This window comes from Myotis daubentonii, chromosome 12 (assembly GCF_963259705.1).
Source record: "Myotis daubentonii chromosome 12, mMyoDau2.1, whole genome shotgun sequence".
Lineage (NCBI taxonomy): Eukaryota > Metazoa > Chordata > Mammalia > Chiroptera > Vespertilionidae > Myotis > Myotis daubentonii.
Window position 1 is genome coordinate 13,728,890 of NC_081851.1, and position 71,090 is coordinate 13,799,979.

The 71,090-nt window shown below is 51.6% G+C and overlaps 1 protein-coding gene across 1 annotated transcript; it reads right to left on the reverse strand.

Annotated features, from left to right (window-relative positions):
• Positions 1–1,609: 1,609 nt before the first annotated feature.
• On the reverse strand, positions 1,610–59,252 carry LOC132213901 (protein Daple-like). The gene is made up of 24 exons (XM_059660781.1): positions 59,193–59,252; positions 58,543–58,637; positions 51,043–51,148; positions 44,312–44,327; positions 43,500–43,558; positions 42,629–42,712; positions 39,519–39,659; positions 38,963–39,081; positions 38,200–38,281; positions 37,737–37,886; positions 34,471–34,617; positions 33,143–33,286; positions 31,682–31,778; positions 29,931–30,076; positions 21,730–21,867; positions 20,017–20,427; positions 19,283–19,524; positions 16,325–16,468; positions 14,036–14,182; positions 13,891–13,930; positions 12,260–12,405; positions 9,554–9,643; positions 7,617–7,855; positions 1,610–1,929 (listed from the first exon to the last, which is right to left on the reverse strand). The coding sequence occupies exons 1-24, from the start codon at positions 59,250–59,252 to the stop codon at positions 1,610–1,612; spliced, it is 3,363 nt and encodes a 1,120-aa protein (XP_059516764.1).
• Positions 59,253–71,090: the final 11,838 nt, after the last annotated feature.

The window sequence follows — 71,090 nt, forward strand, 5'->3', positions numbered from 1 at the left end:
ACCTGAGGGAGGAGGCAGGTTCCCTAGAGAATGAGCCTGCACCAGCAGCTCCTCACCAGCAACGTCGGGAATCCATGGGCCACCAGTCACTGCTCTTCCCTGAGAAGGACTAGGATGCCCTGTGCCTCAGGCCTGCCAGCTGCTCTCTGACAGCAGCCCTGGGTCCCCTCCAAAGGGACACCAGGGTCTCCATTGAGCAGACAGTTCTAGGTCCCCCTGAGCGTGAGCACTGGGCTGCCAGGAATCGCCCTGGGCAGTGCTGGGCGTGCAGTATGGGGGGCCCTGGGGCAGGCTCCGCAGGCATCTGAACAGGCCTGGGCTCTGGCTCAGTGGGGATCCAGGCTGAGGTAGCCCAATGGTTAGCCTGGTGGGCCGGGCCTGGAGCCACACAGCCTGCTGGCAGGCCCAGGGGAGGTGGTGTTCCCGGCTCCTGCTGGAGCCCAGGCAGGGCTTCTGCTCTGCAGAGCCTGGGAGACTGGGCCGGCTGCTGAGTGGCCACAAGGAACACAGAGCGAGCCCACCCCAGCCACGCAGGGCACAGCACCCCTGACACCCAACAGTCAGTGGCTGCCATTTCAGTGTCTGGCCAGGAGCACAGAGGGACTGCCTCCTGCCCTGTGCTCACTCACCTCACCTTCTCCCAGGGGTGCTTCTGATTTGTAAACCAGGGGCCAGGTCCTGAAGCTGAGCCAGGCAGCGTTGAGTGCAGAGGCCCTGTGTGTCTTTGCTGGGCTTGTCAAATCACAGTTATGCTTGTCATAGCTTCCAGGGTTCAGTGGGAGGTAAGATGATGAAAAATCATAACCACTTCTTTTCTCGTCAGTTTCTAACACCTCCAGGGCAGTCATTTCCAGCTCTTCTGCTGTCCTCAGACGTTGTCATCTCTAGGTCATAAGCAGAATGTCTTTTTAAGTTTGAAGCTGTATTTCTCCCCTCTGTTGCATGTTTTAAATTTCCCAGTGCTCATCCCCAGATGCTCCTTTTCACAGCATCCTGCTCTGGTTGCACCCTGCAAAGTGGCTAACTCTGATGTCATGACGGGCATTTTAAAGCTTTTGTCTCTGTAACAATGCCCGCTGACCCTGTTGCTCTCAAATCGGTTTGTCTCTGGTGTTGCAGGTGCTCCTGAGGTGTCTGGGGACCCTGACCTCTCATGGGCTCCCCCTGGCAAGATGTGACCCGACTGCCCTGCTGGGAGTGTCTCCCACTAATCAGATGCCTTGAAGAGGACCGTAATGTCCCATCTAAGGTGTGAGCACGCAGGGCTACTGGCATCTGGGAGACATCCAACCTGTCAATCCTCCCCGAGTCCCCTTGTTGTTCAGTCTAGGACACCTGCCCTCCACGCCATGGACCGGCCTCCAATGCAGGGACCCAGTCAAGTCTCTTCCCTGGAGAATAAACCTCCAATGTTGCCTGATTTTAGCCCAAACTCTGGTTGACCTCCATTAGGAAGCCACCTGGTGCCACCAATTCCTGAGCAGTGGTGTGGGTCTCGGGGCTCAGGCCCAGTCGTCCAGATGGCGGAGTTACCCTCCCAAAGTTGCACAGCTGTAGGTGGAGCTGAGCTCTGAACCTGTGTGTGTGGGATGCCATCCTGTCCACAGCGTCACCCACCTGCTGACCACCTCTCAGTCTGAGAGGCACCTCCTGCCCCTGTGAGCCGGGGTCTTTGGGAAGGACCTCGGGCCGAGATGCTCATCCCTCTTGGTTCTGGAGGGACCCGTGACTCACCGTGGGTGCGGCCTGGGTGCCGGGAGGTGGAGGTGGAGCTGGAAGGAGCTGTAGTGATGGCTGAGGATGAACAGGCCCCGGAGCCCAGCTCTGATGGCCGGGGCTTGGTGGCTGGGTCAGCGGAGGCATCTCCTGGAATGCGGTCAAGGCTGCCTCTGGGTGGGGCCACTCCCTTTGGTATTAGGTCCCCAGGGCCTGGGGCAGAGAAGGACAGTGAGAAATGAGGCTGCAAGATCCCATGCCAAGTTGGGGCGATCACACTGAGGCCTAGAAGCAGAGGCAGCAGGGCCAGGGAGCCCAGGGACAAAAGCGGGGCTGTGTGCCTCACAGGCTGTGGTCTAAGGGGGGGGGGGGCTGGCAGCAGCCTGAGTTGGACGCCCCGGGAGGCCGGCCCTGGCTCTAACCATGGCTCACAGTGTGAGCCTCCAACAGCCCGGAGAAAATAAAGGGTGAGCTCAGGAGGCTCAGCAAAATGTTGGTAAAAGTCCAACACATTAGCTACTGGGCCCCCTGCCGTGTCCCTCAATCCCTGATTCAGTAGTGAGTAGACCTGGCCTGTGGCTGCTCAGGTCCACTCCCGACCTGTGGGCCAGGGCCTCCAGGTCCAGGATGTGCACCCTGCCAACGGGCTTCCCTTATGATTTGAGAAAGAAGTTCACTGCCACCCTAACAGTCATCTGTTTAAGAAGTCTTCATCTCTCATGGTGACTGACTGCAAGAATGATTTTTACCTTGTATGTTTGGCAATCTCTGAATTTTCTACTGTGAACATATACAAAGTTAAATAAAATCCTAATAAAGACAACAACAACATTGGGAGGAAAAACACTCCTAAAATATCTTCAACTACCTCATAGTAGGAAAGGGGATGGTTCTCCAAATACAAGTGAAAAACGAATGCGGCTGGAGTTCCTCAGAGCATCAGGACAAGGCTGTTTTGCACAGTGTCCTGCTCCAGGCAGCCGGAGGGCTATGGTCCCGGAGCCACACCCACTGTGGGGATTCTGGGCCCTCCACACTCTCCCAGGACCTGCCCCTCTTGCCCTTCAGCCCCCCAGTGTCTGGACTCATGGGGAAGTTTTAAGCACCCAAGCCTTGCAATGTGAAATCAAGGGGAAATTTGGATTCTGAAAGATAACCTTGATGAGAAGCAAGATTGAAGTTTGGTGGGATGAATCTGACAGGCGTCCACTGCGTTAAGTCAGCTTGAGGAGCAGCAGGGAGGCGGAGGCGCCAGACAGCAGCCAGGGCAGAGAGCGCGCGTTTCCAACAGCATACTGGGCAGGCAGGCGGGGGACCAGCACACGGCAGCCCAGGAATCAGAGGGATGCATGTGACAAAGTCAGTGCCACATCAACTGACAGGAGCAGTGCGAGAGTCACGGTGGCCTTGTGTTTATATGATAGTGGTTTTCCATTCACAGTACCGATAACAATCTTTCTTTTTAAAATAAAGTGGAAACCACAAGTCGATTCAAGGGAAAGTATGTAAGTATCACTCAGGTGAAATAGACTTTGCAAAATCATGGAGATGGTATGAGGATGCTGAAGACAGAAAACAATGCAGTAGCTAAAGGCCTCTGTGGACCAGCGCTCCAAGCTGATGGTGACTGTGAGCTGATGTCCTGTCTGTCCACTGCTGCCCTCACAGCAGCATCCAAGACGTCAGAGGACCTCAGCACGGTCCTAAAACGTCACTCTGGGCTGAACCCTGGCTTGGCAACATCAATCCGATTATTTGAGATGCTGAGTGGAGCAGTCAATTCTTCAAACACAGAACACATCTAAAAATCGACTGCCAAGATTCTGCGCTCTGACACAGAAAGTGGAGACAAGGGCAGCAGATTTAAAGTTAGCTGCCCAAAAATAAGTCTTGAAAAAATCTCACTTGACAGGGGCCACATAGTTTCGGAAGCATAGCGACCGCTGATGAGTTCTGTGCTGCACAGGGGCATGGTCTACAAGCCTGCAGGTGTGAGGGGTGGGGGGGCGGCACTGGGCCCCGGGCCTCACTTAGCACAGACACCCTGGCCCAGGGACCTGGTGTGGATGCCCCAAGGCTCCCCTAACACTGCCCTGTGCTGGAGTCAGGTCCAGACGCTGGGACCACTGGTCTCCTTTAAAGTCAGAATCCAGGTTGGCTACTTTAAGCTTGGCTTGGAATTTGGGTCAGGAGGAGGGGTCCACTATGGGTCATCTGGCCTTTAGCTACTGTTTTTCTGTTTGTTTGTTTGAATTTCAGACATGAAGGCAGGTACATTGTGAAGACACTGATGGATTAGAAATCCCCAGTGTCTGAGAAAGGGAGGGGTTAGTTAGAAGCAGGTTCGATGTCAGAGGAAGAGGAGAACCTCAGGCGTTTACAGAAAGCCAGGCGGGACAATGGAGACTTGGGCTTTTCCTCGGTTCTGCTTCCCCAGAAGCGACTCTTTTTGTGCTGAGTTGCTAAATTGTGATCCCCTGGATAACCCAAGAGAGGAAGGAAAAACAAAACAAAACAGCAAATAAATGAAATGAATAATAACAAATGACTGCGTTAGCTAAATGTTCTTGGGAAATCAGAGTCCTGTCCTGTCCAGGAGATTTGGAAACAATACCCACGGCACAACCAGAATCAGGACTCAGTGAGCCATTATGCTCTGACTCCACTTAATTAATTTAGTGGCATCCTTGTGTCCAGGATTTACTTAGCACGTGAGGAGGATTCTATATTGCTCTAGGAGCCGATGCCTTAGACTATTTTTCAATGTCAATGTGTTAAACTATTAAATAAGAATGTTTACTAGTTTAGGTTTTTCTTACTCCTAGGCCCTAATGACAAGATCCCTGGCAACTTGGCTCTCACACAACTAACTCCTGCTCCTGTTTAAACACCTTGGGACACTTCCTGGGGTGCTTCTGGCTGCTGCAATGGGACAGGCCACCTGAACTGCTCACTAGTAGTCCTTGTGCATCTCAAACAGCCTCTTATGGAAGGATGAGTTTGAAATTCATCTTTTTCAGACCAAAACACTGTCAACATCAAGAATTATTCCCATTTAGATCCCTACGCATCCTCTACTGCAAACCTACACTTCATGACCTTTAAATTATGGAGTCTCATCAGAGCAGCCAATTGGCCTAACTTCCTGAACATGTCATGTACATGAGCATAACTTATTTATCCTATTTCTGACTTAGGATTCAAGTCCATAGCAGGCCTGCTGTTATTTCTCTGTCCACACCACCACCTGGTGGCCACAGCTCACACCACAGGAGAAAGAACCCACTATGCAATGCTGGTGCCCCAGGCTTGGTCAACACCTTCAGGGACCAAAGCAGCTTCAACTGCAGGCAGTGCTCACAGTGGTTAAGAGTTCAGGCTCTGTAATCTGTCAGACCCGGGTTCAGTTCCTAGCCCCACCCCTTATTCTCTGGGAAAGTGCTTATTCTTGTCAAGCATCACTTTCCCAGCCCTGAAAAGGAGATAGGAATCGTGCCTGCCTCACATGGCAGTTGGAACTAAAGGAGAGACGTAAAGTGTGAAACTAGCTAAAGGGTGCTGAGCCCAGAAAGAGCCCCCATTACATGGCTGTCGTTACTAATATCTACCACTGACCTCCTCATTCAGGGATCCAAACAGTTGTTTGTTTGTTTTATTAATCCTCACCTGAGAATATTTTTTTTTTTCAGAGAGAGTACGAGGGAGGGGCAGAGTCAGAGAAAGAAACATCTATGTGAGAGAGACACATTGATTGAGTGCCACCCACACAGCTCAACTGGGCCGGGCATTGAGCCTTCAACCCAGGCATGTGTCCTTGACCAGAATCAAACCCTGGACTCTCTAGTCTGAGGGCTGACACTCTAACCACTGAGACAAACTGGCCAGGGCAGTCAAGCATCTTTTCTCTGAAAGTTTTGCTAGCTCTATTAGGCTGATTATCATTAATTAAGTCAACTTAGACAATAACACAAGGGGAGGTGGTGAATGTAAAAAAATTTATGTAGCCCCCATGAGCACCCATGGCAACAGACGCCTCAAGATAAATGTTAATAAGCTTCATTATCATTTCCCTGCATGTGAGCATTTGACCTAATCCACCTCCTGTAAAGACTGGGAATGAGAGCATTAGTCCCCAAACACTGGTATGGATGCGTGTGCACACTTTGCTTTTTGCATTTTGAGGTCCTGAAGTGGTGAATGTCACCCAGAAAGGCATGTACACAGGTCACACTCAGGAGGCGGCTTGTCACGGGCTCTGGTGCTGTCACAGCCGCCCCTGAGAGGGCACAAGTCTCAGGCCTGGGCTGGTCTTCAGGAAGTCCAGGTGTCCTTCATAAAATTTAAATTCTCAGGGTGCATGTTTGGCAGGTTTATAGGTAAGTCATGTATGAAATGATATTTAAAACTTAATTGAAAACTAAGCCAAGTTTAAGGCAAGTAAGGTGCACTTTCCCCCTTGCCGGAAGCCGGTCCATCCTTGCTGCTTGACACAGTCGCTGCAGGGAAGAAACATCTGCACAGCATATGTTTCAAGGAACCTGGCATATATGGCATACTGTTTTTAATATGTTTGCTCCCCTACTTAGCACTATGTGTTTTAACCAAGGTCACCTCTCTGAGAAAGGTTGTTTCCCCAGGTGGGGATTTTTCCCTGGAGTTAGAAATTAACAGGACTAAGGAAGGGAATAAATCAGTAAAACCCCTTAACTAAGTGCCAGGAGGGTAGTTAATCACTTTAACGATGAACAATCACGATTAAGCTACATAATCTTTACTTAGGATAATCTCCTTCAGTTACTTCCTTGTAGCTTAACAGAAAAATAGAGTAGTGACCTTGGAATGGAGATAACAAAAGGCCCTAACCTTTGTAATAGAATGGATAGGATTAAAATCAACTGGTATAAATACAGATGTAACAGGAGAATAAAGACAGAACCTGGCTGGAGAACCTGACTAGAGAACCTGGCTAGGCTGCTGATCAACTGAACACTGTCTCCGTGTCATTCCTTCTTCCCCGACTCCGTCCACACCTTTGGGAACCCATGGACCTGCTGGGGCTGGACCCCAACAGCCCCTCTCCCAAACCTTAACATCTCTGAAATCAGGATGCAGGTTCGATCCTGACTCACAGTCACTGTCAGCCAGGTGGCAATTATGAAAAAATCGTCACTGCCACAACCCATTTATCTTCTTATGTGAGCACCCTTGTCCTGACTGCCTCTTAGATTCCATTAAATACAAACAGCACATGCAACTAGGAATCCACTTCAGAACCTATGGCAATTCCACATGACAACCCTGAATGATGAGGTACAGTGCACCCCTTGGTGGCAGGACTCAAGGCCAGATCAAGTTAGAGAAGGAAACCAGACCCGCTTGTCAAAGCGACAGGAAGATCAGAGCCACAAGAGGCCTTGCTGAAGACCTTGCAACTGTCAATCACGTGTTAAGTGCACCGCGGATCTCCCTACAGAAATGGCCTGTTGTAGGCCTGGAGGAAACAGGGAACCCCAAAATCCTCTGCTGTGGAGCTTTTCTCTGTAGTAACTGTGTGGACACCAGGTCTGGATATTCGAGTCCCTACCACAGTGTCCATGAGGCATGAGGCTCCTCATGCTAAAGGAACTGAATTGTTCTGGGACGAGAGTACAACAACACTGGGGGTTATATTTCCTACTTGGGTGTTCACGTACCAAAGGAGACAGATGTGCATGTGTGGAGCACGCCCCCTTCAGCATCCTACACACACACACACACACACACACACACACACGCAAACACGCACACGCACACACATGTACACACCTAGCACGCAGTCTCCTTGGTTCTCCCATCCCTAAGGGAGACCTGAGATCCTCTCCCCTTCACTTCTTGCCTGCAGCCAGGTAAGCCCTTCCTACCTTTTCCCCTGGGCCCCCTGCAGGTGTCTTGCTCTTCTGTCCCCTTTGAGCAGCATGGGGTGGCCTCGAGGGGCTCCAGCTGCAATTGAAGAGGCTGAGAAGTACTGGGCGAGGCCTGGTCTGAGGACCCCAGAAGGCAGGGAGGGCTCTCTGGGGTTGACTTTCGTCGTTCTCTGGAACCGCCTTTCTTTAGTTTGATGAGTTTGAGTAAGAATTTAGCTCCAATCCAGTGCTTTTTCCTGTAAGAAGTAGGTTTTTAGGATACAGCCAACCCTCACTGCCCCTCCAGCAGGTCTCGGGTGCCCTATGCGAGCTGGGATTTCCATCACCCGCCTGAGAAGGTGGCGCTTAATCTGGTTCAGAATGAGGGTGCTTTTTGCCATCACCATGCTCATCCCACCTGAGGCTCAGGAGGTGGCACACAATGGGCAGTTAATTCGCCCAGACCCAGGGGTGGTAGAAGCCTTCATCGTGCAGGAACCCACACTAGCCCCTCGGAAAAACAGAACTTCAAACCCAGGTCTCAGCTCTTGATTACTGTGCCAAGGGCAGGAAGTGGTGCCGTGCTGACCTAATCATGCTGGTTGGCAAAATTCCACCAAAAGTCTATTTTCAGAAAGAGTCAGGGACCTCCTCACTTTCTGCTAGCGGTAATAATACGTGAAATAGGCTGGCATACTCTGCCCATTCCCGGCATTGAGGAATCTGGGTGAGGGGAAGAGGGCAGGAGAGTGGGCCGCTTAAAGTAAAAACAGTGAGCCCTGGATGGGTTTCCTGGTGGTTGAGCATCAGCCTGAGCACTGAAGGGTGGTGGGTTCCATCCCCCATCAAGGGCACATACCTGGGTTGCAGGTTAGATCCCCGGCCCCGGTCGAGGTGTGTGCAGATGGAAACCAATTGATGTGTCTCTCTCATCTCTCTCTCTCTCTCTCTCTCTCTCTCTCTCTCTCTCTCTCTCTCTCTCTCTTTCTCTCTCTCTCCCACTGCTGTCACCTCCCTCCCTCCCTTCTACTCTCTCTAAAAATCAATGGGAAAAATACCCTTGGGTGAGGATTAAAAAAAATAAGTAAGTAAATAAATGAAAACTGTGAATGTAAAGTGTAATACATTGCAGCTAACAGGAAATGAAGCATTATAATCTAACAGGGACCATAGCTGGGTTCTGACCCTGGCTCTGCCATGAAACAGCACTGTGCTTACACAAGCCACTCAATTTCCTCACCCGTGCCTCAATTTCCCTGTCAACAGAAGGGTCAGGTGGCGGTTCTGAAATTCTGTGGTTCTGTGATTTCTACAGAGAGGCCCTACTGGATTCATGTGATTTGACCTCAAGGCTGGGCTGGGACAGGTCAATGGGGAGGTCCAGCTCCTGGGCTCAGGCCCTGGCCCAGGGGGAGCCCTGCTTGACGGAGGCCGGCAGTCTCGGGGACCAAGCCGGCCCACCAACGGGGCTGCTGCTCTCTGTGGAAGGGAATGTGTTTGTGAACCTGCCCTGGGGGTGGGGTCCAGTGAACCCAGAGGAATGGAGGGCAGAACAAAAGGTTCCTGTGCTTGAAGACAGGGGTGCTGGTCCAGGTATCTGCCCCAAGCTTCCTTCCCAAAACAGAAGCATGATTTTCTAGGTCTGGCAATCCTGAGACAAAAGCTGATATGCCTGCTTTAGTGGCTCTAAAAGCACAGACTCTGCCCTTAAACAGGCTCCTGGCCAGCAGCATTCACCATCCCTCATGGGATAACCCTGAGAACTGAGGGCGGGACTGACAGAAACTCTAAATTCTTTCCATGCTGGGAGGGACCTGCACACAGGGACCTGCCATACAGCAGAAGGTACGCGCACAACAAACTGGCCGCTGCTCTAGATGCTACAGCTTCCCCCACTCGTGAAAAAGCAAGCTTTCTGTCCTGGGTGTAAGCTACTGACGCTTAAATCAACTCACTTCTTTGGCGCTGGATCATGGAAGTTGTGCTGAGCCATGCTTTTTTCTTCCAGTTTTTCATTTTGTCTCTGTAAGGCATTTAATTTGTCTCTAACAGAGGAGAGAGAAAAACAATCTGGTTTTTAAAATAAAACACATAAATTGACGCATCACCCCCGCCTGGGACCTGGCCCAGAAGGAGCCAGTGTGTTTCTGGGACTCAGACATCACGGTGCTCAGGACCACCATGACCCCTGAGTTGGGAATACGGGGATGGAAGCATGTGACGTGGGTCCAGGAGCCTAACACGTTGAGGAGACGGCTGAACACCGAGGGTCAGGCTGTACGTCACCTCAGGAGAGAGACCCCGAACCATCTGACACTCAAGCTGGGAAACCCCGAGTGTTCGGGCCATGTCAGCTCAGGACGTTGGGCACTCGGGTCAGACCCAGGGCTAGGCTAGCTCCTGCGGGTGCAGACCAATGATACCTTCAGTGGTGGGGAGGGGTCTGCCCTCAGTGACTTAGACGGGCATCAGGTTAAAAAGGTCAGTTTAGCAAAGTCAGACCCCAGACCTGGGCCCACTCCAATGTCGGACTCCTGCTCATACTTCCAGGGAAGCAAACTCAAAGCCTTTTGGGAGCCAGACAGAGAAATCAGGAGCAAAGCGGCCTGGGAGGACCTGAGGGAGGAGTGGGGGCCTGTGGCGAGGCTGAGCGCTTGGTGCCACCTGGGACCTAACGCGGGGCCTGCAAACAGAGCGCCGCTCTCCATGTGGCAGAGCTTCTGACTGCATTTCCCGAAGGATCCAGAAGCCCCAGCTCTGAAGCACAATCTCTTAATTCCTAAACGTGGGAAGTCAGTTCACATTTTTAAAAACACAGAAAGGACCAGAGAGACACCTCTTAAACCTTGGGCTGCCAGAGGGCACCCCTGCTCCTGGGAAAGGGAGCCTGTCCTTCCTGAAGCAGAGGGCATGGCATGCTTTCCTGTTGTCTGTCTAGGAGCCATGCACGCAGTGCTCGCTATACAGCGCCCCCCACTGGGCAGCCGGCGCCTGTCCTGTTCCTGTCTCCTCACCCATATGGCCTTGACAGCTCAGACCCCTGCTTTTCCTGCCTGAAAATGAGTCCTTGGCATCCAGGCAGCTGCTCAGGTTCCTTCAGTCAAGAAGGTGACCAGGCCCCCTAATCCAAGGGCTTTCCCACGAGTTCACCGCGAAGTGAGCACCCGTGAGAAGCGATCGCTTGCAAACCACTGGGTCCCTGGCCACGGACCTGCTCTGCTCCCAGCACCCTCGTTTTGGCCTCTGTTCTTCTAGTCTGTGTTATTCTGTTCCCACAGCTGTCCCCTAGCCCCGCAAACTCATGGTCCAGCTATCCCAAGGCTGGGGAAGACTCCGCTTGGAGCAGGCTCAGGAAGCCTGCCCACTCTCTGACCTCCTACAGACACTTTCTAATGCAAAACCATCTTCAGATCATCCCCAGGGTACCAGGTCCCCACTCTTCTAGTTTGCACCTGCCCAGCCTCTGCTGGTAATTTTTACCAGCTGCATTAGAGAGAGCCCTCTTCAGGCTACAATCTCTCACTTCTACCCCAAAAGTACAGTGCGGTTTCCCATGTCAACCATCCTTGGTAGGTGTTGAGTGCCCTGTAGATGAGCAGACAAATCCGGGAGAACAGTGAGCAGAATCGTCACCCTGGGGAGCTGGGACAGTGCCCCAGTGGTCACTGTGGCCATGTCCCTCTGTCCCACACTGGCCAGCCATTCCCGATCGCAAGGAAGGACAGTCCCAGCAGCACAGCCCCGAGGGGTGAAGACCACCCTGGACCCACAAGATGCATCTCAGATGACTTGACTTCCAAACCACAAGGTTTCCAGCACCAAGGCTCTTCCTCCTGCCCTCATTTCTGGCAGCTTCCTAGGCCCTGTACACCAGCATCCCTTAATCACCCACTTCCCAGTGAGTCTGACTCATTAGCCGGGCATGGAAGCCTTCCACAGCTGAGCACTGCCTCTCCCAGCCTTCCTTCTTGCCACTCCCTGCACCTTCCCTGCACCCAGACCACACCAAGCTCCACCTTCACGTTCTCCACCCTCTGTTCCCCCGACACACTGGCCAGCCTTCTCCCCATCTGTGTCAGCAGCAGAACCCCAACTCCCACCACCACGCTTCCATCCATTTCCAGGAAGCTCCTCAGCATCTTTCTGTGTGCACATAGCTCTGCTCACATCCCACCACCCCTACTGGTTCCTGAAGACCGGGTAACTGGTTCTGTGTACCTCGCAAGGCCAGGCCTGTCGGCAAAGGCAATGTCAGCAGAGGGAGGACAGCCACTGTGCACCAACAACCCACTCTCCAGCCCATTAAGGGAAAAATCGACCCAGAAAGGGCTCAGCCTGTGATCTGAAGTCCTTCCCTAGGAGCCTCTCTTTATCACTGTTGTATTTTTCAAAGTGAACTTGATCCCAAAAGAAGATTAAGAAGTGTCTGGCAGGGGGCAGTGTCTCTGAAAAGCCAACAAAGCCAACCACCCCTATTTGAAGAAATCTAGAACCATTCCCCGGAAAATGAGAAAGATGTGCTGGTAAGATAGTCTGTCCCCTTGCCTGGGACACCAGTGCACCCAGGGGGTTCTCTGCTGCCCAGAATGGTGCGGCCTAGTCGTGGAGCTGGAAGCCACGGCCCCTCTGTTGACGGGCGTCCGTCAGCCCACACCCCTCACACGTACTGCTGCTGCTCCTCGTGGAGCTGGTCCTTGTTCTCCACATCCTCCTGGAAAAGCCTCTGGTTCTGCTCTTTCAGCCTTTGGATTTGGCTCTGCAGGTCACGTTTTTCTCCCTCCAAGTTGCCCTTGAGGCGGGAGAGCAGCTAAAACACAGATGGACAATGTCTCAAACACCACACACTCCTGTGATTCCACTGCTGAGAATCTACTTCCAAAAAGAGAAAAAGGCCACGTGCACAAAGATGGCCATTTTGGTATGATCTACGTCAGCTGGCATGACCAATACGGCCAATGCCATGGGGATGGCCAAGCCTTCTGCCGCTGCACCGTCCAATCAGGCAGCCACAGGCCATGTGTGGCCACTGAGCACTGAAAACGCAGCCAGTCTGAGCTGAGATGAGCCATAAGTGCAAAATACATAATAGGTTCCAAGGACTTAATAGTGATTCAAAAAATAATGTAAAATATCTCATTAATAAGCTGCCCGGTGCATGTGGCTTGGTTGAGTGTCATCCCATGCACCAAGAAATCACCAGTGTAGTTCCTGATGAAGGCACATGCCTGGGTTGCTGGCTCCATTCCCCAGTAGAGGGCATGCAGGAGGCAGCTGATGGATGTTTCTTTAAAAAAGTCAGTAAAAACATATTATAAAAAAATCTCATTAATAAGCTTTTGGGGTTACATGTGATACTTTAGATATAAGGGTTAAATAAAACAGACCCCTACATCAATCCCACCTGATTCCTTTTACTTTTTGAATATGGCTACTAGAAAGCTGAGTGTTACATGTGGTGGCCTGCATTATATTCCTATTGCACATCTCTGATCTAGGCAGGGTTGGCACGTTTTTCCTGTAAAGAGTGAGGTACTAAATATGTTAGGCTTTCCAGGCCGACAGTGGTCTCCATTGCAACTGTTCAACTCTGTTATTACAGCAGGAAAGGAGCCAGAGAAACAATGCACATGCATGGGTGTGTCTGTGTTTTAAAAAACAAACCAAAATTCTTTACTCGTGGACACCAACATTTAAATTTTATGTCACTTTCACTTGCCCCCAAATATTATCCTACTTTTGATTTTCACCAGCCATTAAAAACTGTGAAAGCTATTCTTGGTTCTCAGCTGTACACAAACAGGCATGAAGCTGGACCTGAAATTTGGGCTGAGGCTGGCCAGCTCCTGCTCTAGAATATCATCGCGGTTGGTGTAGCAGGAAGTCCCAAACTTTGTCTTCAGACAAACGGGGTCCCAACCCGCTACTTCAGAGGGACAAGGATGGGAACCCCAGCTCACAAGATCATTGTGAGAATTAAATGAGATGACATAGAGAGCAGAGTGCTCAGCCGAGAGGACAGAGATAAAACGGTACTTGGCTGTTTCCATGCACCGCCCCGACCCTGCAAAAAGCAAAGATGAGGTGAAAGGTGTTCTGTAGCACACCCCTGCCAGTCATGGTGTTCGTCCCAGTCAACTGCCTCTGGCTTCCTCTCTGCCTCTGTGTGACATTCACACACACACTCTTTGAGCAGAGATGCCAATGAGGACCCATTCCCACCTGGCTGAGCCCACGGCGTCAGCCCAGGGAACAGGCCCACCCAGGGTCCTGGGGCCTCCAGCCCTGGCCTCACCTGGCAGTGGTTGTCCTGCTCAATCAGCGAGATGTCCGTGCTCTGGAGCTCCTCCCTCAGCCAGTTGCACTGGTTCTGCCAGCAGTTCACCTGCAGCTGCGTGTCGTTCAGGGAGGTCTGCAGCTTCTTGCTGTGGGTCTGCAGCTCTTCATGCTCCCCCTTCAGTCCCTCGTACAGGGCCTGCCAGCGGTTCACCTCCAGCTGGGTGTCGTTCAGGGAGGTCTGCAGCTTCTTGTTGTGGGTCTGCAGCTCTTCATGCTCCCCCTTCAGCTGCTGGTGCAGGGAATTGGCCCTAGGGGTGGAGAGACACAGGGCCAAGGGCTGAGGCGCATTCCCAGGCTCTGTCCCAGTTGTGCAACCTTAATCAAAACTGCAACCTCTCTGGGCTTCAGTTTTTTTCATGTGTTAATGAAGGGTTGAACAAAATCAGCGTTTTTCAAAATGTGTTCATTGGGGTTCCAGGAGGCTACCCCAGGGGCCCCACTGCGGGCTGGGGGAGAAGGACAGGCAGGCTCGGACACCACGGCAACAGAGCATCCCTGTAAAAGTCCTTTCTGCTTTTCTGCTTTGGCACATCTGCCTACTTGGAAAAAGGGTTCTTTGTTTCAAACACTTAAACACTGAATCAGACCATTTTTGCTCTAAGACTCTATGTCTATGTCCTGCTCTTCCAATTCCAAGCCCCTTTCTAATTTCAACACTTGAAATAAATAAAATAGGAGATTCTGGACTGTTACCTAAACCCACTGAAATTATCACCATCATCATTACCCGAGTGGGATTCCTGGGGAAGATATATACCAAAAAGCTCATATGACCAGAGGCTCATGGACTCAATTTGAGCACAGGTGTGTCAAGTTTGGCTCACACAGCTTTTTTTTTAAAAAAATTTTTAACATTTACTTATTTTATTTCATTTTAAAGCATGTATGGTTTTATTAATTGATGTCTCTCCAATAAAGTCAACTATAAAAAATAAAATAACAAAGAAAGGAAACAGAAAAAGATAAAAAGATTCTTCCGTTGTGGTCCTGTGAATAATCGCTGGGTTTAGGTTTAAGGGTCCAGAGCCTCAAAAGTTTTTCCAGGTCCTCCCGGTGCTCTGTTCCGCCCCCAAAAAGCAGCTTAAAAAAAAATTATTTTACCAGCATTTAAAAATTTTAAGTTTCCCATCAACATTCAGATATCTTCTTCTCAGGAAAAAAAAAGCATAAAGAAGGAAGACCTGGCAGCCAGGCCTGCCTCCCAGCTGACAGCCTCTAGCTGAGGTGTATTCTCCACCAGGGCCTGGTCTATTGCTGACTCTAATTCCCCACCTGCTGGACCTGCCTGGCCACTGCAGGCAGCTGAGTTTACAGCCCCAAAGCACATATTAAATCAGGGCTGTGGGAAGGAAGGGTTCATGTGGTCATACCTCTGGGTTGAGGCAAGATCTGGATTTGAATCCTGCCTGTGTCACTAACTAGGAATATTGACCTTAAACAAGTTGTTTAATCTCCCTGAGCCCGTTTCCTCCTCTGTTGCTGTGGTTGTTTTTTTTTTTGTTTTTGTTTTTTTTTAAGGATAACAATAGCTCAGTCAATTCTCGTGATTTGCAGTATAATGTTCTACCCAGCCACGCGAACCCTGAATTAGTGAGTACTGAAACTTTCCCACCAGTTCCTGAGAGTCTCTGGTCACATTTTGTCAACTCATCAAGACATAAAGATGCCTCGTGTAATATACTCAGAGACAACAGCACCATACCTGGGCCCGAATGACCCTTGTGTGCCACTCGAATATTCCCCGTGAGGCCCAGCGCAGCCTTGCACTTGGGAACACTAGACAGCACTTCAGCACTCCATTTGGGGGCCATTTCAAACAGCGAAATCGCCACCAAAGTGCACAAATTAGAACACCATGGCACTCAGTGGCCCATGAAGAGGACGCTGGTAGGTGAGAGCTGAAATAAGTCTGGGGTCAAAGGCCTTGTTCAACCTCAGCTGCAAATGTGCACATCAGGTGACTCCAGTATCTCCCACTCTGGGCACGTCCATGACAGGCCACGGGCACTCATTTGGGGGTCACCAGTGCATTTTAGCCAGGAGGTGAATTCACAAATGGGAATGCGTGAATGCTGAGGACCGAGCCTCTCTCCCTCACGGAATCGCTGGTGTTAGAGGATGCAGGTGCCCCTGCCCAACAGTCATCAGCATCACAATGTGGGAGAGGATGTTGTCCAAACCGAGACAATGCCCCATCCCAGCTGCGGAGTCCTTCCTTCCAGCCACCAGCTGGAGGCCCCTTTACCTTGTTCCCACCAGGGGCTTCCAGGGCAGGGTTGGTAAAAATGCACCATCACCAGGGGTCTCGCTTGAGCTCAGCTCAGTGGGTGCTGAGTGAGTGGGTCTGAATGACATCCCGGCAGAGGCACTGCAGGGGGCCTGGTGGTTACCTGTCCAGCTCTCTCTGCAGCCTCTGGTTCTCCTCGGCGGCCATGGCGCTCGTCCTCTGCTCCTGCTGCAGAGCCTCCTGCTCGGTGGTCAAGATCGTCCCCAGCTGCTCCTGCGCCGCCTTATGTTGGAGCTGATCCTTGTATCTGTTGAAGGGAAACACACCCGCTAAGAATGGACACCCAGGGAGACCTCAAAGCCTGGGTGAGCAGCTTCTCTCTGCAGAGCTGAGGGAGAGGGGGATGGACAGGGGACAGGGATGGACAGAGAGAGGGGACAGTCACTGGGCCAGCTCTGGGGGTCTCCTCCAGCCCAGGAGTCAAGTTCCCCTCCTCCCACCCGACGTGTCTCCATGTTCCCTTCCAGTCCCTGTCAAAGCAGCCTCCCTCCTTCATCCCACTGGGAACAAAACCACTGTTTTCTGAACTCCATGCCCTTCTCAAAGAAACCACTGCAAATACAGCAGAATTCCACTGCCCATAACAGCTGGTCCCCCTCAGGGGCCCTGGGTGAGCTCTCCACCCCAGCTCAGGAACACAACTCCGCACCCTGCTCCTCAAGGCACCCCCAGTCCAGCCCTTGCCCCCTCTCTCCCCCAGCCTCCCCCCCAGCTCGGTCTTTTATTTCCTTCCTGTCTCAGTCTGTAGAGGGTCCCCCACAGCCCTCGCTGGGGGGCAGCAGAGCACAAGAGGGAGCCCCTGACCAGCCCCAGGCTGTTCCTCCTCCTGCAGGAACCTTCCCTGTTCAGGTGACTCAGAGGCCTCCCCAGGTCCAAAGTGGAGACTGAGTCATCACCTTTCAATCTTCCCCAGGCAGAAAAATCCCTTTGCAGACCCCCTTCCTAAGGTGTCCACACCCAGAGACAGGCTGACAGAGACCACCCAGGTTCCAGGGTCTCAGCCCCTGCCTGCAGCCCTCCATCCCCGCCCGCCCACCCCATATCAGCTGTACTTGTACCATCTGCCTGGAGCCAACACTTGTGTGGACTCAGACTCAGACACCTGCTCAGGTGGCTGTTGGAAGACAAAAGTTCCTTCCTGTGGCCTTTAGCCACGGGTGGAGGCTGCTGGGACGGGACGTGGGAAGTGGAAGGTGGGGGTGGAGGCTCTATCAGGCTTTCAGGGCGGTGATCTTTCTCATCCAGGTTTGACAAACAGGGCTATGGACCATTATGGCCCCCACCTCCTGCTTCCCTGTTGTGTCTTGGAAAAGCACAGGATCAAGCATATCACAAACATTAGTACCCACCCTAAGGCAGGGCAGAAACTGCGAGTGCTTCTCCCCACTGAATCCTGGGTATGAGGCTCGACACCCAGTGCATGTGCACCAGGGGAACAAAGGAGCAAGTGTCTCAGTCAAGTGTCAGGTGAAATGAATACAGAGCCCCCGGCCAGTGTTCCAGGCACCTCCACCTCCAAACTGCAGCCCTGCCGCAGACACACCAAGGGCCTCCAGCTATCTGTCCAACCAGCAAAAACCACTGAATCACACAGTAGGTCCACCAAGCAAGGAGTCATAGGCAGAGCAATGAACTCCTCCCTCAGACCAGTCAAATGCCACCTGTACAAACCTTCCCATGTTAACAGCCATAAGAATATATCCACACGGTTATCATTGAGGATAGGGCCCGCAGCACCTGGTGAGGGGTGGGCACCACAGGAGGCTCCCATCAGTAGTCAGCTGGGTGCATTCAAACCATGTTAGACAGCACCAGGCGCCCAGTGGGTGCTCACTAAGCGTCTCGTGAACACAGGATGGGTGCGGAGGAGGCAGAGATGGAGATGCCAAAGGCAGAAGATGCTCATTCTGGCTGGAAGAAATGAGAGTCTGATAGGAGCAGACGTCTCGGCACCCCCAAAGGATGGGAATCTGGGTGGAGAAAGCGGTGGAAGGCTCTGGAGAGAGAGTCCACAGGAAGCACTGGGTGAGTGTGTAAATGAACGTCATCGCCCCCAAGATCAAGTAGCAGCAGGCACCCTCCGCAGGCTTTGCAGGCTTAATGCCCTCCTGGTCCCTGTGATGCCAAATCCCTGCACCTCAGCTGCTCCCAGGGAAGCCCCAGCCTTTGCCTAGCATCTTGCTGAGGCAGAGGCAAGAGAAGTACTCAGCAGGGACAACTCACAAGCACAGGAAGTGGACAGCTCTCTCCTGTGCTGCTCCAAGTGTGGGAGAGCCTCTCTGTAGTGCATCTCTCCCTCTCTCACCCCCACCTTGGAGTCCTGTGCACTACACACCTCCCCCAGCCTCTGGGTCCTGCTGCACCCGCTGGGGTCATTGCAATCAGGGATCTGCCAGGACAGGAGCTCGGCCGAAGTTGGCTGACTACATGCACACAAAACCTTGATTTGGCAAAAGCACAAAGTTAAGATTTATGCATTTAAGGTACATCAGTTTTACCTTTAAAAAAAGGTGTATGAAGAGTCAGAGGTGAATGTGACATGAGAATGACAGAGTATTGGTAATACTGCTGCACGTGAGGGGAACATGGGTTTTTCACTATACTATTCCGTACGGGTCCATATATACCAAAGTTTCCAAAATTAGAAGTAAAAAAGAAAATCAGAAGCCAAGACTGTGAGACTTGTACAGGGAAAAGGCCCGGGGAGCTCGGTAAGGCACGCCCCTGAACATAGGCAGCTGAGGTGAACCTCCCCCTCCTTGTCCTTGGTTTGGAGAAAAAAAGGAAGAGGGGTTAGGAATCCTGAGGGGAGCTGGGATGCCAATGCTGACACCTGGTTTCCCTGAGCCAGGATTAGGGGGCACACCCTTCTCCCCTGGGGGATCCTCCTGCCCCTCAGCCTCCAGGCGCACCAACTCCACATTGCTGAGGGTGATGGTGGATTTATTTACTTCTCTTCAATGTGAAGCAGCGGGACCAGAGGAAACACAGGGGGCCAGAGTGAAGAGGGGACAGGAGCCTAGGGGAGCCCGTCAGTCACCCACCAACTGCAGGCACGCACCTGTCACTGAGAGCTTTGCTCTCCAGCTCCAGGGTCCGTCGCAGCAGTGTCTTCTGGCGGCTGTACTCATCCATGAGGGCCTCATGTTCCCCAGACAGGTGCTCATGGAGCGCACCCAGGCACACGTGTTCCCGCTGCAGGGCCTCGTGGGCTGCCACCAGCTGCTGGTGCTGGAGCTGCATGTTCTGCTCTGTGAGCGCAGTGAGCGAGGCGCTCTGGGAGCTCAGAGTGGAATTTTCCACCTGCTGGGAGGGAGAAGGGGATGATGCCTCACCAAGTGCAGGCCCAGGGGGACCACAGACTCCAGAACCCCACATCCCCACATGCAGGGAGGGGCCAAGAGCAGGTCAAGTGTCGACACCAAAATTGCAGGACCCTCAGGACAGGCAACACCCAGCCGAGCTGAGGACAGTTCTACCTGCACTCAAGGAGCTGCTGTGGGAAGGCCCAGGGCAGAAACGGACTGCCCCATGGGCCTAAGCTTAGTCCTGGGCCCCTCTCTGCACATGTGACCTTTCTTGGCAATTTATGCCCTTTCTCTGGATAAGCTCCTTGGGTACCCTCTCTGACTACTTTGAAAAGTACATGGAAAATCAGTAAGGACATAGAGAACCTGAACAGCACTACCAACCCATTTCACCAATATTTACACAACACCCATCCAACCGCATTCAAACCACCAGAAAGTTGATCGGGGAGGAATCCGTCCTAACTCATTCTGAGGCCAGAATTACCCTGGTGTCCAGCTGCTTGTCCCGCTCCAGACCCTCGGGCTGCAGGGTGTCCAGAGACGTCTGCAGCCTCTGGTTCTCCAGCAACAGGTCCGGGCTCTCCCGCTCCAGGGCGTGGACCCTCTCGGGGGCTGTCCTCAGGGCGCTGACCTCCATGGCCAGCATCTCGTTCTCCTCCTGCAGCCGGTGCAGCTCCTGCTCCAGCTCCTGCGCCCGCGTCGCCTGCTCCTTCACCTGCTCCAGGTCCTGGTGCAGCTGCTGCCGCTCCCGCTCCAGCTTGCTGACTCTGCTGCTGGTCTCCATCACAGTCTGGTGGAGGACTTTGCTCTCATTCTCGATGTCCTGCACGCAGGCCTCACTGCTGGCCTGTGAATGCTCCCGCAGCGAACGCACCACTTGTTCAAGATCCTTGATCTTCAGGAAAACACAATGGAAAGGACACAGGCGTGATTTCGGTCCAAACTAGGAGCCCAGAGTGTAGGTCTGGAATGACCATCTCATCATGGACCCAAAAGACGTCCTAATGTTCCCCAAAGGGCTGATATGGACACAAGGTGAAGGGCACGGAGATCCTCACCCAGACAGTTCAAGTCTAAACACTTTCACAGCAGCCAGATGACTTAGAAACAGAAAACACATCTTCTCTTACTTAAAACAATGAAACCGATTTCCTTGGTGCTTTTTACCCTGGTCCACAGGGGCCCGACAAGCTGGCCGCCCACCCCAGTGGCGGCTCCTCACGCCACTCTCCCCTGCAGACATTGCACATGATCTTCCCTCTGCTGTGAATGCTCACCTGCCTGCACCCCCAGCCTCCAGCTTCTCTGGCTCCTTCTCATCATCCAAGGCTCAGTATGATTGACTGCACCTCAGGGAAGCCCTGCACCACGATTCTAAATGTCCTGCACCTAACAATACTCGCCCTGGACCCACGTATATTCCCTCAATAGCACAGGTCTGAAGTCACCTGGCTTGTCATCTATCACTGAAACTGCTAGACTGGAAGCCGTATCAGGGGAGGGTGGATGCATGTCTCTTAAGTATACACAGCCCCACTCCAAGCCCCCTTTTCTGCAATACTAGAGAGGCTGAAGAACTCAAGTACCTGATACCCAGCCTCCCCTGCAGCTAGGGTTAGTCATATGTCAGGTGTGGCCAATGAGATGTCCACAGAGGATCCCAGGAGGCCTTCCCTCTGTCTCTTTACCCTCCACATCCTTCCTGCCCACTTCTTGGTGAGGTACTACAGTCACGGCCAAGACTGGCAGAGCAGAGAGAAGCCTGGCTCCTGGGTGGCATCCCTGAGCCACTGCCCCAGCACTGGGCTTCCTGTAATGTGGGGGCGGATCAACCCTGGAAGTTATCCAGGGCTCTGAGCGTGAAGCTGGACATTTGAAGGGGGATCTTCGTCCTGCGGGCTGTCCCATGTGCTGCAGGACATTTAGCAGCATTCTGGCCTCTCCCACCACAGCCAGGAGCACCTCCCCTCTCCTCCCCCCAAGTCATCACAATCAAAAACAAGATGGCCAGTGTCCCTGGGAAGCAATATCTGTCCCTGCCCCCCTGCTGTGGCTGGAATTGCTGGTCAGACTGCAGCTGATGAGGAAACTGGTAACCCAGGAATCACTGCTGGATTCCCAGGACATGGCTGTGACCCTGGACTCTCCCTCTTGCAGGCAGGGGAGCCAAGGGAGGCACGGGTGTTGGAGGGCCTACCTCCTTGGCTTTCTCAGCCTTCAGGGTCTCTATGTCATGGAGCAGCTGTTCTCTCTCCTCCATCAGCTCCTCACTGAGGGTCTCCAGATCCTGACTGGTCTGCTTTTCTCTTTCCACCTGGACTCGCAAGTCTTCAATCTGCAGAACCAAAGACCCAGACCGTGCAAAAGTCTGTTTCAGGAAGTGAACTGTGTTTTAAAGCAAACCCGAAACCTGTCAGCCCCATGGAACACTTTATGAAGTATAGTAACCTCCATCTTGGGTAAAAACTGCTGTTTAAAACTTTAACCCTGCTACTCTGTAAACATTTACTTGCTTAAATAATAGGGAAATAAGACTACTTCCCATTCCAGAGAGGCTATAAAATATGGCCTAGACAGAGTAGTCAGTGCTGGTACCAGGCCAGGCCTTGAGATATGGTCTCACAGCCCTGTCCCAGCAAACAGGACTTTTTCTCAGAAGATCCTGAAGTCTCATTCCAAATTTGGAAAACAAAGAGCTGAAAAATATATAAATTGAGAAGACTTCCACCATATTGGGCCCCAGAATTTGAGAAGCAAGAGTTCCTCTGGGCCCGCTAGCGCTAGCGAAAATGAATAGGACTCCAAATAAATTTGGCTTATTGATTAAGGCTTCTTCTGATTTACTGCAGAAGAGGAAGGGAGAAGCCTGGGGCCTGGGTGGCATCCCTGAGCCCCTGACCCAGCACTGGGAGGCCTATCCTGGGACTTCTTTTACTGTGAGGTGGATCAACCCTGGAGGTTTGCCAGGGTTCTCAGTGATGCTGGACATTTGAACGGGGATGTTTCTTTGTCCTGCAGGCTGTCCCGTGTGCAGCAGGACATTTTCAGCATCCTGGCCTCTCCCCACCACAGCCAGGAGCACCTTCCCTCTCCTCCCCCCAAGTCATCACAATCAAAAGCAAGATGGCCAGTGTCCCTGGGGGCAATAACTGTCCCTGCCCCTATGCTGTGGCTGGAATTGCTGGTCAGACTGCAGCTGATGAGGAAACTGGTAACCCAGGAATCACTGCTGGATTCCCAGGACATGGCTGTGACCCTGGACTCTCCCTCTTGCAGGCAGAGGCGACAGCGGAGGCATGGGTGCTGGAGGGCCTACCTCCTGGGCTTTCTCAGCCTTCAGGGTCTCTATGTCACGGAGAAGCTGTTCTCTCTCCTCCATCAGCTCCTCACTGAGGGTCTCCAGATCCTGACTGGTCTGCTATTCTCTTTCCACCTGGACTCGCAAGTCTTCAATCTGCGGAGCCAAAGACCCAGCCCATGCAAAAGTCCGTTTCAGGGAGTGAACTGTGTTTTAAAGCAAACCCGAAACCTGTCAGCCCCACGGAACACTTTATCAGGCCTTTTCTCAAGGGGAAAATCTTCCTGCCCACTTCTTGGGGAGGTACATCAGCCACTGCCAAGGCTGCAGAGCAGGAAGGGAGAAGCCTGGCTCCTGGGTGGCATCCCTGAGCCTCTGCCCAGGTCAGGCCTAGTTGGGCAGTGAGCTCCCCATACCCTTGACCATCACCTCTCAGCCCATGGTGTGCACTTCCAGCTCATGGTAGAGAAAAAGAACATGGACATCCATCGGTCAGCTTCCCTCCCAGCTTTCCACTGCTCACTCTCAATGCTTCCATCTTAGGCCATGTCCACTACTGTCCTGAGGGTCAGGCCACATTCCTGGGGCCAGCAGCCACCACTGGATGTCCTACAGGGACTTCACCCAGTTGGTGACATTCCTATTCATCCAGCTGCTCTGAGGGGTCCTCTGCTATCTCTCTCCCTCCTCTCCCCCGCCAAGTAAATGGACCACCAAGGCCTGTCCTCATTCCCCATGTGGCTCCCCCTCCACACCCCACTGCTGCCCAGGCCAGACCAGCTCCGTCCTGCCTGGATGACTGCCCAATCAGCGGCCTGACACGGAGCTCTTCTGCGGGAACCACCAGTGCCCACTCCCTGAACATGAACTGCCTGGACCTGCACGTCCCACACTCTGTGCCTGACACCTGAACACCATGATGGATGCAGATTCAGACTCAGGGTGGGCCCTGAGGTGCGACTCCCAGGCGAGGCCTGTGCTGCTGTCCCTTCCCACTGATACCAAACTCATGACCACACGGGAGGAGAAAAGGGTTGCTCCCTGCTAACACTGTGACCATGAGCGGGTTTCTGTAACTGACAGGGCCAGCAAGCAGCAGGCATGGGCGCCAGCTTCTGTCAGGGTGATGTGCTCATCTCACACCTGGCAGGAGGCAGATACAACAAGAGCTGACCCCTCCTGAGAGCTCCAGGCCCCTCCCACCCTCAGAGCTTCTGACATGGTCATTCTGGGCTGGGGCCCAAGAGCCTGCATTTGACTTGTGACCCTGATGCTGGTTTGGGATGACGGCTCTAAAACTAAAACAGAGGAGCCCCATGATCCAGATCAGGTGGCTCTCAGAGCTTTTAAACATCCCAGATCTCAGGCCACCGACTAGAACCTCTGGGGGCAGGACCTTCAGATGTCCAGCGACCCTGTGAGCAGCAGGACCTAGAGCCAGCTCCATTCACCTGGCTGTGGGCGGCCTGGCACAAGCAGGTTGACAAACTCCCGGAAGGATCGCTGCTCTAATGCCAGCTCTGCCTATTTCTCCTGGGTGAGGCCGCCCTGCCTTTATCTCACAGGTCTGGGCACAGTTTCCAGACTCCTCGGAAGCAGCAGGCAGGCAGCTTCTTGCCCATGACGGGGAGGGTCAGGCACAGTGGAGTTCATATTCGTGCCCTCACAGCACCCTGTGGGCACACCCAGCCCCCTGCCCCAACATGGGGACCCGAGGATGGGGCAGCCCCACCCAGCCAGGTTCAACAGCAAAAGGCGCTGCAAGGAGCTATGTGTCTGAGTCTTTCTCACAAGTGAGAACACCTTTCTTCTCCTTCCTGATTGCTGCCTCACTTCCTAGCACCAGGTCTGGGCTCAGCAGGAAGTAGGCATCTGCCCTGATGGCAGCACCTACTCTGGAGCTGGCCCTGAGGGGGAAGGCCCTGCACAGCTGTCACTCCCCCTCATTCAGAGAAGGACACCGGCCCAGGGAGTCAAGCGATCTGCCCAGAGCCCCACAGTGAGGATGCAGCAGAGCTGAACGCACCGCAGTGGGCCGACCCCAGGCCTGCTCTCTCAGACGGGGCCTGGGGTGTGTGCCCCCCAACCTCCTGCCTTGTCCACCCCCCTCCCCATCTTACTGTTAATTCTTCTCCCCTGCCGTCCTGTCTGTCCCAGTGAAAGGAATGTTATGCCCAACCGTTGCATATCTGGTGTGGCTGCTTCTGGTCTGAAAATGTGACTGCCCCCTGTCCACCCCCGCCCCACTGCTGAACACCACCATCTTCTCTGCTTCTTTTTTTCCGTGGAACTGGAGCCCTCACTCCTGTCCTTCCCTGAAGGCCCTCCCTTCCCCTAGGGAGAGCTCTCTAGGCTGAGATGGGTTTCCCGTCCTCCTCAAAGCACCAGGCTTGGGCCGAGGGCTCCTGTGGGGAGGTCCAGGTCTCCAGAGCACGCGGGTGCCAGGGGCCTGCCCATCAGTTCCTGTGCTGCACTTGTGTTCCCATGATAGGCCCCAAAGGGCTGCCCTCTTCCTCTCAAAATCAGGACTCCTGCCTGAAGGAATGAACTCTTAGATGTATTTGCCAAGTGAGGGTGGGGGACGCACCCTCTCTAAGTTCCACAGAAGGGTCGTGAGTTACAGGGAAGGATGAGAACTTCAGGAACTAAGGTTTACACAGACCAAAGCGAGCCTACAGCCTGGGCGACACTGGGCAGTGGGAGAGCCGAGCTGGCACCGGGGGGCCTGGAACTCCGGGCCGCCTGTCCTGGCTGAACCTTGTCTCTCCTTCTCAGACACCACCCAGAGGGCCATGTTGTCTGGACGTGTCCAAGGCTGGGCCTGCCCTGGCTCCAGGGAGGTCAATGTCAGGCCATGTCCCCCATGGTTTTTAGCTGATGGCCCAGATGCACCATCGATCCAACATTAGGGAGGACCCATGATGCAGCCAGGCCCCGAACGGGCGGAGGACAGGGAGCCCCTCCCTCCCACCAGGGGCTCAGAGCCAAGAAAGGCCTCCCAAGGGCTGTGGCAGGACTGCCCTGGGGTCCTACAGGGAACTGATCAGGAGAAGTGGGGATGGGACCTGAGAGACAGGACTAAGGAGTCATGTGGGGAGGCAGCACCCACCGCCAGTCCTGTGTGTGCGGAGGGGGCACCGGAGTGGACCCCGAGGGCAGGAGATGCGTAAGGGGTTATCTCTCAGCCCTGCCAGGAGCTGGGCCAGAGGCTACAGCGCAGGCCTCTGCAGCTCACCCCTGAGGACCCGCCCCGTTGGAGGTTCTCATCTTTCTAAAGGTCAAGCCTTTCTATCTCGGCCGAGGTCGGGCTGCCATTTACAGAGACATACCCTGTGCCCAGCCCATGTGAATCTAAAACCCTGACTGTCTGGTGGTTTTCCCTGAGCTGCGCTGCAGGGAGAGACATGGCATGAGGAGGGGCTTCCTCCTGGCCCCCAGGGAGAAGACACACGGTGCCTCAAAGGACGAGAAGCGTGAGTCACGGAACCTCGGACATCCCACGAGAGGCCTGGAGAAACCACTGCACAGGAGGAGGGATGGTCCCAAGCCTCACCCAGAGATGAAGTTCCAGCAGAGCCATGACCTGCGGGACCCAGGTCTCCGGTCTGCAGCCCACATCCCTGCCATTGCCGGGGCCGTCTCAGCAAATGATGCTGGCAGGACCTCTGGGCAGGTCAGGACAGACACCCAGACACCTGAAAGCACCAGTCCTGCCAGGTGGTCAGCAAGCAAGAGTGACCTTGCGCCTCCCTCATCCGGAATCCGGGCACCCGTCAAGGTGTGCTCAGAGCCCGTGACGCAGCTGTGTCACCCGTGGTGGCTACATGGACTGAGGCCCTCTGACCCAGAATGACCAGCACAGGGAGGCTGTTGCTAGCCTCTCAGGGCCCTTCTTGCCATGTGAATGGGGTCCTGGTAACTGTAGGATGAACCTGGCTGGGAAGCCTGTCTGTCCTCCCAGACGACTGTTCTACTGCGCTACTGGGAAGACCTGGTTTGTCCAGAAAGGCAATGCAGTCCCGCCATCTCCTCTTCCTCATCCCCTCGACCGAAAGGAGAGAGTGGGCACTGCGCTCCTGTCACCAGCAGCCAAACCCTGAAACGGCCCATCCATGGTCTCCACACGGGAGCGAGTCTTCCATCGCGGCTTCTCTCCGGGACCCACCAGTGTTTTCTGTTTTATTTTTTGTTTGTTTTATGTTTTCAGTATATTAAAAAGTAACAGTACAAAATGCTATAGTTATTAAACAGGATCCAAATATATCCTTTATAAACTAGTTCTACAATTTAAGGGAAACATCTTGATACATAAAAGCTTTAACAGGATTTAAAATGTTTAAAACTAGAATGTGTATAAGACTTAACTCTTTCAAATGTTCAAACAGAAAGACAACATGCATAATCCCTATAATAAAATGTGTCCTTGCACACATACCCTAGGGACTTTAAAAATTGTAAACTTTTAAAGTTCCAGTAATAGAGGCAGCACTTAAAGGCTTTGTGAACCTTTTCCCAAACAAGCATACTTTCAGTAAATCATTTTATCTGACTCCGCATTTGCATTTTTGTTCTTCCTGAAAAGGAGAATTTACACTAGCACTGAATTTTTAATTTAAAAAAATACATTTAGAGATATTTAACTTCCTGAGTGACTTCAGTTATTTAAATATGATTTAATGAGAAAATTCTAATGTTTTAGAAAGAAATAGGAAGTGAAGATTTACACTTGATAACCAATTAAGACAAAACTCAAAGAGCATGTCACAGAACTTACACTTACATTCTCTATGAAGTTAAACAATATGATTAATCCCAAACTTCACCAATAATCTTTCTCAAATGTTAGTAAAATGAATCACTGAAATGACATTTTCTCATTTGTTAACAAAATACTACTGCATTTTAGACCACCAACTTGAATGTTTTCTATTATATACACAAAATGTGATTCACTAATAAGCAGGTTCTTGCAATACAATAGATAACAGAGCATTAAAATATTTTCTTTATGATACAACCGATACATAGAACACGCGCCTTCCTCAATTTCTAAAACGATTAGGAATTGTGGAACTTTCTTTTGCATAAAACCCTTTCCTCTTCATGAAACCCTGAGGTGAAAGGCTATCCATGTAAAAGCTGTCGTCACAAGTCTTCTCAGTTCTGTATTAGAATATAGCTATATGTTTAAAAAATTTTATGAAGAAATGTGGCAACTTACAAAACTGTTCTGTACAGTTTTAACAAAACATTCCCAGACCAACTCAGCCTAGGATGACCCTATAAAAACACTGTCCTTTGGACACTTGCTCGTTTGGAGATGAAGCCCCTTCCCAGCTCTCCTGCTGCCTCTTCTGTTGTCGGGGCCATGGCTCCAGCCAGGTGGTTCCTGTCCTCACGGAAGTGACCATCTCGGTGTCCTCTGGGTGCTGCTCATGGCTATCGTGTCTGCTCCTGGGCAGGGAGGAGAGCTCGGCCTGGTTGGCGCAGCGATGACGGTGTGTCCTGACGCCATTGGGAGCTTGGAGACTCGTGATAACCAGGATTGTGTGACTGAGCTGATGGGGAAATCCTGACTGATCCATCTGTGGAGAACCACATTTCCCGCCCTATGACATCTGTCTCAGAACGTTCATCACTGCTTGTTTCTGAATGTTTTCTGGAGAAGAGAGAGATCTCTCAATTGCCTGTGGCGATGGAGCCATGTTACCCAGGCCCTTCCGTGTCTGTGAGGAGATGTAGAGGCCGGGCTTGAATTCCCACATGACGCTGGGAGGCATGGCTACTTCCTGAGGAAACTGGGTTTTGCTGGGCCTTCCAAAGAGTTTTATTGCATTAAGTAGATGCGTTGCATAAAGAACAGACAGTGCGTGTTGGAGATTCACAAATGCAAACCGCTTTGCTTTGCCATCCTACCTTCTGGGATTTTCACTGTTATCACTGGCCCCGCCTGGCGGGAAGGCGGGAAAAGGAGCCCCGCGGTCACTGCAGTGTCCAGGTCGCCACCTAAGCGAGCAGATCCGCTTCCGCCACTGCCCCTGCGGGCGCCGCCCTCCCATGTGAGGCCAAGGGGGGCCTCCTGAAGCTCCCACTGCGCACTCTCCAGAGCCCAGGTCCTCGGCAACCAGGCGTCGCCTACGTAAACGTCATCACGCTCCTCCTGCCTGCGTCCAAGTGCGCTGACCCAGTGCGCAAGCTCAGAGGACAGCGCTCTGTGAAGGCCATGGCTCCCAGGGAGGCTCGCGGAGCCGGAGTCCGCGCCCGACACCGGCTGGACTGACCTGCGGAGCGCGGAAGCCTCCCTGGACCGAGGGACGTGGGACGGACACAGCGGCCGCCTTGGAAGGTGGCCCTGAACGAGGGGTCCCTGTGCCCAGCGACCAGGAACAAGGTGGCCCTTCGCGCTCCCCTCAATGGCCTCAGCCCGCTGGCCTCAGGGCCGGCGACAGTCTCTGCAGACAGCGCCCTCAGGCCAGGCCAGAGGCGACCCACCGGGGACCTCCTCCTCCGCAGAGGACACGGCTAGGCATCTGGACCAGAGCCCTTGAGAGACTGGCAGCGGCTGGAGCCCATGATGCTCAGCAAAGGGAAGGGACCCAGATGGGCGGTGCCAAGGCCGCGAGGTGAGATTCTCCCTGTACCCGCCCCGCCCCCTGCGGAACCGGACCTGCTGCGGAGCTCTGGGTGCAGGACGCTGCGTGAGTGACCGGCCACTGTGTGACCGTGGCCCGCACTTTGGCCCCGCCCGGTGCTTTCTAACAGGGCGCTGCTCTCCTTCCATGAGGCACTTACCACACACGGGACCCTTTGCCTGCACTAACTCACACCATCCTCAAAACACCTACTAGGTGTGTGCATCGCTAACCCCATTTCACAGATGAAGGCAACGAGGCACACAGAGGTCCATCGTGTGCGGTCTCACTGCTGCAGGGACTCCTCATGCTGCCTCGTGACGCCTCTCCAGGAGGCCTCCTGTCCCCCTACCATAACCGTGGCTGCACTGGACTCTGCCTTTCCCCAGCTGCGCATGCTCACTGACACCTGGGTGCTCCCCCTGGCCACTTACATGCCCGTATGTTCCGGACAGCACCCACGGTTACCTGCTTTCTGAGCTGCTGGTTCTCCTTCTCCAGCTCCTGGCGCTGGAGGCTGCTCTCCTGCAGGGCCAGGGAGGCGTCCCGCAGCCCCTGGATGGTGCCCTGGAGGCTCTGCTTCTCCTGGTCTAGCTTCAGGAAGCAACTGGAGGCTGAAGAGCAAAGTGGAGTCAGAGCCCATATTCCAGGGGCCTCAGCTTCTGCTCTCTGCCCCCGGCGCTGAGATGGCCATTACCCTGAGCCTTGGGTTTGGGGGGCCAGGAGTGTCAGCTGGGTGCCCTCCCTTTTTCCCAGGGTGCTGTTGCTGTCTGCACATGAGGGTTCCTCGGGCGGTTTTGGCCCCTCTGCTGGTTCAGCTGGGATTGTTAGGGGAGCAAGCAGAACTTAGAAGAAAGCAGGTGATGGCAGAGAGAAGCCAATGCAAAAGTTCAAGATGGTGGAACTGCTGGAACCACTTTTTTACAAAGTTGTAACCTGACCATCAAGTCAAGGATTGCAGAGGCTAACAGATGGCAAAGAGAGTGCATTCTCTGTGCCAGCCTCAGAGTGGTGGGTGTCCGGGAGGCTCAGCCGAGGGTTTAGGGGGGACACGATCATTGACCCGCATGTCTGTGGGTGGAAGAGGCTATGGGGCACATATGCCCAGTACTTGCCACCTCTGGGTAAATTCCTTCAGTCAGAGATTTCATTTTGTACTTTCACAATTGCATTGAAAAAGAATGAGACAGGGACACAATGTTGTTAAGAGTTCTCACTAGCGCCCTTGCGATAATTGCCAATAGGCTACTAGAGACCAGCCACTATGATGTCCAATCCAGTGACGAGAGTGAGAGCTGCCAGGAGACAGAAGAAGACCAAATTATCCCAGGAAATAGCACATGCTGTGGTAGTGGAGACAAGGAAAGGTTCTCAAGCGATGCAGCCACACAAAGATTATATCAGAATCCGAAACAATGGAAATAATAGAGATAGCAACTACTCAAGAATCTGTGACACTGAATCCTGAGATAATGGAGCAAACAGTTAGCCAAGTACAGGGCATGCTGTCAGTTGCCCAGACTCAATCTGCAGAATCAGGCTGCAGCATTAGAACCACGCTTCTCCAGCTGATCCACATGTTAAAGAAACCTCCTGAAGCATCTGCTCCTCAATTTCAGGTCATTATAGAAATGATACACCATGTTTTGAGAGACCTAAAGGACATTCAGGAAGAAATAGCTGACATTAAGAGGCACATAAGTCGACTCAGCCTGTCATCCTACGTCTCAACATGTGCACCACAAGGCCACGTTGACTTAACACCTTGCTTAGATCCACAGCCGATTGCATCTACTCTACAGCCCTCCGTGGATCAGCCCACACCACCTTTTCAGCCAAACGAGATTGAGTCCTCCCCTGACGAGTTCTTCCGTTCATTCTCATAAGCAAAATTTAAGAAAAAGAAATAAAGGGAATGAGACAGTATATCCAAATTGCTTAAAAAATTCTAAGCGAGATGAAAACATAAGGTAAAGCCAGAAAAAGGCAGATTTCCTCCGTTGCTTTTAAACAGCTTGAATGCAGAACAGAAAAGGGAGCACAGACCTGAGAAGAATGGGCATTCTCGGCCCCGCCCTGCCACCAGGAGGTGCGTGACTTTGGATAAATCCCAGGGCTTGGTCAGGAGGAAACCATGAATGTATGAGGGGTCAGGGTTGTTCCCTCACCTGTCCCTTCAGGGCCACACACTCAGCCCTGGGAGCCTTATCACACTGTACTGCTAATAGGGCTGCTCATGAGCACCCCAAGAAGCAGAGTAATGGGTATCTTTGGATAAGACAAGGGCGAGAAGAACAGCCATCCTTTGTTGGCACCCTGCGGGCCAGGCACAGTCTAACGCTTCACTGTCTCCTCTCACAAGATACCCATAGCAATCCTGTGAGGCAGCTTCATTACCCCCATTTTGCAGATAAGAAAACTGAGGTGCAGAAGAGGTCACCTGGCTAACAAGTAGAGGAGCCAGGACTTTAAACCAGGCCTTTCTGATTCAAGAAGCCACCACCCCAACCACACATAAGTATACACACTTTGTTCGTGAGCTGCCAGCTAAGCAGTAGGAGTTGGGAACACCAAGAAGTCAGTCACTGACCTGAAAGGGCTCATAAGCTACACTGAGCATCTGAATCAGGGAGGCTTTCCAACCCCATCAGCCACCTTGGTCTCTAACAAGCACATTTGGTCTGAGCCACTCCCTATCAGCCAGCACCAGTTCTGTGTCCCACCAGGGGGCAGTGGTGCTCCCCAGGAACCTGAATTCCCAGAGCCTGGGTTCCCAGGAGAGAGGAGACACCAAACCACAGAAAGAACTAACTTCTCACACAGACTCATAGTTCAATGAACTGATTTTAGGTTTGGAGCTGATGGGACGCCTTGAAGAGAGGAATACCCAGCTGCTTTCAACAGCCTTTCCATGATGCTGAGGAATGTTGCTCAGAATTGAGAAATAGTTCCTCCCCAACCCAGCCAAAGGCCTTCCTGGCTCTAAGCAAAGCCTAACCTGCACTCACAGGTGCACGTGTGCTATTGTTGGACACAGGAACTGGCTTGTTGTTTGCTGGGTGCTGAGGCTCCTGCTGCATGGCCACCCCACCCACCTTCCCTGGCCAACCCCTCACCTCCTCTGGGGGCTGGGAGGGGGAAAACACCAGAGGAAGTGGAAGAGGCCTGGGTCCCCTGAACAGCAGCCACTGAGCAGCCCCAGCCCAGGAAGACGGAGAGCAGACTACACCCATCTGTCCGATGATGAAATCAACGGAGGAAACCATGCCCCGGGTACAACTATAATGGAGGCGAGTGACCACTGGGGACGCCTCCTGCATCCAGAGCTTCCAGTGCTCCATGGAGAGATCTAAGACACCCTCTGGGTGTCAGCATGCTGTCATTTGGAAGCTCCTGTGTCTAGCTGAATGGGAACTGAGAAATCTGGCAGCACTTCCTTTGCATTTCATGTCCTGACTTCAAGGCTGCCAGGCCCTTCATGTTCTTGGAGAGAATTGCAATGAAACAGTTTCAAATGGCCCTTGAATAAAACCCTATTTACTTGGGCTGACATATGAGTTTCAGAGCCAAGGGCTCAGCTCCCTGGCTTATGGAGAAGCCGAACAGTCAGCTGTTCCTGGAGAAGGCCCTTGGTATCCATTAAAGTGTAATTGTTTTCAATCAGGCTGGCTCCATGGCACCATCGGCTGCTGCCTACCCTCTGACAGCTGCTCCAGCTCCCAGCGCAGGTGGGTGGACTCCTCCACACTCTGCCCCTGTGCAGCCTTGAGGGCCAAGTTCTCTTCCCACAGCTCCTCAAGGTGTTGCTGGTCTGTGTCCCGGGCCTGAATGTGCAGAAAAGGGGGTGGGGTGAGGATGCTGACTGGGGCACGCTCTGGACAGATCCCGGCCCCTGTGCATCTGCCCTCATTTCCCCAGGATGAAGGGCCTCCATGCCCCTGCTCACTTCCAAAAACACAGCTGCACAGAAATGACTCCAACACACGGCCCAGCTGTGAGAGTTACAACCACTAAAAAGTATGTTGACCCAGTGACCTAGGCCCTAGGTCAGGGGTGGGCAACCTTTTTGTGAGTGCGTGCCAAAACCAGCAAAATTGCTGACTCAAAATTCTTCTGTGTGCCAACCGTAATTTTTTGAGAACATGTTACGCCTACTTGGTATCTCTTAAGGTGCACATATGTGAAGAACCTTGAAGAAATAATAAAATTCATTCGAGTGACAGAAACACAGTATATGATGATGAAAAATACATTTTATTTTTTAATGTATACATGTACACTGATAGTCTGACAGAAAATATTATGACTCCGTTTGATATTATCAGTGGGACTTTTGCTGCTGCATCACTGATGACAGAGATTTTACATCAGGTTTCTATTTCGTGACTTTCAGAGATATGCATGAGCTACTACTTTCATCCGTCAGGCTACTCCTATTATGAGACTTAACAAAATTCATCACTGAGAACAAAGATTCACAATTGTAAATGGAAGATTATAAGAGAGGGTTTCGCGTGCCAGCAAAAGTTACTGGCGTGCCATGTTTGGCACGCATGCCAGGGGTTGCCCACCCCAGCACTAGGTCCTAGGGGATGAAGTTCTCTGAGCGGTGTCTGAACAAAGTGACGTACAGCACAGGGCTTTAGAGCAAATGCTATAATGATGGCAGCTCCGTCGCCCCTTAGCAGGCCTAATGCCTTGGAAAGGCCGTAGGGACTCACACATCACAGCTCAACCCACATCATAAACGCCAGAGGAGACCCTTTTTGCAACAGAGGCCCAATCCCTCCATCCTCACAAGAAAGCAACACAGCATCAGGTCCTCTCTGCGTTGGAGGCTTCAGTGGTGCCCACTCAAGCCACTGAACCTAGCAAGCGACTCTCCGCCGTCAGCGAGTCACTGTGCCGGCAGCAGCACCGACCCAGTAGCTGAACATCAGAGAAGGGCACAACATGAACCGAAAACTGCCCCAACAGTTTTACACGTGGCGACAACAGCCTGTCCTACCAAATGTAGGTGGTGCAGCTTTGATTTCAGCTGCATGTTCTCCTCTTCAAGCTGATACAGCTTATCGACCCGGGACCGAGCGACAGTCAGCTGCTCCTGGAGAAGGCCCTTGATGTCCATTAAGGTGTAGTTGTCTTCAATTAGCTCCTGGTCAGCAAGAACACACATGAGAGCAATGAGGTTAAGGCCCCTGGTCATGACGAGGGCTCTTCCAGGCACCTGGACCCAAACCAACAGCCTAGTGGTGACCCTGCTGCCGCGGGAAGTTCTGTCTCCACTTTTGAGCCCCTGCCCTTCTCCATTAGGCCAGGCCAGATGGAAAAATCCCCGCAGGAAGACACTATTTAACTTCGGGAAGTAAACACTGTGAGAGTGTCTGACATGTACAGCCTCGGGTGGTTGGATGAGTGCACCTGCACAGGTGTGGGACTTGGCTGAGCCCCTTTACTTAAGAAGGAAGGGGTGGGGCTGAGAGTCCTGGGTTTGAGGACTGAAGCTAGGCCTCTCACAGTCACTCCACTGATCTTGGTTCTGGAACAAAATTCAGATGAGCTTTTGTTCAATATGCACTTCCTATTTGAACATTTCACACACCTACTCTCAGCAGTTTCCTGGAAATGAGGCGTCTGTCAGACACAACAAACAAGTACTATGGGCCTGTGTGTGTCAGGCACAAGCTGGGAGTGGAACGCAGTGGCTGGGCCCTCGAAGGCCACCTCATAGGAGTCCATGGCACTTACTCCTATCCCAGTGCCCAGCACACAGGGGAACCGTTCAGTTCATTCCCCTCATCCCTGGTCCTGCCCTCCAGAGTCTTCCCAGCGCCAGTCATGTCTTAGGGGGCTGAGTCTCCCCTGAATGCCCTCACAGTTTGTGAGCACAGATACACATGGATGTGTCTGTTTCTCTCAGGGAGCAGTTTTCCAAGGCTTGCCCCACTCATGGGTGCGGGCCAGTAGCTCCTGCTTATCCATCACGTGTTCATTTCCCCACACGGGCCAGAACCCCGGATTCTTGGTAGAGGGGAAACCGTATACCTACCGCCAGTGGACACGGTTCTGGTCAAAGCCTGGCAGCAGGAAGGGTTTGGTGACTGACTCTGGCTTCACCTGGCAGCCCCCTCTCTGCCTGACCCTGGCCCTGCACTAGGCGCTCTCTTTCTCTGCCACATTCACTCTGCACAACAGCCCCCAGAGGGAGGCAGGGACAGTCCCTTCCTACACACGAAGAGGCTGACTTGGGCCAATTAAGGAATGAGCCCCAAGTCACAAAGCCAGCCAGGGGTGAAGCTGGGCTTGAACTCAGGCTGGAGAGCTCCAGACCTGTCTCTTCACTGCCCTCAGCAGCCTGCACCCCATCCTTAAGGAGCCCGGACTAGTATCAGCGATGTGAGCTGGAGCACATGGAGGGGCTTCACGCAGGAAGAAGGCCCAGCTCTCCCTCTTTGGCCACTGCCCCCAGCATTCTGATCTAGTGTTCCAGCCGGTCTACCCACCAGTACTCACCAGTATCACCATAATCCCAGGCCCTGAGTTCCATAGCGCAGCCTGCCCCTTCACCCTTACAACCAACTCCTACCCAGCCTTCAAAACCCAGCCGGAATTGGGGGCGTGAGCACTGTCCTTGCTGATCCCTGGCCCCGGCACATGGGCCTCGGAGAACAGTGTGACTCATTCTCTATGTGGCCTGGCCTTCACGGACCACTCTATTTCTCTTGTAATTCATTTACTAATGCCATGTGTAAGGCATTACTAGTTTCACAGCAAAATTATTAATCAATATGAGAAATGTTGCTGCTGTTATCCAGAGGCACACACCTTGAGAACACGAAAAAGGGGTTCCCACGGGAAACCCTGCAAAAGCCCAGAAGCTCCCCAGTGCCAGGAGCGAGTCTTGCTTTGTGTTAGATCCCCTGCTCCTGGCGCAGGGCTTGGCGCCACACAGGCCTTCAGTCACTGCGTCCACATGACTGGGCGAGGCTGCTTGGACAGGCCCGGAAAAGACACAGAGACAGAGGCTGAGCCCTGAAACCCACCCCCATCCACGGGGCAGAGTGTTGGCTGAGATGTGGGCCTGCCTTAGGTTCCCCGTGTGCAGGAGGCTGCGGAGGCGGCAGCCTGGGGGAGCTTGCACATGACCTTCCGCAACCCTCCTACCTGTGAGTGAGGGTGCCCGTGCCCCGCACCTGTCTGTGCTGCAGATTGATGCCCTTCATCACCAGCAGGGCCAGGGGACCATTTCCAGGACAAAGCGGAGAGCTGGCCTCCCACCCCCACCCCTCCTGGGCCGGGCTGCTTGGGCACAGCACCCAGGGCGCCTTCTCCCCAGGGGGTAGGGGAGTGAGCCACCAACATTCCTGGGGGAACAGACACACCCTGAGTAGGTGGGAGGAACCAACAAGCCTGGACCACAGTCATCCCCAACCCGCACCACCTGGCCCCGGGACCCCTGGGCCGGTCCGCAGCAGGAGAGCATGTTGAAGTCTCCGGCCAAACTGCCTGGCCCAGCGCACCTGCCTACCAGCTGCTTGGCCAGGAGAGGGACAGCCGGTGCTCCCAGACCTGTGCTCCCCTCACAAGCTTCCTGCTGGCAGCGGGATGATTTCTTGCCACCCAGCAGCCCACTCAGTGTGCGCTGACATCCTGGTTTCACCCCGCTCCCTCAGACTGCCTCTAACCCTGGGCTCAGCAGAGGGAACAACATTCCCAAATCCTCAAAGAGAGGGTCCCAAACCCGCTGGTGATGTGAGCCGTCGGATGCATGGTCAGAGTGTCAGTAACCCTGCCTGGGTCTTGGTCTCCATCCCCCCCCTCAGCCCTGACACCCTCCTCTTAACAGACCCATAACCTTGAGATCTGAGTAGGCTACACCATGGAGAGCTTCATATGGGACTTGCCCAAATACCATATATCTTTCCTATTTCACTGTATAAACCTCACAGACTAGCACAGTTATCTCTGTTTTATAGATGAGGAAACAGTCCTGGTAAGATTTAGCCATAGAAATTACAAGGAGTCTTAAAGAAAAAAGATTAGTGAATAGAAAGTCATCACAATAGCATGAAGGAGGAGAAGTAAAAGTCCCAGAAGAATCAGGGCCCTTCAACCACATTCCCAACCCTATTCCTTCCACTACCAGAGGGAGCCCAGGGGTCTGGCAGACAGTCTGCGGTGCAGGGAGAGGGCCAGCTGGGGAGGCATCGCGGCTCCTCTCCACTCTTCCAGGACCCAAGTGCCCACCGGCCGCCTACCCTGGGTCAGACTCACCTTCATGCGGGCTGCATAGAAGTCTATGTCTTTCTGCTTCTGCCTGAGGCCCATCTCCAGCCTCTCCACGCGCCTCGCCTTCTCCCTCAGGGAGTCCAGCTCAGGGAGGGGGGCACGGGCAGCCTGGGCGCTGGCTGCCAGCTCCATGTTCTGGGAGGTGGGCAAAGGCAGGGGACCTGGCTCAGGGCACCCTCGGGGTTGGGGAAAGGCCCAAGTCCCTGCAGCCCCAGGAGAAGCCAGGGGCGGCCAAGCTGGTCCATGTGCAGGCCCCTGTGTGGGGGCCCCACATGCTGTCACTGCAGCATGTCACCCCCCAGCAGCTCCCAGGACAGCTGGCTCTCAGGCAGCGCTGCTTTGAGCAGGAGGGAGAGGTGTCCCAGGTCACGTTCCTGGACCTGGGGCCCCGGTGACTGGGGCGTCCCAGCCCCTCACCCCCAGCCCACAGGATAGGCCTCCTGCTCACATTGCGCCGGGCCTCCTGCAGCTCCAGCACCAGCTGGTACAACTGATGCCTGGCGTCCGCCAGCTGCTTCGTATTCTCCTCCCTGCGTGCGATGAGAACACGTGGTGAGGGCTCCTCAGAAGCACCCGGAAAGCCCACCACCTGGGAGACCATAGCGGGGAAGGAGGGGGTCCTGGCGTGAGGAGCGCCTCTGCACGTGGGGCTGCAAAACCATTCCGGCTCCAAGGTGAGCTTTAAGTCACTCTCAGACTACACCACAGACCTGAGCTTTCCTCTGAGGGTGCGGACAGGGAAGGAGCCCCCGGAACCACTGCGCCCTCCACAGCCAGGCAGGCAGGGAGGCCCCCTGGCAGGGAGGTGAAGGGGGCAGCTTCCCAGGAAGTGGGCTTGGTGCCATCACCAGCTGCAGGAAAGGGGGAGCAGGCCCACCGGACGGGATGGGAGAACCACATCCTCCCTCCAGCCAAGAGCACCCACACTGGGCCCGAGGCTGAGCAGCAGGCTGCTGCTCTGAGTCTGCCAGGTCTGGACTGGCCGGAACCCTACAGACCCAGCAGAACCCTGCTGTGCAGGCCCCGGGAGGGGAGGGAGCAGGATAGCCCAGGGCCCAACAGGGACCCAGCTCACAACAGAGCCCCGTCACCCCAGGGCACTGTGAGAGCTGCCCCGTTTGCTGCACTGCATGGCAGTGAACCACATGTGCGAGCAACGGGGGGTGACACAGGGCACAAGAGTGGAAAGACCGGGTCACTGGGGGACTCACAGCTCCTGCCTGACGCCACGCAGCGTGGCCTTGGTGTCCGCCAGCTCCACGGCCAGGTGTTGCGTGTCCTCGCTGGGGCGGCTGCTGGTGTTCCACTCCTGGGTCATGGTCACGACCAGCTACAGCAGGGCAGACAGAGGGGTCTCACCGGCGTGCTCCTGTGCCCGGCACAGTGCCCGCACTAGAACGTGGTGAAGAATGACCAAAAGACGGAAGAAAGTAAAAGAGAAGATGGCAGCCGAGACTGCAAAGCCAGGAGGGAGGCAGGAGAAAGTGGGGGATTTTTTAAGAAGCGAGGATATATTTAGTGAGACAGAAGGGCCATGTGAATGGAGCCGAATACCCAAGCTCAACCTCTGTCCTCACACAGGTGTCTCAGGGGACTGTGCCCTGCAGGGAAAGTGCCCACACCCTGCCCCCTCGGAAATGGACCAGGAGGACAGACAGTGTGCAGTTTGAGAGGAAGTCAGGATGAGGAGCGTGGCCATAACTAGGGCCCCAGACCCAGGCCCCTCCCCACCCGCCCCCCAGGCTGTTGGGCCACCCGCAAACACACCTCCCTGCAACTGTCTCGTTCAGTTACGAGCCTCCTGAGGCAAAAAGTCGTGTTGCTGGAGAGAGACTCCAGCTCCTCCAGGGCCATGTCTGGGACCTCCAACCTCTGCATGTCAAACAGGCTCTCCTGGTGGCGGGTCACCTGTGGGCACACAAGGGTAAGGTGCTGCGGAGGCTGGGCAGGGCGCAGCGCTGGGGTCCCCGAGAGCACCCACCTCCCAAGGCCACGCCCCCTGGGACCTAGGCCCCACTCTCCCACAGCTGACCCACCTCACTGACATTATTAACCCTCAGCCACCAAGTTCCTGTGGGGGCCGGGCAGGCTCCTCAAAAAGTGCAGCCACACCCTGCAGCCCAGCTCTTTCCTCACACACCACTGCTGCTCTCACACTAGCTCGAGGAGGACACTGACTTCCCACCGGACAGCACTCCTCCCAGTGTGGGAGCTCCCTCAACTGTCCCAGGGATTGCAGTCGCACACCATCCATGTGTCACACAAAGAGGGTAAGCCTTGGGAGTGGAGGGTGAGGAGGGATAGCATCTTATTCTCCAAATAAAATCTAACGTGAAGATGGCCAGGGATCAAACCTGAAACCCAAGTACATGACCTTGACGGAGAATCAAACCTGCGACCCTTTGGTTGGCAGTCTGACACTCTAACCACTGAGCCAAATCGGCTGCGGCCTGACCTCACCTTCTCAACCTGACCCCAGACCTGCTAGAGGAGGCAGAAGGGCTGTTTCCATCCTTGTCTTCTCAGTTTGGGAAGGTGAGTGTTCGTACACGTGGGCCTCAAAAGGGGAAAACAAATGGCAATCCACTGAGTGATGTGCACCACAAACGCTCTCACATTTTCCAGAGGGGTAAGTGGAGGTGGAGAGTAACTTAAAAAAACCCTGCTCTGGCAGGTTTCACTCCGTGGTTAGAGCGTCAGCCTGTGGACCGAAGGGTCTCGTGCTTGATTCCAGGTCAAAGGGCACATACCTCAGTTGATGGTTTGATCCCCAGCCCCGTACGGGAGGCAACCAGTCTATGTCTCTCTGACATCAATGTGTTTCTCTCCCTCTCCTTTTGCCTCTCCCCTCTTCCTCCCTCTTCACCCTTTCTAAAAAGCAGTAAAAAATATCTTTGGATGAGGATTAAAAAACCCCACAAAAAAAACACAAGTAAAAAGGACCTTTCAGTTCCTCAACTGACATCCACTTTCTCACCTTTCCCACCTCACAAAGGAAACATTGGGATTCAGCGGGTCTCAGAGAATTCAGAGAAATCTCTGCCTGTGGAGAGAGGCACCAGAAAGGCAGGGATGTGGGGCTCCGAGGCTGGGCTCTAGGCCTCTCCGCCCCAGTGCTGGGGAAAGGCCTCTCATGTCCGAGGGGATCCTGGGACACAACCCAGCCGCACAGCAGTCACATAAGCAGCTTTTTAAAAAAATGTTTTACTTCTTTAAAATATGTTTTTATTGATTTGGGAGAGGGAGGGAGAGAGAAACATTGATGAGAGAGTGCCTCCTGCAATCCCCCTACTGGGGATGGAGTCTGATACCAGGAATCAAACCATGACCTCCTGGTTCCTGGGTTGACACTCAACCACTGAGCCACACTGGCTGGGCCACAGGAGCAGCTTAATTAAAGGCTCGTGTTGCTCCTCCCCCAATTCTGACTCTGTAGGTCTCTTATGGGGCCCAGCACCTGAATGTTTGAGAAGCACCAATAATTCTGAAGCCCCGTCCCCAGGGCCAGACCTAAATGTGATTATCACTCAAGACCCTCTGGCTGCATTATAAACCCTCCCCCCCCTCCTTTATTTTAATTATCCTACTGGCTGAGCAGGGAAAACAGTGAGTAGCAAAGACCTAGTACCCGGATACATACATGTTCAAAACACAAGGACACACAAGGATAATTAAAAGGCAGAATAGCCCTACCTAGTTTGGCTCAGTGGATAGAGCATTGGCCTGCAGACCAAAGGGTCCGGGTTAGATTCCGGTCAAGGGCATGTATCTCAGTTGCTGGATCCTCCCTGGCCAGGCCCTGGTCAGGAAGCACGCAGGAGGCAGCCAATTCATGTGTTTCTCTCACATTGATAGTTCTCTTAGTCTTTCCCTCTCTCTTCCTCTCTCTCTCAAAATCAATGGGAAAATATCCTGGGGTGAGGATTAAAAAAAATAAATAAAAAGCAGAATGGTCCTCAGGCTAACAGGTGGCCACTCACCATCATGAATAGCTGAGCGTATTTAGGACAATGCAGACTTCCCCTTGACTGCGACCAGCCGCTTCTCACTCCTGCTCCAGTGCTGACTCAGCACCCACCACCCATGGTGCCCATCAGCCCAGCCTGTCCCTGGCTCCGGCCTGGGGTATGGCAGCCACCCCTGCCAGCCCCACACCTGCTCCTTTGTGCTCCTGCTCATGCCTTTTTCATGCCTTTATCTCAGCTGTCCAATCAGACTGAAGGCTGAGCCACATCCCCTAAGATAACTAAATCATACAAGCTTCTTCTGGAGGGAGGAGGGGCGTGTCACGGAAATATACTTTCAGGTCAGTGCTGCCCCCACAGGCCCGGTTTCCGGGGAAACCACTTCTCTGATGTCACCGAGGTGCATGGCAGAGGGGCTGCCCTCAGTGCACAGCCCTCCCGACCCCACCCCAAGGCCGAGTCTACAGCGACAGCCCTTCTGGGACTTGGCAGCCTGTTTCTCTGCCACGTCCCTGACAGAAACGGACACCCTTTCCCCAGGAAGATCAGCCATGGGAAGCAGAGCCACATTGGCCAGAACACATTTTCAGGGCAAATCAAATTCTGAGCCCAAGCCCCTTGACAGTACTCAAAACCAGTCTGGCTCCATATTAGGCAAGAAGAGGAGGCAAATGAAGACTTGATTTGGGTGTATAAATTTTTTTTTAATTTTTCCCCCCATTTTGTTTTAGCTTGCTGATGACTACCTTTCCAAACAGGTTCAATATGTCTCGTGTATGAAACCTAAAATTAGGAAAATCACTAGTGGGTGATGTAGTTTTTAAACTTTTCCTTGGTGGTGAGAGCCTGCCTCCTGCTTGCCACGGTAGAGGGGGTCCACGGCTAAGCCCACAAAGCCAGCCTCACACCTACCTGCTGGATATGAGCCAGGATCCTGACCTGGGTCTCAATGTCAAGCTGTTGTATTTTTTCAATAAACTCCCCTTTCCTGTCGCACTGCGGAGGTAACGCGTGTTAATGGGAGCATTCTGCAAGCGAGGCAACCTGGGCCCACCACAGCCACAGAAATAGTTTCCAAATGAGCTGCCCACCCAGCCCCTGGCTTCCTCTTTTATAACCATCAGCTTGTCCTCCCTCCTGTCCCTTAGACAGAGGTTTCTCCAGAAGTTGCTCTGACCACCCACAGCAGAGTCACCGGGGGAACTTGTGTTCAAAAAGCCCATCAGGTTGAAAACACTGGAGGTGAAGCACAGAAATCTGCACGTTAAACAAGCTCCAGTGACTCTTAAACCAATAAAGGTCAAGAGCACCAGGGGTGACAACCTTCGTCTTCAAAGGGCCGGATGTAGGAACATCTCAGAGTCTGCGGGCCATTCAGTCTCAGCTCTGCCATGTGCTGTGCAAGCAGCCAGAGATAATACAGGAAGAATTGAGTGTGGCCCTGTGCCCATGAAAGTTTTGTCCAAAATCAGGGGGTGGTCAGATGGGGCCACCAGGCTGGATGGAGTTTCTGGTCTTTGGTCTAGGTGTCCCTATACTGGGGACAATTTGCTAAGGGCACCCCGGGCTGAGGAATCCCCACTTGCTTCTTGCCAAAGGTGCCCTGGGAGTAGAATCGGCTGCCACCTAATGAGTGGTCCCTTCTCTCGGGAAGCTGGGATGTGTCATGTTGGACTGAAGGCAGCGTCCCTCCTACCTCACTCACTAAGGGGGAGTTTATCCCCACAAACCCACACACAAGATGGCCAAGGGCAGGCCCCCTCCACCCTTGCCCAAGCCCTACTTGGACAGCACAGCCCAGCACCAGCACCAGCATCTTCTCCATTTCCTCCATACTTTGTCCTAAATCAAAAGAGCAACATATTTAATAGACTCATCTTCTCATGAAATCTCACCGGTGATACACCACTTTGCTGTTGCGGGGGAAATCATAAGCTAAAAAAAATCATTTCAACCTGGGTGTACCCCGCCATCTGTTTTCTATGTATGGGCTTGTATATTATTTAAGCCAAATGAGAATTCTATACCTAAGTATGTGTGGTCCTTTCCCACTCAAATATGTCATAAATATTGTCCCATGATAATCCATGAACTCCAGCGTCAGCATCTCTTGTTAGTGTGTGCAGGAAGCAAGCCCAGTGGCAGAGAGGCGTCTCCGCAGGCAGTGCTGAGTGGGCTCTAAGGTGAGGTGCACACAACTCTCCCTGTTCATCCTGCAGCATTGCAAATAGACAAGCCCAGCTTCACGCTGCCAACATCCTGCACATCTGTCCCGCCGCCCTCCTCCTCCCGTTTCTGTCAGTGTTTGGATGGAATGTTCCAAAGAAAACCCAGACAATGTAAGGCGTCACTTTTGTACAAAGGCCATAAACTTACCAATTTCCTTCCAGAGGCTCAAGTTTTCAATGTTTTAATCTAAATCAGTGGTTCTCAACCTTCTGGCCCTTTAAATACAGTTCCTCATGTTGTGACCCAACCATAAAATTATTTTCGTTGCTACTTCATAACTGTAATGTTGCTACTGTTGTGAATCGTAATGTAAATATCTGATATGCAGGATGGTCTTAGGTGACCCTTGTGAAAGGGTCCTTTGACCGCTAAAAGGGTCACGACCCACAGGTTGAGAACCGCTGATCTAAATGATGCTAAACAACATCTCAGTGGCTAGTTTGTTTGGTTTTAGAAGAAAGAAGAGCAATTTATTTTAAAAGAAATTTAGAGAGGAAGAGAGAGAAAGACAAATCGATGTTAGAGAGATGCACGGGCTGCCTCCTGCACACCCCCTCCCACTCACCCCCGTCGCCCCAACTTGAGATAGAGACGGAAACCCAGGCATGTGCCCTAACCAGGAATGAAACCAGCAACCTTTTGATGCACGGGACGATGCCCAACCAACTGAACCACCCAGGCCAGGGCTTGGAAGCAGGGGTGGGGAATGCCCTGCCCAAGGGCCATATACGACCTCCAAAATCATTTGGTCTGGCCCTCCCAAGGCATTAGGAGCGAGTTAATGAAATGTTTGACCAAATATAGCAGCTAATTTTTAAGTTGATAATTTGGTATGGCCCACGAATTATATACATACTCAAATGGCCCTTGGCAGAAAAAAGGTTCCCCACCCCTGGCTGCTGGTTCATAAAGCAGATTCTTATTTACCTCTTAAGGGAAAACTCATCCTTTAAGCTTTTCCTACTGCCGAATTGTCAGGAGGAAAGGCTTTTACCATTTCACTCTCACACCAACGTATGATAAGCCCGATTTCCCCAGACCCAGACCAACACTATCACACTGCTCCTTCTCAGCCCTGCCAATCAGGACCAAAAAAAATCACACAGGGTCCCCTCAGACCATCCAGATCCAGCTCTTTGCAATATGCTCAGTAAGGGTGGGTGCTGCAGATCCAACTACTACGGTCAAAAACTCCCTTTGCTAGTAAGAGTAGAACTTCTCAGTGTTTAAATGGAATAATTCTCAAAGCCTTATGATTGTTTTTTTCACTTAAGGCATTTCATTTGCCCCAAGAGGCTCCAGTCCATAGTCATTCATAAATAGAATCACAGCCCTGACTCACTTCTCTATTAATGCTGAGCTGATGATCAGCCACAATTTCAGTTTTGATAAAAAAGAAAGAGAACGAGCATAGGAGTGTTAACAGCCTCCAAACAGTCCCACTAAAACCTTTCCATGGCCACAGTGCTCTCGCCCACCAGCCCGTGTGCCCAAGTGACCGTCCCACCCAGGGTCCCCCCAGTCAGTCCCCACATGGCAGGCAAGTGCCTCTTGTAAGCCCTTTGGTGGATATTACAGGCACAGACCCTCCCAGCCATCACCAGCTGCTCTTCCTACAGCGATTCACTTCCCCCAGGATTGTACATGGTGCTGTAGCCACCAGAGAGCTGACACATAAGCAAGAACGTGTTTGGAGGGCTCAGACAGCAGAAACAGAAGGCAGAGTTCACACAGAAAATCTTGATGTTCACAGCAGAGGGTCTAAGTGTACCATACTTTAGAATAACTCCAACAGCTCTGAGAATCTTTGTTCCCAGTCACAGCAGAGGAAAACAGCATTAAAAGTGCAAACACATGTAGGATAGGCCCACTGCTAGTAGCAAGACCATAAGCAAGGAGGAGACTAGAAACCCTGTACACACAGACACACACAGATACACACAGACACACATGAGCTCAATCTACAGTGTGAGGCGGCTCAATGAAAGAGCAAAGGGTTCCGCTTCCTCAGCACCAGCAGTTACACACATGACAACCATGAGCCATTCATTCATTCTATTCATTCGTTCACACCCATCAGGCATTAAGACAAAACTAAATCTGAACCAGAGCACTATTAGAAAAGTATAGAATTTCGATTTGCTAAGTTTTGTTAACACGGGGTTAGAGTGGGAAGGTTTTAAAGGTAGAGAATTAATTTTAGAAAAAATCTTCATGGGAAAAATGATTTAAAATAAGCTTTGGGGCAGCAAACAGGGCACTAGGAGATTCGGGTGAAGCAGTGCTCTGTTTGTTCTCACCAGGTGAGTGGAATAAAACATGTGGTGCAAACAAAGCACCCTGTGATTTTTATCCCTACACAGATTCCGATGAAACTTATGAGAGAGAGAGAGAGAGAAAGCAGAAGTTCTCTAATTTCTTATGGGAGGCTGATTTCTCTCAGGAATTTAAAGTAAGAAGAACTGTTGTTCTCTTAAATCTACCAGATTGTGGGTTTTGAATAGTTTCAAACATAGAGAAGATAGTGGGTCCCTGTCAGTGAGATTGGCAAAACTTGAGCTTCTTGAATAGCTGGTGCTTTTCAGAGGGGCCCCTGGTATTCCTAAGTGCCCTGCCCTGAAGCCTCAGAGAAGGACAGCCAGGGTGGCTGAAGTGTTGCCTGGCAAACAAGACCAGGCCTGGGTTCTGTGACTGTGACGTGTCTCACTGAAAAGCCATGGGCAGAGGGATCCCACTCTACGTGGGGGTGACCTCTCACCCTCCCTGGTCAGAGTAAGGAATGACTGTCTCGCTTCGTCCAAGCCCTCACAACAAGGTGACGCTGGGTGGTACTTCTTCTGAAAAACTTTCTTGACTGTCACTTCACAACAGTAACCAGTTATGCACATGCTATCATGTCAGCGGGGAGGGAAAAAGGCAGAATATGAAAGGCAGGGAGTGAAACACAAACTACTCATGCAGAAACTGGGGGGAAACACTAACACCGCTCATAGTGACTGTCTTTCAGTGGTGGGATTCTGGGTGGCTCTTATTCTTACTACCTGTATGTTTTCCTAGCTGTTTGTAAGAAGCACATATTACTTATATGGGCAGAACTTAGCTTTATTTTCCAATAAATCAGAAGGAAATACACACCACAACCCTGCCCGCATCTGCCCGTGTCAGCCCAGAGGCAAGTGGCCTGCAGCTTTCTCAGCATGAAAAGGACTGAGGCAGGGACGCCCTGCAGCCCTTAGCAAGTGCTGCAGCAAACATTCACTCTCAGGCCGAGGGGCTGAGGCTGCCATGCACACCTGCCCTGCCCTCAAAGAGCTGCCAGTGCAGAAGCCGGGCCAGGAGGCAGGGTCCTTCTTTCTACCTGCCTTTCTCTCTGGGCCCTGAGGGTAGACTGGCTGTCTTTTCCTTCCTGGGACGGTTCCCGTGTTCTGGAGCGCTACCCAGTGCCCAAGAGCAGCAAACTGCCTGCAATTCCACATGGTCGAGCCCCCTTGTCCAGCCCAGACCCGAGTGGCATGCACCCTCCACGGCCACCGAGACGAGAGGACCGCATGCTCATGGCCACACAGCTCGCCTGAGCCTGCCTGCTCTGTGCTGCTCACGGAGAGCCTCAGACACCTCCCCGCCCCTGAAGCCTCCATCGCAGCCCCAGGGAGAGGTGATGCCCTCCCAGCTACACCTGAGGCGGGAGGCCTGCCTGTCCAGAGTCTCACGTTGGCATCTCCCTGGTTTTGATTCATGTGAAACCAGGAAAACAGGCCATCATCCCAGCAACTGGGGCAAGTGCTGACTGTGACAGACGTGGACAGGATTTACTGCCCCTCAATGCCCTTTCCCCCGTCTCCCACCCACAACCCTCCAAACTGGAAACTCAGTTGTGCACTGTCACTCCACTCAGATGTCATTTCCTCCAAGAAGCCGGCCCAACTGCCCCCACACAGCCTGAGTTAGGAGTCTTGTCTGTTGACCTGTTGGCACCATCTGCCTTCCCTGGCACTTAGCACACAGCATCAAAAGCACCTGCTAACCACCAATGGTGCCTGCAGCCAGGAATCAAGCCCCTCCACACCCAGACCCAAGTTCAATGGCAGCACCACCCCTGCCCCCTGCCCGTGGGCAGCACTAGATGAAACCCACCAGCCTACAGCATGCCCGGCGCTGAGTGTGGCTCCCCACAGACAAAGAAACAAGGCCACTTCAGCCCCATCATCTGAGCTCTCAAAGGCCCTGCCCAGAGGCTGCTCAGAGTCACGGTGCTCTGTTGCCAACAGGCGATGGAATGAGTACAGCTGCATGCTGGGAACAGGGCTCAGAAGCGGAGTCTGGCCAAGATCTCAGTGAAACCCAGTCATAAATCTGGGACTTGTTGGGCAGTGAGTGTTTCTAAAAGTATATATATATTAGGGGCCCGGTGCACGAAATTCGTGCACTGGGTGTGTGTGGGGAGGGGAGTGTCCCTCAGCCCAGCCTGCCCCCTCTCACATACTGGGAGCCCTCAGGCGTTGACCCCCATCACCCTCCAATCACAGGATCGGCCCCTTGCCCAGGCCTGACGCCTCCGCCAGAGGCATAGATCCCCATCACCCTCCGATCGCCTGATCGGCCCCTTGCCCAGGCCTGACGCCTCCGCCAGAGGTGTCAGGCTTGGACAGGGGACCCCCATCTCCCCCCGATCACTGGCTCTGGCTCCCGCCCAGGCCTGAGGCCTCTGGCCCAGGAATCATGCCTGGGCAGGGGACCCCCATCTCCCTCTGATCGCTTGCTCCACCCCTCGCCCAAGCCTGACGCCTCTGACCCAGGCTTCAGGCCTGGGCAAGGGGACCATCATATCCCCCCAATCCCTGGCTCTGCCCCCAACCCAGGCCTGATGCCTCGGCCAGAGGAGTTGACCCTCATCACCCTCTGATCACCAATCACCGGATCGGCCCCTTGACCAGGCCTGAGGCCTCTGGCCTAGATGTCCGGCTCGGGCAGCGGGGACCCGCAGCTGCAGCAGCCCAGCGATCGTGGGCACCGCTTTAGGCCCAGGCAAGGGACCCCTAGCTCCCGGGACTGCCAGCTTCGACCGTGCCCAGCTCCCATCGCTGGCTCCACCCCTACTTCCTGCTATCACTGGCCAGGGCAGCAAAGGCGCCTGATTCTCCAATCATGGCTGGGGGGCAGGGCAAAGGCGGCCCCAGGGCCACCTTTGCCCTGCCCCCCAGCTCTTAGCTCCCCCCTGGGTTTCCGATCACTGTCAGTGGCAGGGGGCTTCTTCCTGCTTTCCCTTTCGCCTCCCTGCATTGTGCCTACATATGCAAATCAACCGCCATCTTGTTGGCAATTAACTGCCAATCATAGTTGGCAGTTAATTTGCATATAGCCTTGATTAGCCAATGAAAAGGGTATCGTCGTACGCCAATTACCATTTTTCTCTTTTATTAGATAGGATATATATTTTTTTTTTTCCTCTCTCTCTCTCTCTCTCTCTCTCTCTCTCTCTCTCTCGGCCTAGTGCATGAAATTGGTGCACATTAAAAGGGGATTAATTAGAGGAAATATTTTAATATTGCTATTTGCCCTTTCTCTATAATAGAAGTGTCAGAGATGAAAGAAAATTAGTAAAATGTATATGAAAATCTTCCTCCTGTCATAGTTGGGGCACACCACGGGACCCAGAGTCAACCCACGTGCGCCTCGAAATTGTGTGAGACCCAGACCAGGCCGCCCTCTGCCCCACTGGGCTAGATCCAGACCTGGCCGGACCCACCCTTGTCAAGCCCCGCTGGGTGGGGTCGTAGCTTCAGGTCTGGCATGGCATGGGGGGAGGGCAGCCTGAGGACCCCTGTCAAGCCCCATGGGGGAGGGTTTTGGGGGATGCAGCCTCAGGTCCCTGCTGATTGCTCGTTAAGGATCATTACAGGAACTTGGCCTCCACTCTGGGTGCAGCCTTCTTGTGCTATGGAACCCTCCCCCATCCCCACCCCCACCCCCCGCCTCGACTGTGGGCACCACCATCTTTGTGGCAGAGTGACAGTCAATTTGCATATTCCCTATTTATCATAGAGGATTTATTTCAGAGTGGGAGAGAGATAGAAACATCAAAGATGAGAGAGAATCATTGATTGGCTGCTTTCTGAAGGCCCCACACTGGAGATCGAGCCTACAACCCAGGTATATTCTCTGACCAGGAATTGAACCATTGACCTCCTGGTTCATAGGTCAATGCTCAACCACTGAGCCACACAGGCCAGGCCAATGAGTGGTTCTTAAACCATGTTCCCTGAGGTCCCAAGAACCCACAGAGATCGCCTAGGGGAAAAGGAAGGGGCTGAGCAGAGGGCATTAGGGTTCCCCAACCCCCAAGTCAATCAGAGTCATTGGGCTTCACCTGAGATCTTAAAAAAAACTTATAGGGGGGATATTGATGCTCAGAAAATGTGTGAAAATCAGGGCCCAGTAGGGCAGTTTCAGTCCATATGGCATCTGTGCTTGTCATATAAAGACCATAAAGATCAAAGATTTCACCCCACCTTCCCAAGGCTGGGGTGGGGATTTTAACAGCCCTTCACCATCAGGTCCTCCTGCCATGGACTATCTGAGATAGAGACATGGTGAGCATGACAAGTGAACACTCTACACGCTGAACTCCAGTGCTGCCATCTGCACCCGGGGGCTCATCCATTATGATCCTGACCCAACATAACCCTCTGTGGTCCCATATCTCCTTCAACACCTTGAATTACTGCTGTACAAAGACTCGCTGACCTGTGGACAATAACCAGATCGCGTGCCCCTCCCAGAGTCCATTCCAGACACTCCCCATGCGCCTGGTGCTTGGGGCCGCAGTGGCGACTCATCTCTGAGGCCCTCACAGCACCAGACCCAATGCCATGCACACCGGTCAAAGGACATTAGCTGGACAAAGTAAAGCAATCCAACATCTGACCCTTCTCACAATGCGGGGGGAAATAAAAGATGCAAGTGATAAACCCCCAAGTGTCAGCGAGCAGCTGCCTCACCGTGAACACCATTTCCTCTGGGCTTCCTGCGGGGAAACCTTTTGAGTGACGACATTGCCAGGAACACAGAAGTCCTGGGGCACAGAGAGCTGCCCTTACCTGGTAGAAGTTCTCAATGTGTCTGACCAAGATGGTCAAGTTCTCAATGCGGAGGTTCACATCGTTGTTCACGTGCTGGTGGAAGCGCTGATTAGGCCTGGGGTCTCTAGGGGAAGAAACACGAGACTGGAAACGGTGTCTCCCAGCATTTGCCACACTTCCCTCCCCAGCCTGGGTAGCCCTCACCAAGCCTAGGTCAGTGTGAGGCTGAAACCAGTGTGGCTCAAGTCAAACCCTAATCCTGCCCCTGCCGAGCCGTGGACCTTAGACAAAACACATCCCTCCCAACCCCATGGCAAACCCTACTCAGGCCCTTAGTCAAAGTCATCCCGATCCCACTCCTTGCAGCACCCACAAACCGCCACCAAATGCAGTGCAGACCCAAAAGGTTACACTGTGTGAAAATCAATAATCCACCCCAAAATATATTTAAAGATTAAGAGTGTTAGGAACTGAACACGCCAAAATATATGAACCATCAAGAAAGAAAAAGGGAAAACATGGTACATTTTCCAACTTAAATCAATAAAATCATTAATGTTCTACTTCACACGGGTTCCCCTCCTCTGTCACCAGCCTGGGTCTCGGGCTGGTCCTGTGATTTTACAATCTAGGGACACAATTCCACCTGGACAAACCTACACCATCAGTCTGTGGCACTATATGGTGTACAACGCCGCCTAGGAGACATTCTAGCAGTGGAGACAAGCAATTCATGTGGGAACCCCCAAAGCATCATTTAATTTCACTCTCCAGCAAAAGTCAGGTCTGGTCGTGATAAAACTGGAAATCTCAATCAAGCGACATATAACTTCATCCATCGATATATTTTCAGGATATTTCTCAAAATTCTCAGGCTCAAAAAGTTTTCCTATCTGAAAAGAACAGACTCAACAGGAGGCCTTAGCTGCCACCTTGCCTGCTTTTTATAACAACCCCCCCCCCCAAATAGTTACTGTCCCAGGACACAGGGAGGGGTGATAATTCAAATGAGGGCTGTCTTCCTGGGTTCATGAGGGCACTGAGCCTCCTGGGAGCTGGTCTGATGGAAGAGAGGCAGGCCTCTTCCTCTTTCTGCAGTAACCTGCCCCCCTCCATAATGAAGGGGAGATGGGGGAGGCATGGAAATCCATATCAATGCCATTCTGCTCATTTGAAGCCAATAATTAATACAAAATTGACAAATAGGAAAAATATCTACAAATAAACGTGTCAGATGTCACTGGAAGTACAATTTAAAAACCAGCACCACCACAAGCTGTTTGAAAGTCAACCAAGACACAAGCAGCTGACTTGGAGAGGAGGATACTGGGGCTGGGGCTGTGGCAGCCCCCACTGCCTGGCTGGGAACCCGAGAAAACAGTCACCCTCAGAATGTCTGCGAATGAGATACAGTGTCTGCAAAGACCGAATTGAAATCTTTCCCTGGCAAATAGCACAGACCATGATGAAGGCCCGATTAAAAGGAGCACCGACAGGTCATAAACCTCCTAAAGAAAGAATCCCATGCCTTCACCTTTGATTCCCACAGATCCTAAAGATTGTAGAGACTTAAATGTTGATGGGTGAAGTGATGAGAGAAGATGTCTCCCACTCACTGAGGCCAAGTTCACAGCAGGGGACTTGAGCACCAAGATGTAAACAAAGCCCAAGTGAACATGTGAGGGAAGAAAGAGGATGTAGCAGGTGTTACTTGGCCAGTATTTGAACATGCCCATGAAGGAACTGACAGCTATGAACTGACGGGATTAGCCAGAGGTGGGGAACAATTGGCGAAATTAAGTGAGGAATTATGCCAAAGCAATGGGACTACTGGTGGATCTGGCCTCTGGCAGCCTTCCTTAGTGACTTGGGATGAAGCTATGAAGATAACCAACAGGTGTGCAGATGCCACTGAACATGTCATCACCCCCTGGATTGAACGTGTCCCTGCATACATCATTGCAGTGCTGGACACAGAGAGCGAGAAGAGTCCTATAGGTCAAGGAAAACACAGGAGAAGAAAAGAATCTCAAGGAAAAATCTGAAAAAGACTTGGCGCAACAAAGGGCCTATGGGGAGGGGCGGAGCCTGGCAATCTTCTGTCTGAAGAGAAGGCTGAGGCTCTTCTGATTGACAATCTTTCCTGCCTTGTTCTTTCAAAGTCTTAACATGGCACCATTTTAGTTAAAAACTAGATTAATTAAATTAACTGCAGCCATGAAGTACATATTTGTTAGCTACACTAGGAGTCCCCACCTTGCATGGCATGTATGCAAACCCCTTTATCCATTGCAGGCAATACTCAGCCAAGGGCTTCATTCAATTGCCCTGGGTCCCCTAAAATAGTCACATGAGGAAACAAGAGGACCGCTTTTCAACTGTCAGGTGACAACAGTTCTTACTGACCCCACACAGTAGGAGAGTCTGGCCAAGACACCTACACGTTACATGTTTCCCATGGAGCCATTCATTACCGAGGAAATAAAGGTGAGCGGTTCAGTGGAAATTAATTTAGGAACAAAGGAGGCTTTCAGAATTCAAACCACAAAGGCTCTTTGGTTGCAGAAGTGTGCCTGGCATCACAAAATGATTTACCTGCAGGGTGCAGTTCTCCCTGGATGAGAGCACATCCTATCTAATAAAAGACAAAAAGGGTAATTGACCGTACCTTCGCTACACTCCCCATTGGCTAATCAGGATTATATGCAAATTAACTGCCAAGAAAGATGGCAGTTAATTTGCATACGTAGACGCAATGATGGGAGGAGAAAGGGGAAGGATGGAAGAATGGTGATTGGAAACCCAAGCGGCAGGCAAGTGCCAGGGGACAGGGCAAAGGCAGCTCTAGGGGCCACCTTTGCCCTGCTTCCCAGCCCTGGATTGGAGAACCGGGGCTGCCTTTGCCTGCCCCCTAGCCGGTAATCACGATGGAAAGCTGGCCCGCATGCAAGGTAGCACCTCCTGGACCCAGGAGCTGCCTTGCCTGCGGCCCGTGATCCTGATCGTGATCTAAAAGCGGGGCCGCAGGCAAGGCAGCACCCCCGGGACACAGGAGCCCCACAGCGAGGTCTGCAGGCGCGATCAAGCTATGAGGGGGAGGGTGGAGGGTGGAAGGAGCTACAGGAGCAGCTCTGGCCAGAAACTGAAGACTCTCGCCGGAACGAGGAGCAAAGACTGAAGGCTCCAGCCACAGAGAAGACTGTGTCCAGAGCGAAGATGGAAGGCGGTGGCCAGAGTGAAGGTCTGGTTCCCGGGTGCCAGAGGAAAACTGGTGCCAGCAGCCAGGGGAAGGGAAAGCCTATTGCACAAATCTTTTCGTGCAACGGGCCTCTAGTTAAGAAATAAGAAACAAGTTAATAAACTGACAAATGTGCTTCTTAACATAGCAGAGCTTAGGGAACACGCAGGGCTTTTTCATGTTTTGTTGTTGCTGTCGCCTGAGCTTTCATTTTTTTCTGTAGTGAGTCACACGGGAACCCCCCCAGGAGTGCCAGGAACCAAAGGGCCTCAGCACACAGGCACACTCCATGCACCAGGGTGGGGCAGGGGCTCTGACCCCCTGCTTCTCCCACCAGCTCTGAAGAGCAGTACTAACTGAAACTCCACTCCAAAGAGCCCTGGCATTTCCTACCTGAGCAATCAGACTAATTACCATGATCATCCATCAGTACTCCCTCCTTTAAGGCTCTCAAGGCAGAGAAAGGTTATTTGGAACCAAATCCAAACAAGCCAACTATTGCTAAGGAAAGTCTATCCCACTTTGCCCAGGATGTGTAACCCCCTCCTCTCCTGTTGCGGGAAAAACAGATCTAACGCTGCTGATTCCAATCTGGGCCAAATCAAAATGGTGTCCACTCTCACAAGTACATGCACACCAGCACAGGCATGCAGGCACACGGGTGTGCACACACACACACGCATACACACACACACACACACACACACACACACACACCAGTTCTGGGCCTCACTCTAATGACAATGATGATGGACATTTGTTGGGCATTTTCTATATACGTGATCTTTTTAATCCTCCCCAAGTCTATAAAATTCCATCCCTTATTACAGATCAGGAAATGGAGGCGTAGAGAGTTTAAGGAATTTGCCCAAAGTAATAAACTAGTAAGTGGCAAAGGGGGGATTAAAATGTGCCTGCCTGATGCCAGAGTCAAAGCTCTCAGATGACTTTCCCACAAGACAGTGAAAAATGTGTGTAACGTGAATCAGACCCCTTCTTTTCCCTGGGGTATCAGTGGGTACCCGGAGATTCTGCATTTACAGAGGAGTGATTCAGCAAGTTTCCCACGCATCTCCATCCACGCCCCTCAACGCCTCATGTTCATTCAGCGATTCTCCTAGACCAGGGCCTCCCCAGAAAGCTGAGCTCACAGGGCTTTCCTGCTTCCAGGCTCTCATGCCACTGGGAGGCCAGAGCCCAGAGACTGCTGCCCTACCGCAGCCTTCTTCAGTGCCCAGGTGCAGTCACCTGAGCTCCAGCCAGCCGCCTGGTGGCTCTGAAGCATTAGGTAACACACCTCTTATCTGAGCTCCAGCTAGCCAGTGAGCAGATTGCTGCTCTCTTTCCTCAGTCCCATCAACCTGGGGAGAGTTGGTCCAAACAGGTGAACAGCACTCAGTTGAAGCTCCCAGCACGGGCTTTGGGAAAGCAGAACAGCCTTCCCTGCTGGGCAGTTACATTTCTCCACTTGGCAGAAGTGAAAACAGGCTTAGCTTCAGTACAGTGTCGGATGTGGGGCTAGGACGTGGGTCCCAGAGTCCAGTTCTGTCCTAGGCCTCATGGGAGAGGGCTAAGGCTATGAATTATCATCATCTAGGAAACTAAGAATGTGGGAGGAAGACTGAAGAAACATAAAACAATTCTTACGGGGTGCCTCAAATCCTTCCTGGATAAGGAGGGTATACACATAAGTGAGTGACTGACACTAGCACCTTTTACGTGGCAGGCGCTGCGCTACATGCTAACACATCATCTCATCTAATCCTCACAACCATCTCTTAAGGGAGGCACTTCACTTCCCATTTCACAGATGAGCAAACTGAGGTGATGAGCGCCCCGCCCAGCGCCAGGCAGCTAGGAAGTGAAATACCTGGACTTCAGGCCCCGCTGGCTCCCTACGTGTGGACACTAGGGCTGGGGTTCTTTTTCTTTTTTAATTGAGGGGATTGTTACATAGAGTGAAGTGCATACATCTTAAGTGACAGCTTGATGAGTTTTTAAAAATGAAACATACTCCAGTCATTATATAGAAAACCCCTCCCCCTCCCAGTTCTCCTGCACCCCTTTCCCAGTCAATCCCCACCACTTCCAAAGGCCACCAATGTCCTCATGTACACACCTGGAGCAGGTCATGCTCCTCCCCAAGCAGTAAGCTCTGCTGCTGGGGCCGCTCTTGCCTGCACTTCCTCCTTCTGGAACGCCACCCAGAGGGCTTCCCCGCTGTCCCTCTTCAGTGCCTGCCCTCACCAGAAAGACCCAGAAGCCCTGCTTAAGGCCTTAAGACCCTCAAATGGGTGGGCTCTCACTTCTGGATGATTCCCTGGGCACATCACTGAGGAGAAAATAACATTTGAAATTGTCAAGGGGAGGGGAAAAGCCCTTCCAACTGAATTTAGCCACAGGCCAAGTGTGAACGAGGGATGAGCTGGCATTTCTCACAGGAAGGTCCAACAGGCTTTCTTTCCTCCAGATCCACAAACAAGTGGTGAAAGCTCAGGGATTCCAAAGCCAGGGAAGAAAGAGCCACAGCCCCCGGGCTGTCGTCCTCCCTCCGCCTGTAAGAGCTGAGGGAAGAGGCTGGGGTGCTGCTCATTCTTTAAACAGTCTTGGGCTTGGGTAAGGGCAGGTGGGAGTTTCATCCCCCCCTCCCCCGCACCAATGGAATCCAGTAATTTTCAGGGTCTAACACCATGGGTGGGGGAGGGGGAAGGGTGGTTGCCAGAACTTGACTCTGCCCCTGGACAATGCCAGGAAAACTCATTTCCATCAGTGTTCTCAGAGAAGTTCTGCCAAAGCTAACGGATTTGTTGTTTATGATCTAAGCAAACACAGGGTGGGTGGGTTGGTAAGGTTGGTGGGGCTTTTGAAAAAACACAGTAGTACTGAAGTGCCTCTCCCACAGCATGATAGCACATGACTTATTAAAACAGAAGGAGCTATGTGCTTGGGAAATTCTTAAACAGATCTTTTGAGGTAAGTCCATTTAAAACACGTAATATGCCAAAGCTAACTCCTCCCACTGCGTGGGCCACAAATGGAGCTGATTCTCATTAGCCAGAGGGTTTACGCTCAGGTCTGACAGCTTAGCTGCAGGTGAGTAGGTGAGCATCAGGGGTTGCTCCAAGGAGAACGTTGGGATGTTCTCTTTTCCTTCAAGTGCCTCAGAACCACACTGACGCTAAGTTCCAGCACCTCCCCTGCCGTTTCTGAGTTTGAAACACAGTGCAGAGGTAGGAGCCACCACCTCCGTGGGGCAGGCTGGCAGTCAGGCAGGCTCTGCAGAATTCAGCAGCAGGAGGGGATGTGGTCCCGCATGCACGCTAACAAGTGCAACCTCCACCGGACCCTGTTTGAGATGCTAAATGGGTCCCTCAACATCCTGACCCCTGTGCCTCTCCTAGCACAGTGGCTTTCAATCCAGAACAGGAGAAGCCACTTAACCGACTGCACTCCCTGTGGGGCAGCTGAACAGGGAAGATGACGTGGCTCAGAAACACGGCGTCCTAACCAGGAGTGAAACCTCAGTCACGCTCAGTGCTCCCGACCCACCCAACACTTCCTGTAGCCAGACACTGTCCGCTGCAGTTCCATGACCCCCCAAAAGCTTTATTTTTAAAATGTCATCGCTTAAACCACATTGATAGCTGAGTTTGAACCATCTACACCAAGTGCTTGCCAGTCCCTCAGTTCTGAATATCCTTCATCAGACAAACTGCCAACCCAGTGTCCTGCAGTTCATCCCCAACGAATGGCAGCCAAAGGGCCCATAGCCTGAGGGACCCCTGGCCCACGAGAAACCCTCCCATAGCAACCGTCCATTTCTACACCCTTAACTCAAACCTTAAATCAAATGCTTCCATTTCTACACCCTTAAATCAAACCTTAAATCAAATGCTTCCATTTCTACATCCTTAAATCAAACCTTAAATCAAATGCTTCCATTTCTACACCCTTAAATCAAACCTTAAATCAAATGCTTCCATTTCTACATCCTTAAATCAAACCTTAAATCAAATGCTTCCATTTCTACATCCTTAAATCAAACCTTAAATCAAATGCTTCCATTTCTACACCCTTAAATCAAACCTTAAATCAAATGCTTCCATTTCTACACCCTTAAATCAAACCTTAAATCAAATGCTTCCATTTCTACACCCTTAAATCAAACCTTAAATCAAATGCTTCCATTTCTACACCCTTAAATCAAACCTTAAATCAAATGCTTCCATTTCTACACCCTTAAATCAAAGTTTTGTCCTTTGCCTGTGAAGACAACTTACATTTCCGACATGACTTGGTTTAACAAGATGCCATCCACCAAGTGCATGTACAGGTGTTCACCGTTGCCGCTGGCGACTGGGCTCAAAGTTTTCACCTGCGAGGAGGGGGGTGCGGACAGAAAGGCAGGAAAGGTCACCCCATGTGCACATTCTGAGGCTCCCGTGGAAACGGCGAGCAGGGCCCTGTGGGCTGCACCCATCCCAGCCGGTACACGTTCCCACTTGGAGACCCCTCCCCCCCAACCCTCACCCGTCACCGCCATCCACCGGCTGGTCTCAGTTCAAATGCTACATCAGGGTATTTGGGGGGAGTGAGTGCTTCTCCCAAGTGGTCCAGCCACATGGGCCGGGGTGACGACTCACATCTTGTCCGCTCCTGGACCCGCAGCCTAGCGCCCCGGCAGGAGCAGGTGAACTCATCTCAGTCCAGGGCTGGGAGCGCCAGGGCGTCCTGCACCTGGTGCATGGGCTCCAGAGTAGGAAACCCCTCAGGCCCCCAGGCCTGGAGCCCGCCCCCAGTTTGGAAACCTGTGAAGAGCCCTGAGTCCCAGGACTGCTAGGGTCCAGGAGGGTGGGGTCTGTGGAGACCCCAGGGGGGCGGGAGAGGAGCCAGGGCACCCACAATGGGACAGGGAGGCAGGTGCACTCACCCCCGCCACCAGCGGGCTCTGCAGAAAGAGCTCCATGAGCTCTCGGACAGTAACGTCCATCCTGAGGCTGTATCCACCGTCCATCGCTCTGCACACAGGCTCTGGGCCCACCGTCTCTGCCCACCAGCTCTGCGCCAAGCAGTGCCAACGGCTACTCGCCCCACGTTCCAAACGGCTCCTCACCCCACATTCCAAAGGGCTCTTGAGCCTGTATTCCTAACTGCTCTGGGCCCCATATTCCCAAGGGCTCTGGCAGGGAACGCAGCTGGGTCGGGGGCTCTGGCAGCTCCTACCCAATGCTAAGTGCTTCGGGATACACACACATTATGTAATTTAAATTAAAAATCTCTATGAAATTTAAAATCTCTCTGGGCACATAAGATATAAGGAAATATAAAGGTTCTATATCTACATCCTATAGGATTATAAATGGAAATTAACCACTTAAACGTAATTTTGCCAATTTCCATTTTACAAATTATTTTTTTCCATTAGCCAACTTACAGAAATTTGATCAGTTCCTTTGAGGTAACCATTCATTTTATTTTGTTAATTCTGACCTAGTAGCTCAGCTTGGGAATTCTCCTCTCCATTGGCAGTGAAAGGAGATCCTCCAGTCAGTAGTTCATACAACACCTCAGCTCCACCAGTTGAATGTTCTAAAATGATTTGTTAGAATATTAGCTAATATGTAATTTAGAAGAAAGAAACATGAACAAAATGAAGCTGTGTATTTGGAAAATATTTCAACACAAAGATTTTGTACATAACTTTCTGTGCAAGGAGCATTATGCTAGCACATGCAAGAAAGACATTTAGAGAACAGATATGCAGGATTCTCAGAACAAAATTTAAACATCTAGGCTGTCAATAAATGAGCTAAAAGGGTTTAAATTATTTTCTGAACTAGTAATGGTTTTATTTTGGTAAACTAAAGTTTTTTTAATTTAAAAATAAATATAAAAATTTTAAGTACATGGACTTATGATGGGGGCTGGGTACCAATTAGCATTTTTAATAACCATCCAGCTCCAATGAATAGTATCAAATTGCTTAAAGTCAAAGAACAAAAATGAAAAACAAAACCCCTCCTGAAGGTGTTATTTTTTCATAATCACCTACATCAATTCATCTTACAGAACCTACCACATAAATCTAGTAGCCTTCATTGGTGGGAAGCATGATGAGATTTAAAATAATGTAAAACAAAATGTGATCTAAACAGGAAACAAATTTATAAATGTAGTTACCTGAACTGAGAACACAGCAAATGACATACAATTTAAATAATCTTGATATATCGAAAATTACTTCTTTTATAATTACATGAATCAAGATTTCAATAACTATTGACTATATGAGCTTATGCCAATGAGATAGTAACTGGATGCTAACATTTTAAACTCTCTGCTTCCAAATTTCAGGGTCAAGCTTTCAGAGAAATGCAGCAAAATTTATGAGCCTAGAACTGTTTTAAAGAAAACACATAACAGTGACATAGAAAACAGGATCAGGCAGACTGAAACCACAAAAGAGTGCGTGCAAGCCAGGCACTGTGATGAGCACATTGCATACATTATAGGTCAATCAACAAAGACCTCAAGGTGTTCCATCAACTCCCAATGACTTAGCTGAACTTTGGACCTCAGGTATGCAGAAATTCTAGGAGTAATTATAAGGTTTTCTTTCCTGAAAACTGGTTCCATGCCCTCGCTGCTATGGCTCAGTTGGCTGGAGCATCATTCCATTGAAAAGTTGTGGGTTTGATTCCCGGTCAGGACACATACCTAGGTTGTGGGTTCAATCCCCAGTCAGGGTGCTTATGGGAGGCAACCAATTGATGTTTCTCACATTGAAGATATTCTCTCTCTCTCTCTCTCTCTCTCTCTCTCTCTCTCTCTCTCTCTCTCTCTCTCTCATAAATAAACATATTCTCGGATTAGGATTAAAAGAAAATTGGCTCCATTAGATCTTAGAAGGTAATTTTCAAATTTTATTAGTGATAAATTCCTATGAAAATTCCCAATAGTTTCAGAGAATACCTTGACCCAAGCTAACAATTCAATTCTTTTATTTACTAGTATGCAAGCAGCTTTACTGCCATCTGAGTCAGACCCTCAGAATGTTCTGCCGTGGGATTGTTAATCAATAGATATAGCGCTACAATCAGGCTCCTAGTTGGGGAAAGTTGAACTACAGGCTTTAAACATATGATGAGTCATAAGCAAACATCTCCACACTTAAGATATGTGGGCTGTACATGTGGGGCTTTGAAAGGGGATGAGGAAGAGGGGATTGTAAGAAGCAAAAAAGAGTCGGAATCCCTTACTTGGAGAAAGTTACTAATAAAGTAAAAGTGTTAAGAAAGAACTGTACAGGTCTGTACCCTTTCATATATGAAATAAATACATGTGAAGAGATAAAGTCCCCAGTATGTCTACAAAGTTAAAAGCAGAAATTGGGAATAAGAAAATAGGAAAGATCCCCTTTTCAATGCCCTCTTAGAAAGCAAATATCAACCTAAGGTGGCACAGCCAACTATATGTCCTGTGTATTTTTCTAACAAAAATCAATAATGCTGCCCTAACCAGTTTGGCTCAGTGGATAGAGCGTCGGCCTGCGGACTGAAAGGTCCCAGGTTCGATTCCGGTCAAGGGCATGTACCTTGGTTGTGGGCACATCCCCAGTAGGGGGTGTGCAGGAGACAGCTGATCGATGTTTCTTTCTCATCGATGTTTCTAACTCTCTATCCCTTTTCCTTCCTCTCTGTAAAAAATCAATAAAATAAATTTTTTTAAATATCAATAATGCCAATGTGCGCTGTCCAAAATCAAGTGCAACTCACACAGGAGCAGTGGCAGTTTGCACGTCCAGTGACACCTCTGCACTGTGCTGTGGCTCAGCTGAGTCCTAACATTCCCACCATCAGTTCCCTTTTCCCACATCCTCACCAACACTTGGTACCTGTTGATTGATTGGCGATAGCCACTCTGACAGGTGTGAGGTGATACCCACTGTGGTTTAGTTTACATTTCCATGATGATTAGTGACATTGAGCATCTTTTCTTGTCGATTGGCCCTCTGTACGCCCTCTTCGGGTTTGCAGCCAGTCCATCAATGGCTAGTCCCATGACTGAAAGATTTGTTCTCAAGGAAAAACATATTTGGATGGTTAGATGCTATTATCACAGTGTTGACACCAACTAGTCCCTCAAACAAAATCCTGAGAATCTTTACTTCTTGATTTAGTTTTTGCAAGGAAATATTTATTTGTGGTGTTTTTTTTTTATTGATTGATTTCAGAATAAGAGGAAGAGAGAGAGAGAGTGAGTGCAAGTCAGAAACATTGATTTGTTGTTCCACGTATTCATGCATTCATTTGGTTGATTCTTGTATGTGCTCTGACCGGAGAGCAAACCCGAAACCTATCGGCCAGGGCTGGGAACATTTATTTGAGTATCTTTATATGTATATATAAAGTTTTAAAACTGAAAAATGAACAGCCATATGCTTACTCAGCACCCAGTGTAAGACACAGAATGCTACCCTCCTAAAACCCTGAATGCCCCCTACCCATCACAGCCCTCTCTGTCCTCACCAGTGGCAACCACTATTTGAAATATTATGTTTACCCAAGTCACCTGATCATTAAGCACTTTCTGTCATTATATATTGTTATAAAACATCATATTCAATTGTATGGCTATGCTATAATTTCCTAATTTTGAATATTTAGAAATATTTGTGTTATAAATAATAAAGTAAAATATTATTGTGGATTAAAAATACTATGTTTACCATATCTTTGATTTCCCTTTCAGTTTCACCTCATAGGTATGCACCTCTATACAATACTTCATTAAATTATGAATGTAGTCCAACTCTATGTAAATGAGGTCATGCTGTGAGTGCCTCTCTGCATCTTGCGCTTTTTCTCAGCTTTGTTCACCTTCAGTGCTCATGGCTGTAGCTGACTTACTGTCACTGGAGTAAACTCCTCCTGGCAGAATTGCATTTATGGCTGCACCACATTTGTTCTCCTGTGGAGGGGCATTTGGGCTACGTGAAGCTTTTTGCTGTTGCTAAGATCTGTGCTGTGAACATTCCTGTCCGTGAAATCTTTGGCACCTGGGCAGGGGCTGCTTCGGATGTAACAGGAGAAAAGCGGCTTCACAAGTATTGCTCTACTTTAGGCATCAGCACAGGGGCCGTGCTGCATTGCTCAGTATCCTTGCCAATCTTGGCAGGAGTGAAACTGGGCGTCCTTATGGTCTTAGTGTCCATTTCCTGGCCACTAGTCATGTTGAGCATCTTTTCGCGTGTTTTTCAGCCACTGAAAAGGACCTTTTCCTGGGAGGTGCTGGTGGCTAGGTCCTGCCCATTTCTCTAGTGCAGCGGTTCTCAACCTGTGGGTCGCAACCCCTTTGGCGGTCAAACGACCCTTTCACAGGGGTCGCCTAAGACCATCCTGCATATCAGATATTTACATTATGATTCATAACAGCAGCAACATTACAGTTATGAAGTAGCAACGCAAATAATTTTATGGTTGGGGCACAACATGAGGAACGGTATTTAAAGGGCCAGAAGGAGAGCCTCTGCTCTAGTGGGTTTCTGCTTCTCTCCTGATGGACTTTAGTTCTTTCTTTCTAAATGCTGGGCTCTAGCCTCCTCTAGCTCTGTGCGCCAGGAAGCTTCCCTTTCCCTCCTCACCATGTCCTTTCAACAGAGGTTTCCATTTTAATTTGGTGAGATTTCTCAGTTGTTTTGGGTTTTCTTTAAACAATCCTTACATTATGATGAGGACACTATGCTATATCCTCTTCCAGATGTTTAGCTTTTTCTGTATGCATTTAATCCTTGTGCACATGGCACCAATTTTCACCATCGCTGTGATTCGGTCTGATGTCACTCACCCTCCCATGTCTCCCCAGTGGCACCCACACTCCTTATTGATTCATACGTGTCTGCTCCAGCCATCTGCAATGCCACCTTTATTTTTCAAGGTTCTAGATGTGAGTGAGTTTGTTTCTGGTGCCTATAATGGTGCCACTGACCTATTTTTCTATCTCTGAGCTGAGTCCACACCCTTTTCCTTAGCACTTTAGTAAATCCTGGTATTTAGCAAGTTCTCCATGTTGTTCTCAGAGTCTCTTGGTCTGAGAACAGATACAGCATATTTTCTTACCTTATTATAACTTGTGGACATAACCTGTCAAGTCCCATGAGTGGGATAGATTTCCACCTTGACATTCCTGATAAACGATTCTAGTGTGAAGCCATCAAGGTGAGCAGCAAGAGTACTAAGCCACATTGACTTCAGGGCCTCCTGATCCCATGTGTTCTCTCTGACCTGTCAACCTCTAGTATCGCCAAGTCCCTAAGCATTCTCTACCCGCAGCCCGAAGGATCTTTTGAAAATGTCAATATGATCATGTCTCTTATGAAAACTAACAATGGTTTCCTATGGCCTTTAGAAATAAGTCCAAAATCCTCAGCGTGTCCGTCTAGGCCCTCCATGATCTGACCTTAGCTTCTTTTCCAATCTTGTCTCTCCCTCACCCCTTTTCTCTAGTCACACTTTGAGATCCTCATTAGCATCACACTCTCCCACCCTAGCTTAGAGGTTCCAGTCAAGGGCACATGCCAAGGTTGTTGGCTAGATCCCCAGTAGGGGTCATGCAGGAGGCAGCCCATCAATGATTCTCTCTCATCATTGATGTTTCTATCTCTCTCCCTCTCCCTCTCCCTTTCCCTTTCCCTCCTCTCTCTCTCTCTCTCTCTCCCTCTCTCTCTATATAGATATAGATATAGATATAGATATAGATATAGATATAGATATAGATATAGATATAGATATAGATATAGATATAGATATAGATAGATATATACACACACACTAGTGGCCTGGTGAATAAAATTCATGGACATTAAAAGGGAATTAATTAGAGGAAATATTTTAATATTGCTATTTGCCCTTTCTCTGTAATAGAAGTGTCAGAGATGAAAGAAAATTAGTAAACTGTATATGAAAATCTTTCTCCTGTCAGAGTCTGGACTGTGCCGTGGGACCCAGAGTCAAGTCCCTGCCCACCTGTGTGCTCCTCGAAATCACATGAGACCTAGATCCAGCTGGCCCCACCCCCATTGGTCAAGATCCAAACACAGCCGGACCACCCCCATCAAGCCCTGAGGCCAGGGGGCATGGCCTGAGGTCCCCCATCAAACCCCACAGGGTGAGGGACATGACCTGAGGTCCCCCATCAAGCCCACCCTGGCAGGGGGTGCAGCCTCAGGTCCCCTGCCCCAGCCCAGTGCCACGCAGCCTCAGGACCCTGCTGATAGCTCGTTATGGCTCCTTATGGGAACCCCGCCCCTGCTGTGGGTGTAGCCATCTTGTGATGTCAAGATGGCATGAGGGTTAATTTGCATGTTACCACTTTATTATATAGGCTATATACACACATACATTTAGTCTTACCCTGGCTGATGTGGCTCAGTTGCTTGGTCACTGTCCCTTGCTCTGAAAGGTTGTCAGATCAACTCCCAGTTAGGGTACATGAATGGGTTTAGGGGGATCTATCTACAGTGGGGGATGGGCAGGAGGCAACTGTTCACCTTTCATCTATGTTTCTTTTTCTGCCTCTCCCTGTCTCTCTCTCATCTGTAATAAAAGCATAATATACAAATTGACCGAATGACTGAACAGCAGAACAACCATCCAGATGACCTTCCAGATGACCACGCTATGACACCCACTGGCGCCAGGCCAGCAAAGGTGGATGCGATGCAATTGGTCAGAGGCTCAGTCATCGCCCCATGATTGCCCTGCAGAGGGAGGCCCAGGACACTGACTGGCGGGCTGCGGGGGGTGGCAGAGCCTCCCTCTGTGGGGGCAATACATCATGGAGCCCTGACCGGTGCGCGATGCCTACCTCTTTGGGGCAATTGATTGCAGGACTCCAGGACTGTGAGAGGGCACAGGCCAGGCTAAAGGACCCCCTCTCGCCCTAGAGTGCATGAATTTTGTGCATGAGGCCTCTAGTAAATAGTGTATACCTCTTATTTATTTGAGGTAATGCCTAGAACTCTTAGGACAGAGGGAGAGAAGGCTTCTACTGTAGCTGGCTCCATAATAGCTTCAGGTACTGCCTCAGGCCAGGCCAGGCCAGACTGGGGTGGGTGCTGGACCAGGTGCTGGCTCCCAGGCAGGTCCCTCCTCTGGCTCCAGAGCTCTGGGCGTGGACATGGAGCAGGAGGAAGAGACAGATTTACTCACAAACCTGGCTTTCCCATGATGTTCCCCGGACAGGGAAGATGCCACTGCCTTTGAGGGAACTCCAGCCCATGAGCCTGCCCTCCCGAGATCATCTGCCCAGGTGATCAGTCCCCCTCACCTTCTTGAGTTTCCTCAGTGGGCTCCAGATGCTCTAGCTCAACCCAAAGATTTTGGGCGTGGCCCACCACGTGTGAGGCAGGGGAGTTGATGGGCACCAAGGCCTGCTTCACCTTGAACCAGGTAAAAGGAAGGGGCTGCCCCAAACCCTGGACCTGGTCCAGCCAGGTCCCCACCATCGAAGCAATGGCCCTGGGGAGAGGAAGGTGGACAGCAGACTCAGAGTCCTGGGCATTCCTTCCCTCTGCCCTCCCATGGCACACTTGTTTAGATCTGAGCCTCTGTGCAGGCCCCCATTGCCCACCCAGGGGACAGCCCCATGCCACCCCCGGCCCCTGTGTGGCTGTCCTGGTTGTAGCAGTTGTGGGATCCAGCAGGTTCAACACAGAGTCTGTGTCAGACTCTTCTTCCCACTGGCAGCTCTCCTGAAGGTCCAGTGCACTGCCCACCCCCACCCTCCAGGCCCTGGGCATCTGGGCTGAGGACTGAGACAGACTTGTGAGCAGCCTGCTCACCACAATCCTGTTCTGAGCCTGGCCATGGTGGTCAAGGGAGATGGATATGAAGAGGGGCAGGCAGAGCGGGGTGGGTCTGTCGGGGGGGGTGGACTCTGAGGGACAACTCAGCACAGCGTCCCCTCTGGGTCTACAAGGCCCGGGACCCCACCCACTGTCGTCTTTGACTCCTGTCCTCCTGGAATAGAAGACTCCAGAGCCCAGGCCTTTCTTGGGAATCAGATGATGTATAAGATCAGGGTTCTGCCAGGCACTCTCCACCCTCCACCCACCACAGTCCCCATGATGCTGACTCTGGGGGCCCTCCTTCTGGACCCGGAGACCACTCACTTTATGACTTGGTCCTGCGGTGTGTACCCCGGTCACTGTAAGGAGGTGTGCCTCCAGATGGAAAAAACACATTGATGGCATCAGTTCTGATGGATGGTGGACAGCGTGACGGCTGGACCCACAGCCTAGAACTGAGGCCCAGGGTTTGTGTCTGTTTCATTCACTAAGTCAGGCTAAGTGTCTCCAAAATTGCCTGCTGGGAGTAAGAGCTTAACGCATGGTGTCAAGTGCATCGGAGTGGGCCTGGGGCCCTGCTCTCCCCTGCCATCCCCCATGTGGCTCCACCAAGGACCAGGACACGGTCAGCGAGGTGACATCTCTCACTGCTTGACAGGTTGTTCCCCATGTGCTTTTCCACACTCAGATGCCACAGGCCACTGATGGGAGAGTCAGGGGACTTTCCATGGGACAGAGAGACATAATTGGCATGAACAACCATAGACGGTCCAGCAGCCCTTTCTGAAGAGGCGGCGGCAGGTAGGCCCTGCCATGGCTGGTCCCCACAGCAGTGCCTACCACAGCGCTATGAGTGTGTCATTGTGAAGACCCACAGCTGGCAGTGGGCAGAGGCCCCACTGTGTTGAAGAGGGGCCCGTGCTCACCTAGTTAACAGCTCGTCCAGGAACCACTGGGCTCTGGAGAAGGCCGGGTGGGAGGGCATCAGGGTGCAGATGTGGGGGATGTTTCCAGCCGGGAAAGCTGGTACCAGGGACACCGCCACCTTCTCCAAGGTGCCTTTCTGCAGGGCTCGCATCCTGCGGGTCTCACACAGCCTCAGAGTGAACTCAGCTGCTCACTGAGGGGGCAAGGAGGGACATCCAGTCAGCGGCGTCACCGTGATTCCCAGGAGGATGGAGGTCTGGAGCTCACACAGGAGTCCCAGGCCCTCAGGGACAGGAGGGCCCAGGCTGAATGAGGTTCTAGGTTTAAAAAGTTCCACTTTAGTTCGGTGGGTGGGGGATGTTCCTACAATTGTGACCTGCTAGGTATTCTTTTTAAACTGAGGAACAACAAACCTCCTTGTAATACTAGTCTGTACAATGCGTATTATCTCTGTTGGGTCCTCAAAAAATATTCCCATTATACAGATGAGGCTTAGGGATGTCACATGTCTTCTCAAGGTCATGAGGGCAGAACTGTGCACTGTCCTGCATGACATTCTCTCACAGCTACCTGAAACTTATCTGCTCCCGAAATGGATGGAAAGGGTGTAGGAACCTTGCCCATCCCTGTGTGGGGGCAGTGTACATGGCAGACATGGCCTATGAAAACCATGACTTCAAAAAAGACACTCTCATTTCATCCCTTTACATTAAAGGGCATTTTGAGACCATCATTATGGAGATCCCAGATTCTGCAAAGGGGCAAATACCTGGAGACTCCAGACTGGAGAAAGGTGATCACCAGGAGAAGTGGATCAGCAACCATACTTCTCACCTGCTTATCCCTCACCGCGAACCAGCTGTGGGTGTAAACCGGCCCCTGCAGACTGGCCTGTGCTCATCCGTGTTCACTGGAATACCTGTGCACACACCAGCAGAACTGGGACGAGCCTCCGTGCTGTCCAAGCCCTGCCCCTAGAGTGGGGGTGGGGCTGTGCCCCTCAGGTAGGGGATCCTCAAATAGAAGAGGCTGTTGATGCTGGGGGCAGACTGTCAATACAGAGATTAAGAATGCAGACACCACCCCCCCATTCCTGTCCCTTTTGGGTTAGCTCCACATGAAGGAATGTGCAGGCCTGGGCAGCATGCTGACAGTTCCCTGGATCTGTCTGTGGCCATGCCACTCCAGAAGCACAAACCCAAAAGCTCCCTGCAGAGCCTCTCTACAGTGAAAGGGACTCCTGGGTGTGTTTAAAGGTGTCACATGGCAGAGGTGTCTTCAATGTCCTCACAAAACACTCTTGATTTGCTACAGACACCTAGCTGGCTTACAACTCCAACACATTACAATATTTCTGCCAAGATAAGTATATTTTTCCAACTGATAGAATGATGGAGACCTAGGCAAAGATGTGAGCATAAATCAGGTTCTAAGGACTCCAAAGGTATTCCAAAGGTGTGGGTACCAAAGGCTGAATTCCTGATCAAAGTTGCCTCTTCTGCGCCCTCTTGTGGTACACAGAGAACATGCAGCTCCATGTGATTTCCAAAGGCTGAATTACTTACCAAAGCTGCCTCTTCTGCGCCCTCTTGTGGTGAATGAAGGACAAGCAGCCCCATGTGGCAACATAAGTCTGAATGCCTGATGGAAAGTGTCTCTTCTACGCCCTCTTGTGGTGCCCATAGGTCATGCAGCCTCGCAATGGGTCCCAAGTGTGAATTCCTGGTGGGAGATGTCTTTTCTGCACCCTCTTGTGCTGCACAGAGACCTTGCAGCCCCACAAAAGGACCTAAGGCTGAACGCCTGATAGGAGCCATTCCTTCTGCACCCTCTTGTGGTGCACAGAGAACATGCAGCCCCATGTGAGGACCAGAGGCTAAATTCCTGATGGGTGCTGTCTCTTTTGCGCCCTCTTGTGGTGCACAGAGAACATGCAGCCCCATGTGAGGACCAGAGGCTAAATTCCTGATGGGTGCTGTCTCTTTTGCGCCCTCTTGTGGTGCACAGAGAACATGCAGCCCTAGTAGGGACCAAAGATTAAATTCCTGATGGGATCTGTCTCTTATGCACCCTCTTCTGGTGCACAGAGAATGTGAAGCCCCTCATGTGTAACAGCCTGAATTCCTAATGGTAGCTATTTCTTCTGTGCCCTCTTGTGGGGTACAAAGAACACGCAGCCCCACAAGGGGTCCAAATGCTGAATTCCTATGTGACCTGCCTCTTCTACACCCTCTTGTGGTGCACGAAGAATATGCAGAGCCCACTTGGAGCCAGAGGCTCAATTTTGAACTATGTTTTTAAAGATTTACATTTTCTATTATAAAAAAGGAGCCCTAGCTGGTGATGCTAAGTGGCTAGAGCATTGGTTCTCAGATACATAGAGCTTTGGCCCCCAGACTGAAGGGTTGTTGGTTCAATTCCTGTCAAGAGCATGTACCTCAGTTGTAGGCTCAATCCCCTGCTCCAGGTCAGAGCACATGCAGGAGGCAGCCGATGGATGTGTCTCTCACATCGATGTTTCTCTCCCTCTTCCTCTCTCCTTCCCTTCCACTCCCTCTAAAAACCAATGGAGCCTTGGCAGTGTTGCTCAGTTGTTGAGCATCAACCTATGAACCAGGAGGTCACAGTTTGATTCCCAGTCAGGGCACATGCCCAGGTTGTGGGCTAAATCCCCAGTGTGGGGCATGCAGGAGGCAGACAACCAATGATTCTCTCTCATCATTGATGTTTATATCTCTCTATCCCTCTCCATTCCTCTCTGAAATCAATAAAAACATATTTTTTAAAAATGGAAAAAATATCCTTATGTGAGGATTAACAAAAAAAAAAAGAAACAAAAGATGCATACTGACTATTTTAAAATGTTGAAAGACTTAAAACTTTACCTTATAGACAAGTCGGGAGATATTTAAAACGTTCAAGAATGAATGAGCTGTGGTCCATTCAGCCACCATCATTATTAACTTCACAATATGTCTCTTTCCAGTCTTTTCTCTGTCATTTTCATTTGTTTGATACAACTGAATCATTGCTTTTCTGCAATTTTGTTAAAAT

Bases quoted from the DNA above. Each gene is read 5' to 3' on its own strand.
- LOC132213901 (XM_059660781.1), bottom strand. From the start codon at position 59,252: ATGGACGTTACTGTCCGAGAGCTCATGGAGCTCTTTCTGCAGAGCCCG. The intron at 19,525-20,016 runs GTAATTCTGGCC...CCCTCCCAGCAG, and splicing joins ACAAGCAGCTGGACACCAGG to GTGGAAAATTCCACTCTGAG. The intron at 12,406-13,890 runs GTGAGGCCAGGG...TCTGTGTTTTAG, and splicing joins AGCAGGACAACCACTGCCAG to CTGCTCTCCCGCCTCAAGGG.